The following is a 66,970-nucleotide window of genomic DNA, read 5'->3' as shown; positions in this document are numbered from 1 at the left end:
ATTTTTTGGTGAACCACTGGTAGTTTGGAAAAATGTAAAAATAACTTTGGTTCAGTTCACACTTTTTGATTTGCTGTAGTGTTTCATATCATATCGAATTAATAATTAAATAAAATTTATTTCGAGCAATTTGCTTCGAAATTCGATATACAACCCTTTTTTTCTCACATTACAGATATGAGTAAACGTTGTCGTCAAAAAAATTTTTTTCAATTACCCCCACCCAAGAAAAAAAAATTACGCCCTTGCTATGAATGATGGATTAGAACTTCTTATAGTTTGGGTTCTGGGAATTATTGTTATCTTTGATGAGAAAATTCAAATATGTAATTCTGCATTGACAATTTTGGCATGCATCATTTTCGGATGATTTCGATCTCTTGTTTAAATTAAAAAATGTATTATAATACATGACTGAAAATTTGCATGTTGTGTTTTGAGACAATGATCTCTCTCCCTAAAATATTTTCAAATCTCTACAATTTCCGGTTATACCGGAAAACGATTAGTACCTACTTCCTTATTTCAAATAGCACATTTAGTATATTACTAAAAAAAAAATAATAAGAGCCCCGTCACAACAATTTTTTTTCATAAGAATCCCATTTCTCATGAACTCATGAAGCGTTGAGTTTTTACCCTAGGGATGACATATTGGCGAAATTGTCAAAATAAAAGCAATAATATACTGGGTGTGCCATTTGAAATAAGGTTGTGCTATTTGTAACGAGTTGTAGAGATCTAAAAATATTTTAGGGATAAAGATCATTGTGTCAAACCTCTACAGGCTCATTTTCAGCACAAAATTATGATTAGTTTTCCATAAACGTCTAATAGGCCATCGCGGTGAATTACCCTGTATATTCTTTTTGTATCTTGGCATTTCTTAACAAACATTTGAAAAAAAAAATGAAAAACTTACGAAACATAATTTGCAAGTAAAAATGACGTATAACTCATAGGAAACGAGATATTTGTGAAAAAATGTGTGAAATATCGATTTTTGCGACCTTTGACCTTGAATTTTGATAGTCGCGGACACCCTACCATAATACAGTTTCAGAGAAAACTTTCAGGATGTCAAAATACAAGTTCGTAAGAGTGGGTATCTTGAATTCCGATATTGGTACTTAACTTTGACTAATATGATAGGACACTGATATCATTTTCCATCGTTAATGACATATTGACATACTATACTTCACTCTTTTCAATGAAATAAACATCCTTCGATTTCTCTCAATTCATTCTTTTTTTATATAAAAATGGAGCCTCTTATTGGAAAACGTTTTATATTCCTGCTCTATTTAATTTTCGACTTTCGATCATTGAGATATTATGTCAGCAACCAACGAACGTACGTACTACTTATGTCCATTTATGATATCAACGGAGATATTCTGGCCCAAACCTATCCTGAAATTTTTAAGACTTAAAAATTTAAGGATAGGTTTGGTCCAGAATATCTCGGTTGATATCATTAATAGACAAAGTTCGTTCATCTCAATGATCGTCGATAGTTAATGTGTACAGGGTGGGCAAATTTCGATGTTTTATCTGATTTTATATGTTTTAATTTCATAGCTCTATCATCATTAATATCGAAATAAGGTGTCCAAAAATGAATGCTACTTTTGTTAAAAATTGTAGTGCTGAACATCTAAATTTGCTCACCCTGTACAAGGCGACTGTACAATGGACATAATTGATTTCGATTTCGAATGTTTCTTCAGTGGGTCGAACCCTATCATTCAAAATCATGCTCAGCTTGAAAATAAATAATAACAAACTTTTGAACGAAATTATAGCCCGCTATTTCTTGGGATAAGAGCACAAATCAAAATTCGCTATTCAATGAATTGGTCTCTTGATCTATTATAGATAAAGATAACAGATGAGTAGCATCGATAAGGCATACTCCATTGCGTTCTCCATTTGAAAAGGAATGTGTGAATGTAGTTCCTAGTGCACACTTTCACTTTCATCCATAAAAGAGAATCAACTGAAATTTTAATAGCTACTTGCTTTCGAGTTTACCGAATGTTGAAAGAAGCATTGAAATGAGATTCATTTCTGCCTCTGAAGTTCGAATCCACTTGCAAATACATTTATACAAATGAATAACTTTTGTTAAGTATTTCTTTGGTTTAACTTCTACATTTAATTCGATGAAAATTGGAATGGGTGTTGGATACACGGTAACTCTTTAGAATCGTCCAATGCATCCATGATGATTTCGACGATGTGTAATAGGGCAGATGTTGTGGATTTTTTCTCAATCATGCTGACGACAACTCAGAAAAGAGTTCTTTTCTAAGAACGATATTAACCTATACCTAATTCAAAGACTTTCGGAACAACTGGCAGAATAGAGATTGGTTTATAATTTTCATATTGATCTTGGACATCCTTCTTGTACATACACCTGAATCACCCTAGCAAATTTGAGCTCCTCCGGAAAAATACCCTCCTCAAATCATCTATTTATCAGATGTGATGGTCGATTGGCTAGACTTTCTGGCCTTTCTGTAATCCCACGAAAAATCCGTAAATATAAGTAAGTGAATATTTATTTGCAGGTTAGGTTAGGTTATCACGTGCGAGCCTGCATTCTTTGCTGCCACAAGTGTTGTCGGAGAAAAAAAAAATTTTACTATTTACCTTTTTGCTCTTCGAAAGACATTTACTTATTTCTGAGTTGCCAGTACGCACAATAACTTTTCTTCCACGAGTTCAAAATCCAAAAACGTGCCACGAAGGGTCGAGTTTTATACATTATAGGTATTCTTTAATTCACCGAACTTTTATTGAAATGAATAGAATATTTTCATAAATATCGTTAAATGACTTTTGCGTTGAAAAATGTTGTGTGGCATAACTGGATTCGGTATAATAAATTTGACAGATAAAAGATGAATTCCTGTCAGAAGAGTTCCGAGAACCAACATATAATAATAAAATATAACTATGAAATCTGTTTGAAAGTGAGATATTCCTATACTATTTGGTTCTACAAGATACAGCAGAATGAACGAATTTGTCACAGAGTTAGAGAATAGTTATTTATAATACAAGTGCAGAAGGCATTGATATTCTTCCACGAGTTCAAAATTCAAAAACGAGACACGAAGTGGCGAGTTTTTGAATGAACGAGTGGTAGAATGAGCCTTCTGTACGAGTATTATACATTATTTTCTCTAATCCATTGCATTTTTATTGAAATTAATGAAATATTTTCATAAATATCATTTAGTGATTTTTACATTGAAAAATGTTGGTTGGCAGAACTGATTTCTTTAAGGCAAATTTCAAATGAATTGACAGATAAAGCCGTGGCGGAAAGTTCGGAGTACCAACATATAATAATAATATATAACCATGAAAACTGTGCGTTTCTGATATATTCTCGCACGATTTTGTTCTACAATATTTGGAAGAATGAACGGAATAACCACAGAATTAGAGAAACAAAATTTCAAACGGCCTTATCGTAGTCGGTACCTACTTTCTCATTAACAACCTCTACTGTGGTATTCAAGATGTGAAATACTACATTAATAGAGGACCAAAAGTGTCGGGGAAAACATAAACAAAAAAACAATCTTCCAAGCTCGTGATTACGTTTTATGATTTTTTTAAGGCCGATTCTCAAGAACTCACAATTTGAAAAATTCATATTTACAGAAATTGACAACACAGATTCATGAAATTTCAAATTCAACTTCAAGTGATTTTTGATTCAATTCATTCTCTCCAAAAGTATTCCAAAGTAGCACCTCAAGCTGATGCAATTCAATAGCATAGCCTCTATTTTCAATTTTATAGTTCGAAACTATTTCGAACATCTTGATGCGAGGAAGTAGTGGGAGGTTGATGTATCAAAAATTCAGATACTGACATTCGACTGAATTCAGGGAATATTGGGAGGTTGGTTTCAGAGAATAACTTCTTGATAAAGTTCAACTTCAAGTAATCTCCAATTTTTGCCACTCTCCATCAAGGGGGTGGGCGATATTCAGTAGTACCGGATGCGGCTATTATAGATATGATACTATTCCTATTGTCACTTCAATCTTTTTTCTCGATCAGTATGATAGTTTTCTGAAAGACCGAATTCCAGGATGGATGAATAACCTGGTTTGTATGTATAAATCAGGAAATCATGAAGTCAAGTCGAGAGCTCTGATCGCTCGTTCCCTCATGAGACAATTGCACCTTTTAAGACCATAGATCAGTAAAAGGGATGTTTTTTTTTTAGTGGAATCAGTCAAAATATCGAGAAGAACACATCTTATACGAAAAAATGTTTTGAATAAAAGGTAGATAGTTTTGAGAGAGAAATCCTCTTTAATTTCCCCTTGTGTGGGTATACTTTCAGATGGAAACCCCTATTTTTAATAGCAGATTTGTATTCTACGGCAAAAAAATCAAAATCTTCTCATTTCAAATTCCATCATAGTTATGGGAGAAAATATTTGAAAAATCAATAGAAAGGGTGATGATAAGTGATATAGGAGATAATTGCAGTGAACGACGACAGCTAAATAAATCGAATAGAAGTACAACTACACTGATCAACAATTGCTAGGGATCACTTATGAACTTCTCTTCATTTGTATTTTTTTCAAGTTATCTCGTGAATATCTGTACATTATATGTTCTCTAAGGAAAAAGTAAGATGTTTTGAGTTGATTATATCAAAGTCTTCCTCACTTCATCGGCTCTTGTTCACAAAATCGATTATTATCTGTAGGCTGTTACAGGTGGAGTGAAAAGCAATGTGGTATTCGTTATTAAATCTCTCGTTCAAACACATAAGGTGACAATAATTGAAGAAATGAGAACAATATCAGCTTATCAGTCATGCCGAGAAGACGTTTGGCTCCTGTGCAACTGGACCAAATCATACGGTGGATACAGGAAGGTTTGTCCCAGCGAGAAGTGTCCCGGCGGTTGAATGTTTCGCAAAGTGTCGTGAGTCGGGCTTGGAATAGGTTCATCCAAAACGACTCAGTAGCTTATGTTCATGGGGGAGGTCGGCAGCGCAGTATAACAGCTGCCCAAGATCGTCTTTTGATCCTCAATGCTAGGAGAAATCCCACTTACCCGGCGTCGCGGCTCAATAAATCACTGAGAGTTGCAACAGGAGTTCTAATTTCGAACCAGACTGTAAGACGACGACTACATGTTCGTGGTTTGAGAGCACGTAGGAGGGTACAACATCCCCGTTTGAATAGGGAACACCGGGTTCATCGACGGCAATGGGCTGAGGAGCACCGCAATTGGACACTTGAAGATTGGAGCCGATGGTTATTTACGGATGAGTCTAGATTTCATTTGGTCAACTCCGATAGACGTATTCTTGCTTGGAGGGAAAGAGGTCGAAGGTATGCAGAACAGTTTTTGGCGGAGGTTCTATATGTGTATGGGGAGGCATTTGTTTGAACCAACGCACAGAGTTGGTTGTTCTGCAGAACACCACCATGACCAGCCAGAGATATCACGATATGATTATTGAACCCATAACTGTTCCGTTTGCGGCTGCCGTGGGCGAGAATTTCATTTTAATTGACGATAATGCCCGTCCACACCGTAGTCGTCTGGTTAATGAAGCGCTAGAAACTCATGCTATTGATAGGATGGACTGGCCAGCTCGCTCTCCAGACATGAATTGCATCGAACATGTCTGGTCTGAGATGTCTAGACAATTGTCAACCTTAGAACAACCGATCAATAACCTGGAGGACCTTTCTAACGCTTTACGGGATATTTGGACGAATATGCCTCGTAGGGTAGAATGCTTGAGACGAGCTCGTGGGGGACCAACTAGGTACTAGCTTAACTGAAACTTCAGCCTTCTTGTGGTTTCATCATAAAATTTTTATGTTATTCAAACACAGAATTTTGAGTGTTCCTAATAAAGTCTTTTTTTCTCTCCAACTTTCCATTTTTTCATTCTTTTCTCAAGTGAACCATATTATCAACTGAAAATACTCTGATATCTGACTAAATTTATAATCTTGGAGCGAATATTTCAGAAATTAATTTAGAACAAGTAAGTGATCCCTATCAATTGTTGAGCAGTTTATATTGTACTGAAATTTTTATACTATTCCTCCACATTATTAAGAGTAAAATATATATTTGGACTTGAAATCAGTTTGAAACTGCGCGATTACAAAATGAAATCTCCAAATTGTTAAAATATTTTTTTGTGCCTAGTAAAAAGATAAAAAGTATAGAAAATTCAATCAGGATATCGAAAAAAGGAAGTATTCAGTCCTAAAAATATCATTAAAAACAGAATTCTCTAGCAACTTTTCAGATAGGCATGTTTTTTGAATGAATAAACAAAACAAGGAATCGACAAACCTCACTACGGGCTAAAGTAGCAATATTCTCTGTAGTTCTTGAGGGACGCACACGGTTTCGTTTCTTCAAATCACTTGAATTAAACTTTATGTCTGAAATAATAAGAGGTGTGATTCAAGGTAGTATAGCATATATATATGCTATATATTGTTTACGCTAATGATATGGCTGGGGTAGTTCCTCTCTTATATGATTTCTTTAATAAATAACTACGCGGATGATACCAACATCATCCTTCGCGCTAAACCGCAAGCTTCTGAATGCCACATCTGAATCGATTAAATATTATAGTGTCTATTGTCTATTGCATAATCTAATGCTCAACCATGATAAAACTGAGAGCTCGTCCTCTTTTTTCAAAAACTCAGAAAAACGGAACACTAAGTAATTTCTCAATTGATGTTTGTATTGAAAGATCATACCAAATTTCTTGGCATTATCATTAACAAACACCTTGAGTGAGCACATTGCCGAACTCCAGAAAAAATTTGAACAAATACAAGGGTTTAACTTTAGATAAATTCAAACTACACATATTAAACAACTTTCGTAATGACCCATTGTATTTATAGTAAATCAATTTAATTATTCCAACTAACTGATATATTATGTTCCTTTGAACTCAACATCTTGAAAATTTATTAATTTTTTTTGTGCTATGGCTGTTTCTAGTGAAAGTTCTACAAAGATTTGCTTGTTTTGCTGCATTGGTGAGCTCATTAGATTTAAGTTAGTGGCTTATGTTCGAACATATTTTTCTTTCTTTTTTTATCTTGTTTCTAGTTCAATTACAGAGGGTTAGGTGGAAGAATAGACGTGAGGTCTCGGGACTTTTAGTAGGTTTTATTTTCAAGTTGTAATACCTGAGACAGCGCGAACTAAATCTCGCCCTCAATTCTGTTGCATTTTTTGTATCATAATTTCTATAAATAAAGGCCTTTATTATTATTATTATTATTAATTAGTATATACACTGCGCGTACTAGGCTTCGAGTTCACTATGGAATTTCTTATGCCAGTTAATTTTTCGAACTTCCAGTTTTTTTTGAATTATGGCAATTTGTTCTGAGGAAATAGCCCTCATGCTATATTTATATTCAGGGCACAGAAATTGGCCATTAGAAGTACCTACCGTACATACATTTATCCATAACTATCCAAAATTACAGCTAAAAGAAAATAAGAATATACAATTATTTTGTTTTAGCTGTAATTTTGATTGTATTTATCGCACATTTCATTACCAGGTATGAATAAATTCCTAATTAATAGTACTTATAAATGGTACCTCGGTACCAATATGGTTCCATTTGAAAAAACGGTTATGATGAGCTTTATTTGCTCATAAAAAACGCAATTTAGAATTTTTGACGGAATTTTGATTTTTCTAGTATTAGACGGGTCAATTGGAATAAATCGGAACCATCATGGCACACTTAAATGGAAAACTTAAAGTTAAATTATAACAAATTTTGACGCTTGAAATGTCACTTTTGTGGTATCATTGGATTCAGAAAATTATAGAGATTTCAGAAATGTAATAATATACAGGGTGTTCCATTTAAATATCGAAAGTTGGTATCACTTCCGGCGAAACAGGAAGTAAAAAAAAATCATTTATAGATCAAAATGTGTCGCTTATTATTTATTTGGGATGTCCTAAATTTCAATATATTACCTTCAAAACTAACGGAGATACGGGGGGTGTACCATGATTATGTTACACCCGGTATATTGTTAATGCAATACTCAATATTTTCTGAATTTTATTTTGATCTAAATTTCAAAAAATTTCGCGAAGAGGTCCACAGACTTTGGATTAAACATGAACCCGTTCAATGTTTTAGATTGTTTTGTTGGAATAGCGCAGTTTGATAATATTAATAATAATAAGAGAGTTTATTCAGAATATTACATAAATAAACTCTATAATACTGTAGAGTTAAGTTTAAAATATTAACTGCACAGCAAATGATGTATTTGCAATTTCATTTTGCTGTTTTCCCCTTGACTTTTAACTACTTCATTGTGAACAAAATGTAATGATGATTTATGGTGAATAAAATTTTTGTTTGTTCCACTATTACCGGCCAATAAAGTGCTTTAGTTTAGCAAACTGTGGCTAAAAAATCTCATAAAATCATAAATCATAAAATTGTGACTACAAAAGTTTCACAATTTTTGTAGCGAATTTTAGCAGTCTCATTGCATTGATGAAGTGTGTATAGTTCAGTTTTTTGCAATGGCATAGGTTTTCCTCGTCAACTGTCAACAGAAGACAGCTTCAAAAGTGACAGCTGCTCAGATCACAGGCTATTCAAAATGAAACTTCTTATTGGGAAACCCTTCATGGTAAATGGCGGATGCGCTACTAGTGAAAAGTAGTAGAATAAAGCAAATAACAAAAAAAATAATGATTATAGTCATAGAATTAAGTTGAAGTCTATAATTTCGCCATTTGATTCCCTGACTTCAATCTCTCATCTATAAATTTTTTACTTGCCGCTGTCTGTGTATTTTATCATATAATTTATAACAATTTACTTCGAGCCCTAAGCCCTCGACTTCGCTCACGTGTAGAATCATCTTGAAATGGTAATAACTTTTTCCCTTCATTGTGAACTGGTTTTACTATTTTGTAGTCAATTTAAACAATTTCAATGTGTTCTCGAAGCCTTTATCGTTCAATTGCTAGTAATGGCGTAGTTTTTACTCCTCAAATGTCAACAGATGACAACTTCAGAAGTGATAGCTGCTCAGATAGCTGGATATTCAAAATTAAACTTCTTATTGAAAAACACTTTATGATAAATAAAGAAGTTATACTGTTAAATGGCGGATGCGCTATTAGTGAAAAGTAGTAGAATAAAGCATAAAACAAAAAAATTATTGAATATAGCAATTGAATTAAATTCGGAAAATCTATTATTTCGCAATATGAGTTTTTGACTTCAATTTCCTATCTATAAATTTTCTTCTTGCTGCTGCCTGTGTATTTTATCATATAATTTATTCATTTAAATAATAATAATCATCGTGAAACGATAATAATTTTTTCACTTTCATTAAATGAAGAGATTTCATTTGAACAGAGCATAAATATCACTCCAAGCTGATGTTAATTCTACAATAAAATCCATGAAGTAGTTTTGGAGTCTATCACGTGCAGACAGACAAACATTTAAAAACATAAATTTTTGTTTTCTGTTTTGATTATTTATACCCCAAAAAATTTTTTTAATGAATTTATGAATCGATCCATAAAAAAAGTTTCATCTCTGGAACGTACCTAGGCTTTTCAATAATGAGAAAATACCATTTTTTTTATTAGACTTGACATGAGTCCGAAGGAATCAAGTTTGAATCGTTATCTTGGAATTGGTATAATTTAATTCAATAACATACACTGAAAACTTTTTAATTCATAGAATTATATATTTCGGTTTCAAAAGATTTCTTAACCATAAATTTGTATTTTTATTCAACTTAACACATAAATAGATAAAAAGGTCAGCCTCATTTGGCAAGTCATAGTCGAGAATATACCTATATACCTAAAATAAAAACTAAAATATGGTGATAAATCATTTCCTATGGAAGTTCTCATGATGTTGAAAGTTTTAGTTTAAATATGGAATATTAATAAATAACATGGCACAGTCATACAGTATGAATATTAAGAATAAAATATCAGTAAAATAGTTGGTATTTGGTTGTTTTTCGAAAATTAGTATTCACTTTCTTGAGATCCTCATAGATTATATGCTATATTCTCATAAATTACATTATGCTAACTTACAAATAATATAGTAGTTCAAGCTAAAAAGAAGAAGAAAATAAATATAATGCAGTTATGATCACAGCAAATGAATAGAACGAAATATTAAAGCATAATTGTTAAAACTGAGTTAATTAGTGCTATTTGAGATTTATTGAAATTATAATTGTTAACAGGATTTCTTAAAATTGCGATTGAATCTATGAGTATTTGCAATAAAGAGATCACAAAAGATTTTCAATGAATGTTTTCATCATGAAAATTGTATAGAACCAAACCAAAATGAACATATTTTGTAACACACTTGAAAGAGAGAATTCGTTGAATTCAAATGATCCTACCCGAGTTTCGCACTCTGATTAACGCAATTACAGAAAATATTATCTATATTTTGACAATGATCAGATTATTAGTAGATCTATATATAAAATGATATCATTTTTTGTATAAAATAATTCATCATTGGGAATCTCTTAAAAACACTACATTATCTGTTCTTCTATGTTTACTGTTTTCTAATTTGGCTTTCTTATTAGTCACTTATACCTATTAGGCACTGTGTAGTGTAATTAAACATCTACCAAACATATAAATTTTTCAAGGAAACTTTCGAAATAATTCAAATTGTACATCTTATAAATATTCAGTGAGGAACAGTACACGATAACACTTCATCTCCATTAGGTCTCTGTCTTTCAATTCGAACTCAGACTTGAGTTATTCTGTGCTTTTCCTATATATATTTCAATCAACAGATGTAAACATACAAAAGGCAATCAACACGTTAATTGTTTACATTGGACTCCAACTTCAGTACATTTACATTCTAAACATGGTCCAGATAGTTCGGATATGATTCTTCCCACCCTGTACATCCTTCCGTAAATATTACAACCAGCCAGTTTGAGAATTGCTGCACTGGAATTTCGATCTTCATTTTCCAAATTATTCAGAACATCAGTAACTGCTGGGTTTCCAGAGTTTTTTGCTATCGGTTCCTCGTGGGAGGATGAAGTTGCTTTTCGATCATCTAATCCTCCAAGAAGAAGCTTCAATACTTTATCTAAGCCTAACGTGTCGTCTTTTTTATCGATGGTCTTCTCTGCTTCTGGTTGTACTGTAACTGGCTGAAGAGTTGTTATATAAATAGTTGGTTCTTTGGTGGTTTTTTTTGTAAGGTGTGGCAGCATATCTACCATCAGGGATTGAAGGTCTGGTGCTGGTTCAGTTTTGATGACATCTTTGAACGGATCCAATGTTGGTTCCTTGTTTCCAGGAGTATTTTTACGATGAACATTAACAGGGCTGTCGACATCATCTGAAAAATTAGAAGAAAATTCCATAATTATTCATGTACGATGTTACGAATACCTAATGAAACAAAATCAACCAAGGTTGCAGTTGAATATTTAAATATATATTTTTAGAAATTCAGAACTGTAATTTTAGATTTCTGTAAATCCTTCATTTTAATACAATTGCCCACAAATATTGTCTTTGTTATAAGAAGTGAAGATTGTTGCAAATTTTCATCTTCAATGTTACAGCTGCCTATCAGAATTATTTAAAATGAAATCTCTTATTGGAAAACCCTTTACTACACTAGATTACTAGAATACCACTACTTTTAGACTCTAAGGAAATTAACATACCACATAAATACACAGGACAACACAAATTTAAATCTTCTATAGATTTTCTACAATTTGGTTTGGGTAATGGGCATGATACCTTCTGGCAGACTATGTTACCATAAAAACAAGTACAAGTCGTGCATGGAGAATCCGATGCTACAGATTGGCCATGTAGGATATTTTCTCCCCTTGATGAACAGCTAGCTACAAAAAGAATATAATAATATTGTAATAATGAGTTTATATGTCTACGAAAGAAATTTTACTCACCTGGTGGATTTTCTGTTGATGATGATGAGGAAGGTATTGTCACTGCATTATCGTAAAGGGTTTCCAAAATGACAGGGTTACTATTTGGAACAAAACCTCCTAAAATAGTATAATATAAATAAATTAAACTCACTTTAACAAACGTGGGTGAACGATATAAAGAAGAAGTAAACCTAATAGGAAACAGTATAGCCAGGATAATAACAGCAGATAAGATCAGGTGGAGAAGATTAAGAATGTTGTTTGATTTAATTGAATCTAAATTTGTTAACTTGTTAAATTTTGAGAATATTATGCCTGTTTTAATTTTCGGGATATCTAGGAATGCTTACGAAAAATTCATAAGTTCCACCTTAGTTATTATTACTTGCCTTCTGTTTTTTCTGGAGGAGAAAATAAATTCGTGAACTCAATAGAATCATTTGACGATTTATCCTGAGCGTAGACTGTTTTGTCATTTCCTTTTTTGCTGTCCAGAGCATCAGCCGCCAAGAATGGTATAATACTGGAAATCATGAAAAATGTCTATAACAATGATCGATATCATCAAATCGTGAAACTTACTGTAGATTTGGTAAAGATGGCGGTAAAGAAGGATCATTGTAATCCAAATCATAATCGTTTTCCTTAGTTTTCGATGCATTCAATAAACTCGTTATTTTCGATCCATTTTTAACTTTCGGAAAACCACCATCTACAGAAGCGAAACTGCTTTGCAAATCAATTTCTGTAATATCTGTTGATTCACTACTGGACACTTCAGTAGAAGGTGTATATTGATTTGTTTCTGCTAGTTCATTGATTTTTTCGGCTAGTATTTGCTCCGAATCAGTACCGTTAGTACAATCAGTTGAATTCAATACAGATTTGATTGTTATTGTTTCGGAAATGTTTTCATCCGCTGTAGTTGGAGTTTCTTTCAATGTTGTAAATTCTTCAGTTGTTGTTGTTGAGTAGTCTTCGTTTTTGGTATATGTAGTTTCTGTCAGATCCGGTTCAATTGTGGACGTGGTTTCAATAGTTTGTTCTGTGAAATTAGTTGTTTCTTCCACGTTGAAAATTTCTGTAGTTGTGTCAACTATATAATTGAAATCATTCGTTATTTTGGTATCGAGAAGATTAAGTGTTGTGCTTTTTCCTCTTGAATCTATTGTTATCTGAAGTTCTTGGTCTTTTTTTCTTAGAATGTCATTATCATTGAGGGTGCTGCTTCTAAACTTACTTTCAGGATAACTCCTTGTCACATGTTTAAACCCGTTGGTAGAAGCACCTTCTCTTACCATAGATTTGTAGTAGAAAGGAGTCGTTGTACTTGGATTGAAATAAAATCCTGAGAATTGCCTTGTAGTTCCCGAACTATCTTGATTTCGATGAACTTTGTTATTAGATATCGGTGTCTCTGCAATGACATAGAAAGGATCATTTGATTCGTGATTCTGGGGTTTATTATTTTTATAAGAATGGGACGAGTATGGTCTCTTAGGTTGTTCTTTACGTAGTTTAGAATACTCTGCACTAACTATTGGATATTGTCCGTAGTTTGGTACAGGGTTGATCTCTATGCTTCCGGCTGAAATAAAATTTAGGGTAAATCAAGAAACTAGAATAATCAAACATTATAGTACTTACTGCAGTTGTAACTTGCAGCACAACATTCTCCAGATTTTATTATAGGCGTACATCCAAGAAGAGGAGGAGCACAAGATAAGGGTTCACAACGTAACATGCCTCTCAGACAGTAACAGTTATCACAAGCAGAATGTCCAATACCAAGTACTTTGTCACCTTCTGCATAAAATTCATTGTCTACCAAACAACCACCTACAATTTGAGAAGAGCAAAAATATTGTTGTTGAATTATTCAAAAAGAAATGGCTAACCTGTACTAGATTTTATTTTCGGAATCATTGTAGTTGTGGTACTGCTCACTGAAATATCTAATGAACAATTATACTGGACAGGACAACATTGGTTAGTGTCATAAGTTGGAGTACAACCATCTATTGGAAGAAGACATTTAGGTTTCACACAAGTTTGTTTCCCTCTCAAGCAATAACAATATTCGCATTGTGATGAAGAGTCCATTGCTGATCCAGAACCATAGATGCTTCCGTTGAAAATACAAGCTAAAATAAAAATTTTAGAATCTTATTTCACAGTTGACTACTTCATATTTACCATCAGTATCTTCATCACCCTCAAATGGTAAGAGATCAAATTCTTCTGGCTCTGATCTCGCCTCCAAGGCATTACCATCTCCTACGAAGTCTGTTTACAACAAATATGAAAATCAGAATTGGATAATACTGGATAATGAATGTTTTTAGGTACCTGTACATATAAGTTCTGGACAACAAGTCCTATAACGATGCAAAAGTATACAACCAACTGGTGGTGGATTTGGAATGTTCGGACAAACCCTGAGGTAGCAGAGTAGAACACCTTTAGTACATGTACAGTTCAAACAATGTTCGAACGTTTCAACTTCTACTCCTTCTTCGTACCTTTGGTCATCGTAAAAACAATCTGAAAAGAAAAAAAAATACATAAGAGACTTAATTCTCATCATTTTTTGATGAAATATGGTATAAGTCGTATATAAAGATCGGAACATAAAAACTTCAGCCTTTTCAGATTTTGGGTCCACATGAGCATCAGGGTCACCGCCTGATATTTTTGCGCCCCGATAAGAAAAATTTCGCTGCCCTGCTTTGTCTAATTCATCTGGCTCAATACAGATCGGATGGACTATTTTAGGTTTAGTTTCATATGAACAAAAATGTGAAAACTATCAAGGATTCACATTGAAAATTGACCAGAGGCAATAATTATTCTAGTTGATTTAGTTTGCATTGAGGAAATAGCACAAGACAGTTTTGACGCTATTGAATTTTCTGTTGCATTCAAAGCAATTTTCATTTCATCATATATCAATTATTCTCGTAATTTTTGCTGAAAAATGAGAAATATGAATTTCTAGTTGAATAATAATGGAAAACACTACTACTCTCAATTTGTATTCTTTGGCAATCGGTTTCGGTTCTTTGAACCATTATCAGGTAGTCCAGATTTTAGTTCAATAACTTTGTCGTCGGATGAAATTTTTTTTTCATAAGAAAAAGTTCATATGAACATCATTCCTAACAAGTTTTGTTTTCGCGATAGGGAGTGTTGAAGTTTGAAAAAAAAAATCAGTTTTTTAATTGTAACTCTAGTATTATTACATTCATTGTTTTAATTTTTTAATGTTTCAAAATAGTTAAAAACTCCTGCTGAAAGTATCCAGTGGCGTAGATATAGAAGCGATGATCTTTTTCCTATTGAAAATCTAGACACAACTGTCATTTTTTCCGGAAAATTATTTCATATCTGAAATCAAGAGAACTTCACTAAAAAAAGAGGATATAGGGGTGCAGTGATCCTTTTCATTTTGAAAATCCACACCAGTGTCATTTTTTCGTGAAAATTATTTCATTGCTGAAATCAACAGAGTCTCACTAGAAGAAAAGGTAAAATCTGATTTTTTTCCATAGAATATACCATTTTCGAGATAATTGAGTACAAAGCAAACACTATCCACGAAAATCTACAAAAATCAAATTTTCTCATTATTATAGTGATAAATGAAAGAACCTACCGAAATTGACGTATAACACTTTCAGATGGCATTCAATAGAACATTTTAAAAAGAACATTAGTCAGAGACTCAAACATCAAAAACTTTAGTGAATATTTTTGATTGTTTTAGTGTCTTTCTGGAATGTTCAATTAAATTCCATCTAAAAGCGTTATTTATACTATTTTCGTACTTTCATTCGTCACCAATGAGAAAATTTAAAAAATCAATTTTTGTAGATTTTGTGGTCAGTGTTTGCTTTGTACTCAATTATCTCGAAATAGATACATTCTATGAAAAAATGTCAGATTTTACCTTTTCTTTTAGTGAGGCACCTTTGATTTCAGCAATGAAATAATTTTCATGAAAAAAAGACACTGGTGTGGATTAAAAGAAAAAAGATTATTGGTAACAATCAACAATTGTGAGTGACATGAATTGATATTTTTCCCTGAAAACTGAAAATTTCAGATGAATATTTTGACAGAAAGGTAGCAATACCAAATAATTGCGAAATTATAAATGCAAACTTTGCTCAGACTTTTTGAATGAAGCTTTATGATGTGTAATCAATTAAAATCATGATAAAACTAAATGGTGAAAACTGTCCTCAGAGGTCTTCAACTTAATGTCCAGTTTAATTAATTGAATTAAATGCACGACGAATATTTAGGCATGAGCATTTGATTTTGGATGATTTTTAGGAGAATATTTGCAAATTTATTATTTTTTCGGTAAGAATAATCAATTAAATGAAATTATTGTACAAACATGAATTTTTCAAACAAAATCATCATGCTCAAAATATTACGAAAGTTAAATCGTTTGACTCATAGGCTCTTGTGATATAACGTATTTTGAGTAATTTCAATCTAAAAATTTATTGAAAATTTTTTTTCTCGTTCACTCAAAAGGACAAGATGTTTACATATTGTTCATGCTTTGCCTAAAAAGAAATTTGCAGGAAAATCTCGTTTAACCTCTTATTTAAGAAGTGGAGAAGCTCAATTTTTATATGCATAGTTGTTTTATACAGCAAACTATTACCGAATAATTTTCGATAAATGAAATTTTTTCTAATTTTTTTTTAATTTTGGTCAAACAAAATTCCGCAATTTCTTCATTACGGTATTTTACAACTAAGTATTAAGTTTCAATTTTATCAACGATATTTTCTTGTTATTGGAAAATAAATAGGTCAGAATATTCATCCTCCTCGGTGAGAACCCTGAAAGTTTCAAGTCACTACATATTTCCCTTTTTTCGTATGTTATCCTTTTCACAATAGGACGAACAGAATTGAATTTTATACAAATTCTTCATCAGGTCGTACAACTTGTTTATTCAAGACAATTTCCGGTTCAAAAGACATTGTGTCGAAATGATTCACTGAGAGAAATCCATATATTTTTTTAATAAATAAAGCACTTATTTGAAGGTTATTTTCTCACAACTTTTACAGCAGATTTATATTAAATAAATTCATTAAGTTAAATAATGCTTTCAAAAATTTATTAATAGAGAATAAAATATTTGTTTACTAGGTATTTGATAATATTTGATATATTTCGGTTATAAATAATTTATATGAACTTATGTTATATCCACGAATAACATAAATTCATTATCAACAACAAATTTTCAACTGGTAGTTAACGAACATTTGCTATTTATGAATAAACTCTTACAAGAATTCAATAATTTATTCACTCAAAATATAGGATTTATTAATAATTTTCAAACTAACATAATTCTAGCGATCCAATCTGTGGAAAAGGACACATCCCTCAAAAAGAAGCGCATCTCTTTGAAGGATCTGTCCTTGAGCTTTTCCTTCGATTTGAATTTCCTTTTAACTCATAAAATCTGTGTTACTATGGGCTTATTGAACGCTGCTTAGCACATCTGTACTGAATTTTGAGTTAAGATCGTTTGTACCTGCTTAATTATTGTTGGCAAAACAGTGGTTAGAGGGAACAGATGCGATCAAGATGACTAGGGTTCAAAACCGGATATCCTCAATATGAACTCTAAAAAATTACCTAGTTTGGCAAACGGTTCTTCTTAGACCCTAACAATCGGATAATAGAAACAACCAAAATAATTATCTAAGAAATACGTTAACCATTACTGAATTGAAATATTATTTTTATTACATATAAATAAGGTTTATTAATTATTACTCAATGATATATTAACCTCAACTATATTTATTTCCTTCAAATGGATATTTCTTCAGCATTATTAATATAAGTTATGCGTAAATAAACGAAGTGTAATAATAAATGATGATTTCAAATAAATTATTTATTTCCATGAAACTAATATTTGTTTGTCCATATATCCAATAAATGATTTATTAACTATAATGAATTTTCGTTTTCAAATAAACACTTTTCCCAGTGTATACGCACTGAAATGAGTGTGCAAAAAGACAAGAATATTCAAGAATATTCGCTAATTCCCTAGCGAGTTCATTCTCATCATTGATTCCTCGCAGGCCACCCAAACAACTTATTATTCATTCATTCTTTTTTTCAGCCAGACATCTCAATTTCGATGCATCAAACCAGTTCGCAACATATGTATGTCGCGGAATTAGATAAGTATTCTTAATTGCCACTTTGACCACCTGGACGACACTCCTTCAGAGACCTCCCTACTAACTCCACACAAGAACACTATTCTCGAGTATATTTTTTTCCCATTTATTGTCCTGTCTTTGGCAGTGAGTGAATAAATTATAATGAATCTGAAATTTTCCATAAATTAGGCTCTACGCAGCGGGAGTCTGTGTTTTCAGGGCAGTACTAGAACCAGTACCGCATATGTCATGCTTACGGAATCGCTATTCTGTAGGTACTTGTTGATACCGAGTCTAATCGGATCATTTATTATGTTGTAGTACAAAAATCAGATTTTTCCTGAAGATGGACTCGAAATTCTATTTATTTGATTTGATAACGAGCTCTTGACTGTAATTTTACTGATTAATCGAGAATTAAAAGTGTTTGAATGAATTATTTGGAGTATAATAAAAATTTTTTTTTGTTTATTTAGGTTATTGAGGACTTTATGACATAAGAATTTTTTACAAAATACAATACAAGTTTTCTTAGGTCATGAGTTCTTATGCTTATACTTATGGATCAATAATTTATTTTGAAATGAATAAATTTGAATTCGAATTCTAGAATAGAGACGTCATACCAGATAGGCAGTATTAATTTGGAAGATACCAATAGGATGTTATTATCAGAACCCTAATTCCAATGTGGACCCCCATTTCCCATTTGGATTTTTGAACTTGAATACATAGTTTATTTTGAGCTAACATTCCAAACTTCTATCATATTCTAACGCATTCGAATTTGAATTTCGAAGTCACAAAATTCCACATCAAAATTAGAATTTGGCATGATCTGGCTTTCTGGATTACTTACGGCATATGTTGCCAAGTCTCTAGGTTTCCTTTACCATTGAATATTTCAAAGGCGTCGGTTAAGTATTTTGCTGACTCCAAAATTACTGACCGATATTTCCAGACTCCAAAATAATACATTCATTTTCAATGAATAACCGAAAATATGAATATTTAGACATAACATAAGTACCACTACTGTCGTGGACCGGATTCCACCATCCTATTTCAATGACATATGTCTAGACAACTTTAATCCAAAGCGATATATGTTTGATTGAAGGTTAGTCATTTAATATGGATCTTTAATCTACTGCTGAATTTGTGGAAATTGTGAAAACTTAAATAATGATTCTGTATTCGGTTTCGTGCTTTACGGGGATATTATGGTCGACATAATCGTCCTTCTGAGCAAAAAATTTGTAAGACGGTGAAAAAATTCAAAGAGATTTGATCAGTTACTGATGTCTTAAGGTCCATATATCATCGAAATGCTCGCTCGACCAAAAATGTTTCCGCTGTAAGAGAAAGTGTTGAAGAAGAAGATCCAAATTCAGCCCTTCCCCGGTGCGCACAACATTTGGGCCCCTCTTACGGCACGTTATGACTAGCAGACCTTGGAATGCGTAGAGCATAATAGGCTGATTGGGTATTCGAGCAAAAACGTTTGGATAAAGATTTTTTGCATTTGTGCAATATGGTCTGGTGGAATGATTAGCCAGTATTTTGAAATTGAAGAAGGTGTCACGCAAGTGGCAATTCTCATATAGCCGAATGATTATCAATTTTTTTTTAGCATGTAATCATTGATATGGAATCAAAAGAGATATGGTTCAAGCATGATGGTGTAAGCAAATGGCATTACTTGTGCTTGATATATCAGTTTTTTTCTATAACTCATCAAAAATAAGTAACTATGCTGATATGGAAAAAAAACTTGGAGTAAGGAGCTTTAGAGCACTCGAACGTTCACGCAGCTATTATGGTTAATGTATATAAACAGAATTTCAACATAATCGATTTTTTTGAAATATTAGATTTTCTAAGGAACAGATGAATCGATCAACCTAAAATACTACATCTCAGAGTAATAAACATAGATAGAGGGAGCATATGTTATTTTGAGCAAATTTTGTCCCAAACTATCCACTGAGAATGCACTTCTTATATACCATAGTAAATCATATTAATGATAATAATAATTTATATTTCATATTAACTTAAAATATATTGAAATAAATAACCAAATACATCAGAATTTCAGAAAACAAACTTCGAGCGCGCCAAACGACGTGAAACAACCGATGAACTAGAAGATCAAAAATTGCCAAATTGGATTTCAGCAGGTAGGTACAAAAAATAATAAATATTCTGCTCATTATAAATTCGACAATTAGGAAAATAGCGGATTCCAAATATTCAAGTTTGCATAATTAATGGTGTATCACTCAAATATATATATTTAATTCAATATAAATACATTCATAATGATATAGTAAATTTGTGGATTTGAAAATAACTAATCATGTTGGGGACATGTGAAAATTGCGTATACTCCCTCTATCTATGTTTATTACTCTATGTACTACATCAATCATAAAACTTACATTTCACTTTCACAAACTCGGTCTAATAAGGACAAATTTATGGATTGTATTCTTGAGCAAGAAAAATTTAAGTGGGAGATTCAATTTTCTTTTGGTAAACAATGTCAAAGATTCATTATCAAAAATATTAAACCAATACTGAAAATAATTCGAAATTGATTCCTCGCAAACCCTTGAAACATACTTTCAATATTAATAAAAGAAAATAAATAAAAACACTTGACTATAAGTTTTAAAATTTTGAAATTGTGAAACGTATAGTCAAGTGTTTTTATTTATTTCCTTTTATTAATATTGAAGATAATTAATATCGCGAAACGAGGAATTGACTTGAAGGTAAAAAATATCTTCAGATATATTTCCGAAATAGAATTTGATATCATAAGCTGAAGATCAACGAGCATTTTTTAATCTTAGTGCCAAAGTAATATCGTTATTTATGTGTTATGCATTAAAATCAAAATACGCCACTGTAAGTAGTGACGATAGAAATTAATTTTGTCTGAGCGGCAAAACGTAAAGTTCTAAATACCGTTATCGTTCGCGTTCTTACACATCGTCCCCCTCTTTCTCTCCTCCTTGATCAATAGCATTTCAAGCATTTAAAATACCTTAATATAAATTACATAATACTCGGGACGATATGAAGATATATGTACAAGGTGCGTTCAACAACCTATAAGTAGATATTAATGATACATCAGAATAAGCATTCGGCCATAAGAGGCTTACTTACTTACTTTACCTATCAATTGATTATTCACGTTTGACACACATTCTGTGGTTTTCACAAAATTTTGCCGATGAACAAGTTTGATCAAAGTTGATAATATATGGCGGATTTAAAAATTATCCGGAATTGTATCGGGAATTCCAAATTCGTTGTCTAGTGAGGAGATCTCAGAATACTTTTGAGCTATAAAAAATGAATGGCACATTTCGGGGCTCGAGGTCTGAGAGAATTAATTCGGTATAAACTGCAACCTTATAGCTTATCATAGCATTGGTGTATTAATTTGTTTTTTTAATTAGTTTTGGAATGTTGTGTTTTTATGAATATGAATCTGAAAAATTTCTATAACAAATAGAATGGCATTTTTCACTCTTCGAAAATATATAAGAATATATATATGAATTTCTTATCAAGCTATCAAACTCATCAACAAGTTTCAGTTTAACACGGCAAATCAACCAAGTGCCTATCTTTTATGATCTGTGAACTTCATATACCTAATTAAAATATTAGGTTGCCACCAAGGTCTCCGGATTTAACATAATTATATTTTTCCAGCATTTTCAATTTGATAATTGTTGTTCTTTTAATGTGACCAAAGGAGCGAATCTGATGCCACTAAGTGTAGATTTTGTAATTGAATATAAAAATAATATAACAATTTCAATCCTTATACCAAATTTCATGTTGATGCCCTCATCAGAAGCATAGAAAATTTTAGCAGAATACCAAAAAAAAAAAAAAATGAGGAAAACCACCGACATGAAGTCTGATTCTTTCATTGTTGGGCCATTGGAGGCCACATAACTGAAACTGTTTATAGTAAGTCCACAGGTGTAATTGGCGCATGAATGATGAGTGCTCAAAAGCACCTCACTACTTTCTTCTTTTTTTTCGATATTCGGACTCATATTAGTACAATAAAAAACATAGAAAAAGTTAATACTACATTAATGAATAAATCCACATTTAGCAGGGGATTAGTTATCTTCAATAAACTACCTGAAAATATCAAATATTGTAATAATTATAGAGAATTCAAAAAATGTTTAATGAGTTATATTTATGAAGAATTTAATTAAGTTAGTGGATTATATTTGTATTGTTTTCAATAGCCGAGTGCTAAATAAAGTTTTTATCCCGACTTTTGCCTATACGCGTAGGATTTCTCCTCGCCGTCGGCTTCTCACTCCTCGCTAAGAGGAACATTCACTCAATCCCAGATATTTAAAATATCAGAAGGGCAGAGCTCGGTCGTGTCCGGTCGTTGTGGTCCCCCTGGTTCTCGTCGAACTTCTGGTCCTCTCACACGTGATCCTTGGACCTGTCCTTCGCTTCCTAGGAATTTTCTCACCGTCCTTGCAGTACCTAAAAGAACAGCTTTTTGCATTATATTACATATATACTCACAAAGACCTAGTTGCTTGATATTTCTCTTGAGATTTTTGGGTACTATTCCTGTTGTTGAGATGATAATTGGAATAGTTCTCGTTGATATCATTCCCCACTGGCGCTTTATCTGAAATTCGAGGTCCCTATATTTTGAAATTTTTTCGACCTCTTTTTGACGCATGTTGTTGTTATTGGGTATTGCTACGTCGATGAGTATTGCTGCCTTTTGATGTTTATCAACTAGCAATATATCTGGCCTGTTGTGAGGGACTGTTTTACCAGTCAAAACTGTACGATCCCAGTACAGTTTATAGCGTTCGTTTTCCAGGATGGTTTCCGGTCGGTATTTGTAGTATGGCACTTTTTCAGAATGAATTAGTGTTAATTTAGTTGCCATTTCTTGGTGCAGTATCTTTCCTACTGCATCGTGTCTCTCTTTATATTCATTTCCTGCAAACATTTGACATCCTCCCGTGATATGTTGGATTGTCTCATTCGTTGGACACCCATAACGGCATCGATCGTCAGTAATAGTTCGATCCTTTATGATATGCTTGCAGTAATTTCTTGTTGAGATCACTTGATCTTGGATGGCTAAAAGAAATCCTTCCGTTTTTGGATACATCGCACCTGATGTGAGCCAATAGTTCGACGCTTCAATGTCGACATGATCCTGGTTCACCTCGTTGAAATGTCGTCCATGTAGGGGCTTTTCTCTCCATCTTTGCATTTTTTCTTGGATTGTCTGGTGGTTGTATGACAATTGATCCTTGTGCAGTTGCAAAGGTGTTGATTCGTCTGCTTCACATAGTACTTTGTAGATCTCTGACGTGCCTGATTTGTCTTTGAAGTATGTTTGTAGGCATTCAATTTGACCATGGGCAAGTTCCATGATGTCTAGCAGACCTCTGCCCCCTTTATTCCTCGGCAGTGTCGTCCTTTCAATGCTACTTTTCGGATGGTGCTTGTGTGCTTTCGTCATCAAGGTTCTCATTTTGCGTTGCAGGTTTTCCATATCTGTTTTGCTCCATGGAATGATACCGAAAGAGTATGTGAGAATTGAACATGCATATGTGATATTATTATTATTATTATTATTATTATTATAATAAATGTGGACAAATGCAAGAAATTCATTTAAGGAATTCTTATACACCTACCTATACAAGGAGAGTCTTTGACTCGTACGTATATTTCAACCGAAGATTCCTGAGGTCAAAACGATAATTTCTTCCTTTACCATCTTTTCCGATTGGATTTTTTCTCACTTCGTATAGGGTACATTCTGGAGTTGACCAGACTTTGATGGAATATTTTGTTCGGAATAGATTCATCGCATCAATAAAAAACTGTATTACCGAAATCATTTCCTTCGATTCCATTCCATTTGCGATATTATTTTTTATGGATTTTCAACAGCCTGAATCTTTTCAACCAAGCCGAATCGGAAAAAATGACAAAGGAAAAAAGTATAACCTTTAACTCAGGAATCTTCGATTGAAATAAATGTACAAGTCAAATATTCGCCCTGTATATCGAAATAATTACAATGTAGCTGCTTACAAATAACATTCATCTTGAATTTTCTAGATATATTACTAATATTTGCAATCTTGGAACAATGGCAGTTTCAGAATTCATTCAAGTACATATATTGATGAATATCTCATTAATTTCATAATAAAATTTATACACCTTGAAGTAACTAACGACTGATATTATATAAACTTGACCTCTATCAAGATAATTACTTCTTATTTCCTTCATAAATTCTGTATATTGAATATTCAAAATAGTCAATTAATGTCATATATTTTCAACAAAAAATTTAAACCTCTGTCTTATTAAGATAATATTGAATTCGCTGATTTTCTCTTGTTCAGACTAGTGCAACCAATGAATAAGTGCTCTTTAATGAAAAATTGAGGAAAGACTAATTTGAAGTTATGAACATTTGAGCGCTCGCTCATTCATTAATCAATGGAAAATTTCGAGAAATTCTGCATGAATTGAAATAGTTAATCTTGACCCCTAAGCTATATAATTGTAAAAGATGTGTCCATCAAAAGATTACAATAAGCTTATTTCGATTATGCTATTGTTACAACATTGTTTATGATGAAATGATTATCGTTATCTGCGAGAATAAAAACAATAGTACGAGCAGATTAAATCTGATTTTCTCGTATGTCACACTTCCATATCCAAGATCTCATCTAGAGAATAATTGTAAGAATCTACAGGGTAGAGGACGCTATGCAATAGTTCATTTAATCTTTTCCTACTTATCTCTTCTGTTGAAAAACAATTTCGCTGGAGTGAAGAAACAACTTCAAAATTTGTTTTCAAATATGTAAAACATGCCTTCTCATTATAAATACAAACAAATGAAACATTCCACAACTTGAATTAAATGAATATATATGTATTTGTTGGAACGGCAATCAAATTGAAAATTATAAATATATATTATATTAAATTCTTTGGATGATTCATATTTTACGTCACAAACTTCGATAATGAATTCGGAAATAGAACATGTTCTATACACAATGCAGAATCACTTGCCTGCTGGAAAGCTTCAGACCAATTAGATAATTCAAGCACAGATCATCAGCGTATATTAGTTTGTTCCGACTCCTTGTCAGCCCTGAAGTCATTGAGGATACATATTTGTGAACATAACTCCATCGAAATATCAGTCGATTTGTGTCTGCATCACAATTGCTTCTGTTTCATGTTTTATCGAGAATAAAACATGTCAGCTTACGAGCCAAATGCTAGTCATTTGCAGGAGGTTTCAATTTCCTGCTTTAATATGAAGAAATCTGCAGCCGAGTCTCATCGAATGCTCTCAAATACCTATAATGAGGCCGCTATTAGTGAAAGAATGTGTCGAGAGTGGTTTCAACGCTTCAAGAACGGTGATTTTAACGTCGAAGTCCGGCAGTGGAATAGAGAAGGTTTCCGAAGATGCAGAATTTGAAGCATTACTTGATCAAGACTCGTGTCAAATGCAACAAGAATTGGCAGGATCATTGAGAGTGACACAACAAGCCATTTCGAAACGCCAGAAAGTCATGTGAATGGTTCAAAAACAAGGAAATTGGATGCCGTACGAGTTGAAGCCGGGAGATTTTGAACGGCGCTTGTTTGTTTGTGAACAGCTGCTTATAAGACTAAGACGGAAGGGATTTCAGCATCGCATTGTGATTGGAGACGAAAAATGAGTTTATTTTGATAATTCCATGCGCATATCATATCCCGGTCATGCTTCCATATCGTAGGCCAAACCGAATATTCACGTCATGCTCGTTATTTGGTGAGACCAGCTCGGCGTAATGTATTATGAGTTGTTAAGACCGACTGAAACAAACACAAGCGATCGTTATCGAACTCAATTAATGCGTTCGAGCCGAGCACTGAGAGTCAATTGGCCGCAATATAACGAGAGACATGATAATGTGAGTTCACAGCATGACAATGCTCGATCCCATGTTGCGCAAGTGGTCAAGACACTCAAGATATACTTGGAAACGTTGAAATGGAAAGTTCTAACCCCATCCGCCGTATTGCCCCCTCGGACTATCACTTGTTTCGATCAATGGCACACGGCCAGGCCGACCAGCACTTCCGGTCTTATGAATAAGTGAAAAATTGGATCAATTCGTAGATCGCTTCAAAAGTTGACCAGTTTTTTCAATGCGTGAATCGTACGCTTCCCGAAAGATGGGAGAAAGGAGTGACCAGCGATGGACAATACTGTGAGTAATAAAGGTAAAACCAGTTTTCCACAATAAAAACTTGAATTTAGGAAAAAAACGGTCGAAGTAACGTTGTATGCCTATGTACATGAGTTTGGTGAAGAGGCAATTAAATTTAAATTGAATTTTGAATTTCTATTATTTTTTGTAGATAATAATTAGAAATGTTATTTGTAAGAATTTTGCTCATATGGATGAATAAATTGAATTCCTTTGCTTCAAACTTCGATGATGAGTTCGGAAATAGTTGATTTTCTTAGGCCCAGTTTCACCAAATGCTTTAATCTTGACTTGGCTCTTAAGTGAGGCCTTAGATCACGATTAATGTAATGTAGCGTTTCACCACACTCCAAAGCGCCATTTAATCGACCAATCGCGATTTAGCACTAATCGGCCATTTTCGGAGGATTATAACCTATCAAGTTGAGATTAATAATTATTTATCAGTATGGAACTCTTGTCTATGTAATTATTTTTCCGGAAATTTCTAATTTCTGGGTCAATTTTATCAAAATATGACTATATGTATAGGCTCAATATTTCCCATTTAAAATACACGTAAACTTTGTTTTTGTGTTTTATGAAATTTATTGCAAAGAATAATTTATTGATATGTTTGATTGAAATATTATTTAAGAAGCAGTTAAACTTATTAATAAAAATAAATAAGTTAATAAAATTACTTATATAGTTTTTTTTCCAGAATGTGTGGTTTTGTGAAATGGGATAATTTCTGTTTAACTTCTGCAAGTTTCCGACATTTCGAAGCACATCACTCGACATTTTAGGCAAAAATTAACTTTGTTTTTTGTTTACAAGAAGACAAATGTTTTGAAATGTTATGAGTTATGAATGAATGACACCTGACACCTAGCGCCAATGGTGGTCATCACTGCTAATACAATACAGAACACTATATAACTTCTTGTTCACAACGTTGCCAAATGGTTTGACTATTTAATCGCGATTTGGTTAATCGCGATCATCTTCGGACGGGTTGATGCATGGTGAAACAGAAAACACTGTTAAGCCTGCTTTAGTAACAAGCGGAGTTTAATCAATCTGGGATCAAGTGCTGTTTGGTGGAACTGGGCCTTAGTCTAAATATATAGGGTGTCCCGTGAAGACCACGTCAAACCAATAAAAATATTTCTCATAGCCCCCCTTCAAAATGTTCGGAGGATGTTTTTAATGTAAACGTTAAAATCATTCTTCAGCAATATTTTACTCAAAAAATTAACCGAAAAGGTGTGAAGTTGTACCAACCGTAAGGACAAAACTATTGAAAGGGGCAAAAATTCATTATTTTTCAAAGAAGAAAAAAATATCTCGCAAACGGTAAGACTTTTATAATGGGAATTTTGTCATAGCAGGTGGGTTATCCTTTGATCTACATTCTCCCTCGGTTTGACGTGGTCTTTACGGGACATCCTGTATGTGTCAGTGTCCTTAAACTGCATCCTGTAGCAAGAAAATATAAAACTCGACGTTGAATTTGAGAGTTTTTTTTCATTAATAGAAAATTCATACAACTTTCGGACATTCCCAAACTATCGAAGTATTCTTCGGGATTTTTCAGTAGCTCTCAGTTTATCTATTCTTTCGATCTATTTTTGTACTCATAGCTTCTTTTTATTGATCACACAAATTTCCTCATCCACTCCACCTCTTCTAGAATTGCCATTATGTAAGTTCAGTCACTTTATTTTTTTTTTTCCTCTCAGGTTGTGCCAACGATTTTTGGTAGCAGCCAGTATTTTAGTTAATAAATTAATAATTAATAAATTACTCGCCACTCGACTAAAATACTAGCCTAATGCGAACCAGTCTTTATATCTAGTTGAATATGGTGGTTGCCATAGTGTCATCTTTCAATCATCAAAAAGAACACCTTGGGTAGAATAAACGAAAGTTAAAAAAAACTTCAAATAATTCGCAATATTCGCATGAGAAACCTATCTTGATTCATCATAAAACCACTCTTACTGTCAGTGCTTGCACGAGCAGATATCATCTTCAAAGCTATCCATTTTCACCAACACACCTGGACGATTCTCCACGACAGGTTCTGCCTGCCTGCGGAGATGAGGCTGCGATACAGAGCAATTTATTGCGGTAACCTAGCCAGCCTATCTGGCCGGTGAGATATTGAATGATGCTTCAGAGTATTCCCTATGACCAGTACCTCTTAGCATCCCGATGGTCATTCGTTCAAATTGTTTTATGGGTATGTCACCGCAACCACACAGCATTGTGGCATAACATCACCCAACATTGTATACGTTTAAGCTCATTTGAATGGTGTGCAGTGTTATTGATACAATGTAAGAAACTCCAGTTGTGGGAATTCATTCTTGCTCGGTTCATTCATTGAAGTTTAGCAGAGCGGGTTTCTCGGAGACGTATAAGATTTATTTCATCGATGTTTCAATTCTTCGAGTTGTTGGGTTGGAGTTCATTGAATTTTTGAACGATAACGGAGATATACAGGTTGGAGCAATAGAGCTTGATTTGTCGATAACTTTTGGGCTTGTTTGAAATTAAAATGAAATCGACAGTTCTCATCGCATAAGCTCAAATTATTTTTGACTCTACTGTCTGCATCTGGTTTTCAAATGAAAATGCTCAATTTTTATATCATACTCATAATTCTTATCGTCGTCTGCAGTTCCGCAAGGATCTATTTTGGGGCCTCTGGTGTTTATGTGATTCATGAATGATTTGAATTTATCTTTGTCTCTGCCTGTTTCTTTTGTATGTTGATGATTATGTAAGTTGTTTGGCCGTATTGTTTCCATCCAGTATAGTTAGGATCTTCAGGGTGACATTGATAGAGTAAGAGAAACTTGCTTTCATTAAATATAAGAAAGTGCAATATGTTGTTCTTTGGTCGTGGGAAATCTAAAATTAATTTCCAGTAAAACATTGAAGGGAGTGTTTAATACAGAGTGACTGAATGTAGAGATCTCGGAATTTCATTTGATCAGTTGATGACTTTTGTGCCACATGTAAGTGCAGTTGTTTTTCAGAGGGACTCAGGACTCTCGGTTTTATACTTAGGAACTCCACACCTATTTGAGTCTCGGGCGCTTTTTCTCCTTTTTACGGTGCTTGTGAGGTCAAAGCTAGAATATAGATATGAAGTGTGGAACTCTGGATATGAAGTTCACATTAATAGTTTAGAAAAAATACAGATTCGATTTCTGAACTGCATTGGTTTCCATATTTATTGAATAGAGATCATATGAACTCCCTAGAGGTAAGCTGGGTTTATTTGAGAATTATTTTCCTACATCTTCTTCTTCTTCTACAACAACCTGTCTGCATCCACTCCTGGATATAGGCCTCCCCCTGAATTTTCCAATTTTCCCTATCTTGAGCCAAACGGTGCCAACATCGTCCGACCTTTGTTTTAATATCATCCAACCAGCGTTTTGGTGGTTTTCCTACACTTCGCTACTTTCCTACATAATAAAGTATATTCTCAGATTGCCCATACTTGTTGTTAGAGCTGTAAAATGATGTGGTGATTACATAACAATAAATGAACAAACAGATACATAGTTTGAATTCTCTTAAGGATTTCAAAATGTGTGCATTTTCTCAGTTGGAAAAGTCTCATCAATATTTATCAATCAAATGATCTGCTCATATGTCTATAAACATTTTTAATTATTCAATATAATTGAAATGAGGCGCAGTTCGATTTGATATCTCAACCTCTCAACATATTTTCAGTAACTTTATAATTTGTTTTAATACCAATAAATTCAGTGCCACCATGAATTATATAGAGGAACAAATCGATATGATTTATTGCTTCAAAGAAGCTGCAACATATCTTCTCGCATTTATGAATGTTTCTAAATATTTTGATGAATTCTTTGCTTTGGCTTATCCTTAATTCATAATAATAGTAGGTATAAAGTAGAGTTGAGTAATCTCATTCCTTTGAAACTGTATGCGTGGAAAGTAAACTGTCAGCCGTACAAAATATGAATGCGAATCTTTCAAAAAAAATATTCATTTTAGGCCCAACATGTCTCAGCAAAAAATGAAGACTACCACTAAGGTATTTCCAAGGCATAAAAATTATGGGGATGCAATTTAAATGAATGGAATTAATAACATTCTTTGAAGATTATTTTTGAAAAATTGCAGTGTCTTTCGGACCACCTGTAGAGACATTTTTTCGGAAATTTAATGAAAAAATTTTTTTCAAGATCTCATCTTCAATTCAAAACATTACATCCATGGAGTTTGTCGAAAAAAGAGGACCATGTAAAAAGGTACCACAGATAAATGATGACAAGTGAGGTATTTCGAAATCAGAATTTCATGGAGATTATGAGTATGAAATGAAAATTGGGCAGTCTCATTTGAAAAATCAGGGTGCTATCGTCTTTCACCATGTTGTTAGCAACATGTAGAGTCAAAAATAATTTATTGTTGTCGATTCCATAAAAATTTGAATCATTCTCCTAGTCCAAGAGTTATCGACCAAGCGCTAAATTGACTCAAATGATGATGAATTATGACACATATTTAAAAAAAAAATTTATCCAAAATTATAAAATTATTTTGCGAGTGAAGATTTTCAATGCAGAGATCAATTTTTTTGGTGGACTCGACATCCAGATAATTTTTGTATGGAATAAAATTCATTGCAGCTTAATTATCGTTTTTTTATGAGAAAACATAAAAGCCAAAACATAATTAACGGAAAATCTCTTAATAGCAGCAACATTGTTCATTTCATACAAATGCGTTGAATACGATTTAATCATAACTCACATTTTTTCATAAGTTCATGACCCTTTCTCGAGAGAAACCGTTGAAACTAAAACGCATAAGTCTACAAGAAACTGTACTATTGTCACGGTATTTAATTCTTGCGTTTTCATGCACAACGATCATGATTAACATTATATACAATCATCACAACCAAACAAAAGAATGAACTGACGTATATGTGATAATTCTTTTGAAGCAACGGAATATTTTGGGTTCATCCTCACAATCGCGATATTAAGAATGAATTTGAAATATTTTTCAAACATTATGGCGATACCTAATAGAAGAGATATCAAGTATTCGATCGAGGATCCTATGAATTGCAGAAGGATGATATTAGATAAAAAAGATTGTATTCCGAAAAAAATTGGGAAAAAACTAAATTGGTGCCAGGAGCTTCTGGTCACAAATTTTACCACCCGTGGAGAAAACAAACTGGTTGATTTGTCTAACGCTTCACTCAATTAGTCTGGTCCTAACACATTTTTTTTCAAATAATTCGACTTTATTCGTCCATATAGTCCACCTTCCTGAGGGATAATCTTTTCCTAACTTTTCAATACATTTTCTTTTCCAAGACCTTTCAAATGAAGTATCACTCAACCTCTCCTTCCCTATTCAATATTGAGGGGTTGAAGCACCCACTCTTAGGGGGTTGCTCGTTCAAAAGATACGTCAAAAACTGTCCCCCAAACAAAATCATTCGACGTATTACGGGAGATTTATTCAATGGCAACGTTTCTGAGCATTTAGCTCCTTCATCAGGCTAAAAACAAAAACCAATTTATAAACAACGGCATGGATCATACAATTGGTGTAGCAATAAAGATAAAAAATACATAAAATGACGTCGCTATACAATAATAAATATGAAATATAAACTTGATAACAAAATAACAATGAATATAAATATAAAGCAAAACAATATAAAACAATTCACGCCCGGTCGGCCAAGGAAACAATAAGATTACAAGAAAAAGCGATCTCACCCTATGAATAACGGTTATAAATCATTCGAATACATCGAAATCATCAAATAAATGTCGATACAATAAAATGGCATTATCAGGATAGCATAAAAAACCACATCAAATAAGATGTATCGAAATCATCAAATAAATGTCGATACAATAAAATGGCATTATCAGGATAGCATAAAAAACCACATCAAATAAGACGTATAAGTATAAGTAAGTATAAGTCTTGCCTGATACTTTAGTTTATACTTATACGTCTTATTTGATGTGGTTTTTTATGCTATCCTGATAATGCCATTTTATTGTATCGACATTTATTTGATGATTTCGATGTATTCGAATGATTTATAACCGTTATTCATAGGGTGAGATCGCTTTTTCTTGTAATCTTATTGTTTCGTTGGCCGACCTGGCGTGAATTGTTTTATATTGTTTTGCTTTATATTTATATTCATTGTTATTTTGTCATCTAGTTTATATTTCATATTTATTATTGTATAGCGACGTCATTTTATGTATTTTTTATCTTTATTGCTACACCAATTGTATGATCCATGCTGTTGGTTATAAATTGGTTTTTGTTTTTAGCTTGATGAAGGAGCTAAATGCTCAGAAACGTTGCCATTGAATAAATTGTATATAACTGTTCCTTGTGACTGATATTCCTCACCATCATATTTAAAATGTAATGTCACAAGATTATCTTGCGGATAAATAAAAGTCATGTCAATCGAATAATCCATCGTTGTTTTATTGCAATTTAAAGTTCTATAGCTCTAAAAAAAACACTCTTTATAAAGTTTTCTACAAGCCCTGTTTTCTTATCAGTCAAAAATGTAGCCTGACGAAACTACAGTGTTGGCGAAACAATAAAATATTTGTGGAAATTACTTTGTTTTCATTTTGTCAAGTTGGGACCGAATCCATCATTTCAAAGTGAAAAGTTACAAAGTAGAGTGATGAAATAGGTCCCAGATCATATTTCATTTTAATTACATAGAAACTTTCAGAAAATATTTCAATACTAGGAATTATCTACCCTATAAATCCCCATATTGTGTAAAATATGAGCACAAAAAGAAAATAAACGTGAGTGTTACAAGCGAGAATGCCTGATGATACGTAATGAATGAACTGTTGGATCACGTTACATGTTATGCTAATGCGGATTCTCAAATCGAAGCTTACTTTGTATTTATCTGAATGAAATACCTCCGATAGTCAGCAAGGTGCAAATGAATTCATGTGTTATTTGCCTGAAAAACTTGTTACACTTGACAGAGTCAATAAAGTCTTTGATGTGGTATTTAATGCTTCTACGAATGCACATATACTAGGTTTCATTCAGCTTACGGTGGACTCGAATGATTTCCATAATCATGAAGAGTGATAAGTTTGAGTATTATTCATGAAAGATATACTGAAATAAAATAACTTGTTCCAACAACTGTGATTGGCAAATTTTTATTTATGATTTACTTACTAATTCATCTGTGTAGGTAATTGTTCTTTATAATCACTCAGTTGTTCTGGTATTGGTATTCCGTTTAAAAAAAAAAAAGAATTATTGATCGGGCAGAAAATCACTTTGGATTTTTAGTTCAGTTCATTATTCAATGTCGCCAAGGTTTCAGCCATTCACATGGCTATCTTCAGGGCAAACATTTTCTCATTACAATTGATTATTTCCTACAATTCCTTTCAATTCATCTAGTATCTTTTTTAAAAATAGCAATTTCGTTCAATTATAGCGAAATCCAATAAATTTTGGTATTTTGTTCAATTCCACCGATATTTCTTAACTACTGTGATATTCCGTCTGATTTCATCAAAAATTCCCTTCAATAATTTTAGTATGCTCTTTTGTTTTGTTATTTCTCTCAATAACACCGAAATTTATTTCATTTTTAGGTATTTCGTTTTAATTAGAGCGAAATTATTTCCAATTTTTCTAGCATTCCGTTCATTTCCTTAGAAATTCCTGTTAATGATTTTTACGTTCCGTTTGATTCTACAGAAATTCCGATTCTGGTATTCCGTTCAATTCTATAGAAGTCCTTTAAATACTTCTGACATTCTGTTTAATTTCACCAAAATTGCTTCAAATTCCACTGACATTCTTTATAATTCCATCCTAATTCCTTTCAATTTCTCTAGCATTTCGTGTTATTTTACAGAAATTCTATTCATTTTATTTTTTCAATTCCACAGAATTCTCTTCCACTTCTTATGGCATTCTTTTCAATTTCACAAAAATTTTTTCTAATTCCTTTGAAATTCAGTTGAAATCATCACAATTTCAAGTTCAAAAATTCATCAACAATTCCTTCATTCATTCCGCAATTCCTATACAGGGTGAGTCTTTGACTGGAATTTATATTTCAACCGAAGATTCCTGAGGTCAAAAGTAACACTTTTTCTTAAATATTTTCACGCCTCGCGACGAGCGATGCCAGGAAATCTAGATTCTTGAAACATTTAAAATATTGCTAGCCTTCCCTAGAGTTTGGGCACTAATCCTAAAATAATTAAAAGATCAACAAAACTTGAATTGAAGGTAAGAAACTATGTGAATATGGTTATGTTCAAACGTGCAGCAATCTAGTCATAAATATTTATTTGGGGCGTTTTTTTGCGCTTCATCAAGCTTGTCGGTATTTCTTCGATAAACGGTTCTACCATCTATTTTTTTGTGCAGTGCGGCTTCTTTTTCTTTGATACAATTTTATTACGATCGGTTTTTTTTTTATATGTAAATATATGAAATGTGTAATTCAATGGTTTCAATGAAAAAAGTGAAGATATATAGGGTGTTTATGAATAGTTGAGAAAAAAATTAGGGGGTGATTTCTTGCCAAAAAATTGAATGGGTCTTTTATAGGAACTTTTTTTTTCAGCACTTTCCCGCTAATTATAGATCCCTAAGGATGCCGCACAAAAAGTACCTAGTTTTGAATTGTTTTTTTAAAAACCAAAATATTCACAAAAATGAAATTAAGCTGGCATTTTATACGGGCGAGAAGGCTTTTCGAAAAATTGTTGGTGGTGTTCTTCTATGATTCCAAGGGGTAGAGAAGCCACTCCTCAAACTTGTTTCGCAATAACTTTTTCTTCATTCATATTTTACAATAAGAAAATTAATTTTAGACTGATCCATTCTTAACGAATTATGTCTTCTGTAATTTTTTGCTAAAATTATCAACAGATAATACGCCTGAATTGTGGAGGTTGGAATAATTTTCGACCACAAATTTATCCAATAGGCAGATGTCAAAACGATATTCATATTGAGAACTGGAACAAATATGAAATGAATATAAAAAAAAATACAATTATAAACTTTCTACAAATTAAAAACTACTCTTCGAGCGCCATCAGGAGGCTCAACAAAAAAGGTTATATGAAAGACCCATCCCTATTTTTTTCACAACTATTCATATAACTCCCGTATAATATGATATTGTTTATTATTTTGAAACTTCAACGAAAATATGAAAAAAACCTTTGAAAATATATTACCAAAGGCGCAATAGTACCTAGATACGTCTCTATTCACATCAGTACAAAACTATATTCCGAAAATCATTTCCTTTCGATTTCCAAAAAAATAGTGAAGGAAAGAAGTCAGAAAAAGTTAAAGTTCCTTTAACCTCAGGAATCTTCAGTTGAAATTTATGTACAAGACAAAGCTCACCCTGTAGATTATAAACTGAAATTCCTCAACGAAAAATCCGTTCAACATCTTCTCTTACATTCTGTGACATTTCAGGTATTATCTCATTACATGTTAGCACTCGCACAAATCAAGTGAAGTAGATACCATATCAACCATGACACAATCCCCAGAACAAAGACAAGAGGTGTCAAATCAGGAAATTTTGGTGGCCATCCAATATTAAGTCCTCTTCAAATCGAATTTTCGGGAATATGATCATTCATTCAACTGCATAGTGTATTGTTGTATCTTGTTGTTAGCGGGAGATGACTTTCATCTTTAATGAACATTCGAAGAGACGAACGTAGATCGAAGTCATTACGAATTTCCAACATTACCTCCGCTTTAGTTAACAAAATTAAAATTTTGATATTCAAACCGTGTCATAAAAAGTAAAACTGTAAAAGAAGTAACGAGATCTTAAACATTAATAAAATGCACTTTATATAAAATGAGTAAATGACCTAATTCGAATAAATATACGAATTTTTTGCAGTAGGTTTCCCTTTATCTCCAACTCCTCTAGAATCGTGGGAATCCTATTGTCCAGAACAGATACCACTATTATTGGAAAAACACCACCTCGTTAAAACAAACCATCTTCTTCTGTCTACACAAAAAAAAATAGTCATTTAAAATAGATAGCCACCCATTTAAACGCGTTCCTCGTTAAAAATGAATTGCATTTGCGGGAACTGTAGATAAATTACCTACTTCTCGATGACGTTTCACGGTACAAAAAATATATAAATATATAAAACGTGTCGCGTATGAAACTACAAAGTTAACAAGCTGCATTTGAAATGATGTTCGCCCAATAGGTTTCTTACTATCGTGAGATATTCGTTGGAAATTATACAGATTAGATGTGTCGCTTTCATTTATAAATATATAATTATGGTAATACAGGGTGTACACTTTTAATACGGCCTAACTTCAAGGGGAGGTTATACAAGGGATTTGCAACAAAAAATGTCATATAACACATGGTCGAAATGTTGGTGGTTATTCTTCAATTTAACATTTCTTGATTTCACCGAATTTATCACTCTTTTCCATAAAACCAATTATATCTTATTCATTTCTGTATCCTCATCGAAATACCATTAAATTTGCCTGGGTATGAGAAGTCATGAGTGGCAAAAAGTTTTACTGATGAGTATGGTGAAGAGTGGAATATAAATATTCTGAAGAGAGCGAAATAAGTCGTATCTTTTCAATCCTTTTATGAATGAAAAACTATAAATGAGAATATGTTTCTTTGCAGTAAAAACTTCTCCATTTAGCAGGCTTCGAAAGCCTCTTTTGACACATATGACTTCTCATATAAAGGCAAATTTAATGCTAATTCGGAATATATGATCAAATTCGATGAGGATACAGAAATGAATAAGATATAATTGGTTTTATGGAAAAAAGTGATAAATTCCGTGAAATCAAGAAATGTTAAATTAAAGATAACCACCAACATTTCGACCATGTGTTATATGAAATTTTTTGTTGCAAATCACTTGTATAATCTCCTCTTGGAGTTAGTCCGTTATGAAGTGTACACCCTGTATATAATTTGTTCAATCCGAACATAATAAGTGTTGGAAAGTATTGGTTTCAGTCAGAATATTGAAAAATTAAAGCGACATTGAAAATTATTCTTAATAATAACATAGGTACAACTCTTCTAAACCTCATCCACAATGGAATAGCTTGAAAGAATCTCATTGGTGTATCAGGATCATACAAAATTCACAAAGAACTTAGAAAAGAAATATTTTCGAAAACATCCAATATTTCTGAAATTACAATATATTTAGGGTGAGTCTTCGACTTGTTCATATAAAATTTTGCAGTAGATTCCTGAGGTCAAAAGAAACACTGTTTTCCTTTGCCATTTTTTCCGATTCGGCTCGGTTGAAACGATACACACGTTGAAAATCCATTAAAAAAATATTTTTCAGTTATCTCTCAAATGGTTTTATCAAAGGAAATGATTTGTGGAGTATAGTTTTTAATAGATTAATTAAGATATGATGTATCTTCTACCAACACAAAATTCCGTCCGAATCTTTCAGTTTTTTCATTATGACTATTACATTCCATAAAATGCAGGAATTCAGTGAAACCAACTCTTAAAACTATGCTCATTGAAAAGTATTTGACTATTTTGAAAAATAAATGCATTCTTCATATTTTCTCATACAATGCGTCGTTTTCGAGTAATATCATTGAAAAAAAAATTATCAGTGAAATTTTAAAAATTGGTTACTTTGGCTTAAAGCAAAAAACGAAATGAATATATGTTCATCAAATCATATTCAATACATTCGAAACACTAGCCAAATTAGTTTGGAAATGAATAATTTGAATAAGTTCACCTCAACTTCTACAATCTAATCACAATTTACTGATTTTTGGAACAGCTCTGATAATGTGAAGATACTTCATTAAAGTTAGCATTCTGTTTTGAAGGATTTAGATCACTCTCAAAACTCATATTCACTGAAGTTTAAACAAAATAGTCTCATCATGAAATGACACCAATCAAGATCTGAAAATCCCACTAATGACTGTTGCTGTACCGAACATTACTGTATTTTTCTCCAGGTCATTCAAGTTTACTTCGAAACATACCACTACATACTAGACAAATTATTCTGTGATTGAATGCTTCTCTTCTTTTACTATTCGATTAATTCATCCTAGAGCATTTATTGCCTATATATTTTCAACAGGGCCATAATTGTTTCAATGTGAAAACAAAATAAGTGAGTTGAAAGAAGCAAAATATTCAAATATGGATATTTATTTTGAATACTTTTACGATTATTTTCAATGCCAAAATCAAGATGAATCAAGTTACTACTTGATTCATTCATGTTAGATTTGACATTTGACTATAATGTAAAATACCTAATTGGGAAGTACCTGTAAAACGAAATATTCAATACCACAAGTTCAAGTAATAATCATTACAGTCTTTGTTGGATAAAAAAGTGTTAATTACAGTACATCAATCAATTGGGTTAGTTAGGATATGACTGCAGTTTAGGTGTAGGTAAGTGCCCATTAAAAAACCAATTTAATCAGAAGTGGAGTCCAACTTATCCATCGTTGAATACATGGTCATAACATTCTTTCGATTTATATCCACTTTTCCGAACTGAGAGCTCCATAAATATTGAACTGAGGATGTAAATCAATATTTTTATGTGGTATAAATGTAACAACACAAATTCTTTCTATTTAATACAGGAATTGCTTTCGGTCTGATTGAAGTATGAACAGTATTTACATTTCACAGTAATTTGATTTGCATCCACACAATTTTTTGGGTAATAGTACTCAATAAGGTAATGTTGCCAAATCTACAAGTGACCTTGAGAGGTCATCGAGCATTATGCTGTCTCAAATTTCTTGGAAATACGTATGGAAACTCAATATGGTTGGGTTTCTTCAAATTCGATGAAGTTTATTTAGTAAACAAGGACATGTATAACATAAGCTTAAAACCTAACGATGTAAATATCATAGATTTAGTTAATAATTCTGAAGCGAATTTCTCTTATGTTTGGAACAACATGAGTGTGCAGGTTCCAGGGGTGGCATAGCTCATTATAAAAATCTGAAATGGGTATATCTTTTCATCCAAGCCAAATCCAACCAAAAGTATTGGATATTTCTTTTCCAATTTTTTGTGATTTAATACCTTTAGACTTTTTTATTTGGAGCCACGTGAAGGGTAAGGTCTGAGCTAAAGCTTCACAAACGATTCAAGACCTAAATGATGAAATTCTTGAAGTTATCGAGGACATACACCCGCAAATGTGTATTGTTCATGGAAAATGAAAGGGACATGTTTTTTCATCGTCAATAGCATACCTTTCCATTGATTTCTCTAAAAATAGACTCGATTTTTTCAACATCAGAATGAAACTTTTTATTGGAAAACCCTTTTTTTTATCTTTCAAATTTTATTGAATTTCTTCTGTGTACAGGGTGTTTCATTGGGAAATGGAAATTCTTCACAGGTGCATGGCACCAAGGCGGTTCTGGAGATACCCCATTTATTGGATGTTACTGTCTTCATAGCCGAGATACAGGGTGTTTTATGAATTTTGCCCGTTTCTTTCTGAGGCCATATCGAACGAACCACCCGGTATATTTTCTTCATATTTGGCAAACATGAATCCCGTGGATTATTATGTCTGGGGTCACATGAAATCGTTAGTTTATTCCTCTGAAATCAATACTCGGGATCAGCTAATCAGACAAATAGAAGATCCTGGCCAGAAAATGAAAAACAATCTAAATGTGATTCGGAAAGCAGTTCGAGATATTCTGAAACGAGCAAGAAAATGATCAGATCAAAATGGAGGACATTTCGAGCCGTTTTTGTAGTTATTTTTCTAATTATTTTGTTATTATGTTTTTTCGTTCATAATTGTTTCAAAATATACGATTTCAATCTAATGCAACTCAATTCTCAACAAATAGAAACTGAAATAGTATACAGCTATGAAAAGGAAAACCAATGTAAAAATGAATTACAAAGTAATGTTGAAATAATTATGGATTCAATATTTTTGATAATACATTGTTAAAAGTCACTTCAAACCACTTTCAGGTATCCAAGTTCACAAAAACTTCACTTTTACGTTGAAAATTTGTGCAGTAAAACTGTCTGTCCGAAAATTTGAAGTACACGTGTCAGTTTAGTTTTTAATGGTGTTTCCAAATATTGAAACAAATTTTTAAAATTCGGATGTACAGGGTGTTGTTTCGAGGATTCAAACGATCCATAATTTTTTGTTAACCTGGACCTGGATTTCCAAGGCGGTTATTGCATGATACGTTTGGGCTCTCAATTAGGAACATATTTGCCAAATATGAAGAGAATATACCAGGTGGTTCGTTTGATATGGCCTCAGAAAAAAGCGGGCAAAATTCATAAAACACCCTGTATCTCGGCTACGAAGACAGTAAGACTCAATAAATGGGGTATCTCCAGAACCGCCTTGGTGTCACCTATGCACCTGTGAAGTATTTCCGTTTTCCAATGAAACACCCTATATAATGTTAATCGATAAGTTATATAAAATTCAACTTTTCAGCTCTCCAAATATCTGGAAATACTTCGAGGAATTTGAATTATGCGAATATCCTCAATGTATTATTTAATTCCTATTTTAATATTCGGACATCTTCAAATCAGGACTCAATAATTTGATCTCATTTGCCATTCTTGAACTCCATCGCACTATTGACCGAGTTCAACCAAATTACCTACTGATGGTACCCTTATTCTACATCTGGGTACTTTCCTAACCTGACATAAAACTACTATTACATAACCTCTGATCAATGGAACGTTATGTATCTTTTCCGATAGTTTTAATCAACTTAAATGGTTATTTATTCTTACGGCCTGTAATTTTCAACATAATCATACCTCCGCTGCGCCTGGTCGTATACTATCAGTACAAACCATCGAGCACTTCCTAATAGTGAGTACCAACTCACTACAACGACTTATACCGTTCTATTTTATTAGTGTATGAACGTGCATAGAGTTATTTTACGAATATAGTAGTACCTCGAGCATACCTTGGAATTATTCTAGAATAGGTACTAATTTATGCATGACTAGAATATATTGGTTCATACTGTAGGAAATATACTAAAAGATTATGGAATTTTCTGGAGAATATCTACACTGTGTCCGTGAAGTATGGAACAAATTCATTTTTTAGCTAAACAGGCCATTTCATGAAATAATCCTGAAAGACGTCGATTTTAATTTAGCGTATTTTAAAATAATATTCTTATATACATGGTGAATTACTTTCGAGTAATGACGTCACCGTCATTTTTTTTTATAGAACACCCCCATTTTGTCTCAATTTGCGGATTACTCTAGCTGAGCTGATTGCGAAAATGTATCACATGTTGATTCTAATTGGTACAAGGTGGACAAAAATACAATAACTTTGTGTGTGCTCATAAAGTAACGTGTAACATTCTTTATCAGTTAAATTAATAATATTATCAAAAATACTTATTGTCTATAGGCAATTGGTTTGAATGTAACACCCTGTAGTTGTTACATTTTTAGATCAATAAAAATGAGCTGTTTCCAAACATGTTTGGTACTTGTGGTCTAGCAGACAGAATATGAAAGAAATTATTTCTTATCAAATTAAAAAAAAAACATAGTCGTCTAGTTTTTTGTGAAATGTCATTATTTGTTAGTAATTTATTGGTGTTCAATGACAGTTTAGTACTACAATATTTTTTGTATTCGTGAATGTTTTAATTTTTGCTTAGATTTTATTTATTATTTTTGTCCACCCTATACCAATTGGAATCAATATGTGATACATTTTTGGAATCAGCTCAGCTAGAGTAGATAATCGGAAAATTGAGACAAAATGGGAGTGTTCCATTTAAAAAAAATTACGGTGACGTCATTACTCGAAAGTAATTCACCCTGAACAGTAGGTTATTATTTTAAAATACGGTAAATTAAAATCACAAATCGATGTGTTTCAGGATTATTTCTTAAAATGATCTGTTAAGCTAAAAATGAATGTGTTCCATACTTTACGGACACAGTGTATATCAAACTCAATGTATGATTAAGTAGTATAAACAATTCAGTTCTTCCAGTAGGTATCTAGTAAAATACATATTTTACCATCGGTTAGAAAATCTTCAAATAACTGGTATAAATAATCTCTAATGAAATTGTTTACATCATACAGAATAAAAGTAAATTAATAAATTCTTGCTATTTATCATATTTTATTCGATGTGTAATCTCGACAAGGAGTACAAATAGGTGAATGCGCCAGTCCGATTTGGTATTCCTCATTTTCTTATTGATTATTGAAAGATGATTTTCAACTTTGAGGTTACCATCTCATAGATCGTGTGAGAGTTTTTAAGTCATATCATCAGAATATTCACGGTTCCAATGTTCTGCACAGTATTTGGTGAGACCAGCTCGGCGTAGAATATTATGAGTTGCTAAAACCGAATAAAAAAATTTCAGGCTATAGTTATTGAACGCAATAAATGCATTTGAGCCGAGCATTGAAAGACAAACAGTCGCAATACAACGAGAGACTTGATTTTACAGTGTGATTTTACATGATGACAATGATCGACCCCATGTTGCGAAAGTGGTCAGGAAATACTTGGAAACCTTGAAATGGAAAGACCTACCCCACCCGTCGTATTCTCCAGACGTTGCTCCCTCGGACTATCACTTGTTTCGATCAATGGTACACGGTCTGGCTGACAGTCACTTCCGGTCTTATAAGAAGTAAAAAATTGGATCATTTCGTGGATCGCTCCAAAAGATGACCGGTTTTTTCAACGCGGGATTCGTACGCTGCCCGAAAGATGGTAGAAAGAAGTGACCAGCAATGGACAATACTTTGAATCATAAATGTATAACAGTTTTTCACTCGAATTTCTAAGAAAAACGGCGGAAGCAACGTTGTATGCCTTTGTAATAAGAATCGACCGACCATGTCCAACACTTTGTTTGATTGCTATTCAAGTATACAGTGTTAATTATATCTGGTACAATTATGGATAATGGTAACACACCATATAAGAGAATTTAAGCTTACCAAGAATCAGCTAATCAGTAAAAGAAAATCTTTAAAATGAGGCAAGAGAACTGATGATGAAGATGAAATCTTGGACCTCTAGAAAAAAATTCTTTCTCGGAGATGTTGAAAACTTGCTTACGATTCAGAAAAGTACGTGTGTGATCACAGTTTCAACAATTTAAAGAATATTTTGGAACAATCTATTTCTGTTCAACTAGTGTTGTTCATTTTTGCTTCCGACGTTTTGCTATAGATGGCTGTAGCGGTAAGTGGTAGTCGAAATGAATAGATCGTAGATGTCATACAATAAGCTTAGGTATTTGTGAACATAACGCCATCAAAATATTAGTCGATTTTTGTCTGTATCATGAAAGTATTCTCGATTAAACATGTCAGCTTACGAGCCAAATTCTCGTCATTGGCGGTAGGTTTCAATTTTCTGCTTTAATATGAAGAAATCTGCGAATGAGGCTCATCGAATGCTCTCAAATACGAATGGCGAGGCATCTATTAATGTGCCGAGAGTAGTTTCAACGCTTCAAAAATGGAGATTTTGACGTCGAAGACCAGCATGACGGTGGAAGAGATAAGGTTTTCGAAGATGCAGAATTGAAGGCATTACTTGATCAAGAGTAGTGTCAAACGCAACATAAACTGGCAGGATCATTGGGAGTGATGCAACAAGCCATTTCAAAATGATTCAGAAACAAGGAAATTGGGTGCCGTACGCGTTAAAGCCGAGATATGTTGAACGGCGTTTGTTTGCTTGTGAACAGCAGCTTGCAAGGCAAATACGGAAGGGATTTCTGCATGACTTTGTGATTGGAGACGAAAAATGGGCTCATTACGATAATCCCAATCGCAAAAAATCTTTGGGAGAAAGTAGTAGCCAGTGGTGGACAATAATTTGAATCATAAATGTATAACCAGTTTTCACAATAAAGCCTTGAATTTCGGAAAAAAGACGGCGAAAGCTAGGTTGTACGCAATTCTGACTGAAATTTTTTTCATTGAGCTGAAATTTTCCCAATCTGGTATTGACTCTGAAATTTCTTTATTCCCCTTTAACATTTAATAGTGTTCTCTTTTATTTTTCTTTCTTTTATTTTTCTTGGTTTCGACCATAAGGAATGATACAACAATGAATACAACAATATAGTAAAAAATGCCCGTGTTGTAGATAACAATCCTCCGAACCAATCTTCAGTTACAATACATGCACGGATCAAATAACGACGTCATCACTGAAACGCAAAACATGGAATGCATTGTTTCCAGACCTCAAAAGCTTACCGACAAATTCATTGACAAAAAGATTCGCACAACTCATTTATCTGAATCTCGACCCGACCATGCGGCCATTGAAGTGCCTATAGCCCAGAAACATTCCGAAGCAGAATGGCTATGTTCCATTTGTTATCTTCAATTGATCGATCGAGCCTGCCAAGTGCTTGATTGGATTAAGTGGTAACCAGAAAATTATTATTATTATTATTGAATGTGGTTGAATGAGCCGTATAATTGAGTTCTGTTGTAATTGAACTGTAGGAAGATTGTCTGTCAAAATGGATTTTGATGTGTTTATTTGTTTCATTGGATTATAATGCGGCCGGAATGTTTATAGTCATTTTTCATTCATATGTTCCTTATAATTTAGGACACATACAGGGTGTCCTGGGAATAACTGTCCATACTAGATATTATCAGGATAGAGTAGGACTAGGTGAGTACGGATGACTATATGAAATAGTTATTTTCCTAACAAGTGTGGAAAGTGATACTTTTCCGCAAGAGACTGCGGAAAAGGCACTTTCCACATTAATTAAGAACAATATTTTTCCTACTAGGTAGTGTAAATGAAACACTTTCACAGAGAGTTTTCGTCTTGATATTTGTATTTTCGTGCGCTCAGACGCATAGAGAAACGTTTGAATTTCATGATTGGCGCATAGAGACATGCCGAAATTTTATGATGGATGCGACTGTTTAATATTTGCGTGCGGAAAACCCCTTGCTATTCAATTTCCGAATGGATATGCGTGCGCAAAGTGAATAGAAGGCTTTTTTCCGCACGAATTCGGAAAAGTACTACTTGTTAAACGTCAATTCGTGTGGAAGGTTATACTTTCGAAACGCTAGTAGGAAATAGTTATTTTTCTAACAGATGCGGAAAGTAGTACTTTCCGCAAGAGTTAAGAATAACATTTCTTCTACAAGCACTTGAAATAAATGAAACTCAAAAAATTTGATTTATTATTCACGTACACATGAATGACAGACGTAATTCTGCATGTAGGCTTTCGGTGCATAGAGATATCACAGAATTAAATTCATTCTTTAATACTTTTTTGCGGAAGAATCCTTTGCTATTTCTTCCCCATATGCATATGCGTGCGGAAAAGAAATAGCAGGGGTTTTTCCCGCACTGCGTGAGAAAGTGAATCTTTGTGACTTTGAATGCGTTTAGAAATAGAGTTGTAGCACGGTTGTAGAAAATAGTTATTTTCCTAACAAGTGTAGAAAGTGATACTTTTTCGCAAGAGACTGCTGACGAGTGCGGAAAAGGCACTTTCCACATGAGTTAGGAACGATATTTTTAATTTCGGGCTTCTCTCAGAAAGCTTCAAAGGGAATCTTCATATATATGGCAATACTAAGTATATCATCTTATAGGATGTAATTGACACGTGACATCAAGGACTTGACTAATAATTCCTCATTCAAAGTGTTCAGGTTGAAAAAAGCACTCTGTATTTCGAATTTCCGATAATTGTTTCACTTCCCAAGAGAAGCATAGTTCAAAATGCGGTACCTATACTCAAAGTTATTATCTACAATTCATTTTTTAAGAATTTTTGAAATTGGCAAAATTTGAAGAATTGAATTCATTTACAGAGAGGATTGAGGTATCTCGTGGAAGTCATGACTCCTGAATGAATACAAAACGTAAAAATCTAAAAACAGAAATTGGATAGATTTTATTCAGAATGATGGATGGTATACGAATAAATTGCAGTAATTAATTGGTCCTCTTCATAACTTAAAAGCAAATCTATTTAGGCTGGAATGTTCTTTTGTTGTACCTTCACCAAAAAAAAAAATCAGAAAAAACATGCAGGTTCAAGTACTTCATTTTCCATCAATATTTAATGTCACTCAGAGAAGGAAGAAAACCTCAATGAGAAATATAAAGTGATTTGAGAAACGGAAATATGTATCTATATAATGATTATTTAGTTTAAGTGATGAGTAGGTACGATTCGAATGAAATTAGTTGCAGTAAAAGTCGCATCTTTGAAAACATCAATGAAGGAATGTCGATTGAATAAAAAATCAATTAAAAAATACACATTCTTACATAATTTCCACTTCAAGAATTTCTTGAGTATTGATTTGTATAAGTATTATGATGTACAAGTATTAAAAACTTATTGTTTGAGATGAAGAAATAGTAGCACAATAGATACACAATGGAAATTGTATTGAACTGAAGGTTTAAATAACTACCTACATTCTTACTCTTGAAATGTTCATTTCGATAATGATGTCATCTAGCGAATCTAAATGGTATTGTCAGTTTAAATGAACTATGAAATATAAAGGCTTTTCTATTTAAGATTTCAGATTATACAGGGTGGCCATTTGAAAACGAACCAAACAAGATTACAGACGAAATAAAGTTTTTCAATAGAAATGCTCGGACAGGTCGATTTCTGTTTCGAGGGGGACAACTTAAGATGTAGGTTACGGACGCATAGCGCTTCAACCCTTGCTGCTACAACTCCCACCCCCAATTTTTGAATAGGGAAGATGGGGTGAGTGATACCTCAATTCAAAGGTATTTTTATACTGATTTCAGCACAGTAATTGTTTTTTCATTTTATGCATTAGTTCTCGAAATATTCATGCGTTAGTTAGTTAGGAAGGAAGCCACAGTCATGGTTGTTTTGAAGCTCAAAATGTCGATTTTTCACACAACACTACAAGTCCCATGAAAACACCACTTCATTTTCAAATACTTAGTTAAGAATATTTCGAGAACTAATGCATAAAATGAAAAAACATTTACTGTGCTGAAATCAGTATAAAAATACCTTTCAAATGAGGTATCACTCACCCCATCTTCCCTATTCAAAATTTGGGGGTGAGGGTTGTAGTAGCAAGGGTTGAAGCGCTATGCGTCCGTAACCTACATCTTAAGTTGTCCCCCTCGAAACAGAAATCGACCTGTCTGAGCATTTCTATCGAAAAACTTTATTTCGTCTGTAATCTCGTCTGTTTCGTTTTCAAATGGCCACCCTGTATATTAAGAGAAATCAATAGATGTTTATTCCATTAACGATGGAAATCGATATGACGCGGCTACTGTTGCAGCACCATATCCTTTTCATGAAATTTTACACGACAAATTCGAAAATTTGCCTTGAGTGTGTCCTCGATAACTTCACGAGTTCATCTTTGAGGTCTTGAATTGATTGAGAGTATTGGCATATACCTCATCTTTCACGTCACCCCAAAGAAAAAACTCTGAATGTGTTAAATTACAAGACCTCGGTGACCAATTGTTTTCACCTCTTCGAGACATAACACAGTCAGGAATCTTTCCTTGAGCTTTTTTTGTACTTGTGTTGCACATAGCGGGCGTTTTGTTGGGAACAAACGTCGTCCACATAAATATCTTCTAATTCCGGCCATAAAAATCATTAATCAGAGCTTGGTAGCGCAATCACTTCACCGTAATTGTTGCAGCAGCCTCATTTTTGAATGAGTGAGGTCCAATCACACGACTACAACCCAAAAATCGCACTAAAAGTGACAAGTTCAGAATGGAGAGGTTTTTCAAGAATCATGCTTATTAATGTAGCCTCCAAGGTGAAAATTGACTTCATTATCGAAGATGATTTTTCGATAGAAATCCAGATAATTTTTATGCATTTCATGGACCCAATCAGCGAATATACGACGATTCTAGTATTTGACCGGCTTGTGTTAATAGCCTTAAGACCTTAAGGCTTTATGCAAAATACGGTGTACCTAATGTCGTTTGTGAAATGACTAATTCCCAAGATCGACGAGGAACCAGAAAACCTAGGTTTTCGTCGACACTGGGGGCTATAACAGCAATATCTCAGTTGTTCTTGAGTGACGCACACATTATCGATTCTTCACATCACTATCTTGTACCAACAGCCGAAATTTTTCCACCAGTTTCACTTTTCTCGGCCAAGAAGGTGCTTCACGACGACCCAAACGTGCTTTAGTTTTGCCAACCGTGACTGTAAAATTTTCACATTTTGTAGTGAATTTTAACAATTTCATTGCGTTGCTGATGCGTGTGTCGTTCCATTTTTAGTGATGGAAGAGTTTTTACTTACAAATGCGGGCATTTCGAAATGAAACCTTTTATTGTAAAATCCTTCACAATAATATAATGCTTGTTTGTTAAATGTTTTCTCTTCTGACTGTCGTAGATCGCAGTGTAATTTCTCAAATGGTCTTAGTACGAGTTAAGGTCTAACTATACTATTGCGTCGGGGTGTGCCGGAACGTGCATTAATAATATCATTATAGTCATATGGAAGAATGCATGTATGTACTCGATATACGCGCCACGCCGGTATCACGGCATACATCGACACGATAAAGTTATTTTCCTAACAAGTGTGGAAGTGATACTTTTCCGCAAGAGACTGCAGTCGACCGAACGACGCGGAGCGGAGTTCGGTCAAACTGACGAGTGCGGAAAAGACACTTTCCACATGAGTTAGGAAAAATATTTTTCCTACAAGCGTAAATGAAACACATTCACGGAGAGTTTTCGTATTGATACCGACTGACGTTATAAGAATAGTAATTTACGTAACAAGTCCGGAAAATAGTGTTTTTTTGGACGAATAGACAAAATTCCAGGACGAGCGTAAGCAAGTCCAAAAAAAACATTTTCGGGCGTGTTGCGTACAATATTTTTTCGGCAACCGTGAAGAATAACACTATCGCTGCTGCTTTCCATATTTTATTGCGATTGCGATAAAAGAAACATGCAAATTGTTGACAACTAATTTCATATGAACTGTCAGCCGTTTTCTCGGTTGCTATGGAAATGATCAACTGCATTTATTAAAATATACCTACCAAGATTTTCATATTCACAATGACACAAACGACGTGATTCTTTTCCGGCCTAGTCCGGGAAGTACGTACTTTCCGGACTAGGCCGGAAAAGAAACATAGAATCCATAGCAACCGAGATAACGGCTGACAGTTCATATGAAATTAGTTGACAAAAATTTGCATGTTTTTTTATCGCAATCGCAATAAAATATGGAAAGCAGCAGCGATAGTGTTATTTTACAAGGTTGCCGAAAAAATATTGTACGCAACACGCCGCAACACGTTTTTTTGGACTCACAGACTTCCAGGACGAGCGTAAGCGAGTCCTGGAATTTTGTCAATTCGTCCAAAAAAACCCTATTTTCCGGACTTGTTACGTAAATTACTATTTTGTGCGCTCAGCCGCATAGAGAAACGTTTGAATTTTATGATTGGCCCATAAGGACATGCCAAAATTTTATGATTGATGCGACTCTTTAATATTTGCGTGCGGAAAAAACCCTTTGCTATTCACTTTCCGCACGCATATACGTGCGGAAAGTGAATATCAGGGCCTTTTTCCGCACGAATTGGGAAAAGTACTACTTCCCAAACATCATTGCTTGTGGAAAGTAATAATTTCGAAACGCTATTAGTAAAATATAATTTTGTCTCTAAAAGTTGGTAGCTGTAACACTATCTATTACTTCAACTATAACTTGTCTTTTGTGATAAATAGCTTTCAACATCCATGGCGAGTCGAATACAAATCATTTTATTTTATTCAAATCGTGCAAAATAGAATTGTTCATTAGAATTATTCCAAAAGGATCATATGAATGCCAATCAATTTTTTCTGCACATGACCTTGATTTCAGAGTTCTTGGGTTATTGTATTTCGAATTGTCCTTTTCAATATGATGAAAAAGAAATGAAAGGTTCATTCAATGAATGCATTTTATAACATTTTTTGTCATGATATTTCGTGACTTCTATAGAAAGAAGATGAGTTGACTAATTTTTTCAATTTTTTGATTAGATATCACCTACGATTCCAAATGATTTCAAAGAAAGGAAATTTCGAAATTCAACTATAGTTTTCCATTGAGTTTTCTTCAATTCTCGAGACAAATCCATTACACATTCAAGCATTGTATTCCTGCCAACAAAATTTTTCATTTCAATCCACTTCAAATATTTGATGACATAATTAATGTTTGAATTTGCAAAAAATTACGGTAGCTCATCTATTACAGTGTTATCACAATAAAGCAGAAATATTGGGAGATGTGAAAGAAATTTAGGAATAAATTTGAATCAATCCTATACCTAGAGGAAAGGTATAATATAGGTAACTTTATATGTCAGTCAAATGTTAATGACTTTCAAATTAAGGACAAGAAGAATGCTTTAGGGTTACATAAGCATGTAATTCGATATTTTTTCGATGTCATATACTTCTTGAATGATAATTCTTTTTCCTTATTTTCAATTCACAATAATAATAATAAATTTTCAATTTACAATAATTGATTCAAAATTAAGCATCATATTCGACAACTATATTATCGACCTAAGTCAATGTTTATAGTATCAATATCTACAAACTGGGTACAACAAACTGTACACACTTGTTGCACTGATGAATACATAGATTTCGCAATCTACAGGGCGTTTCTGAATAGATGTAAAAGATTTAAGTAAGTTATATGTACGTTGGACCTTTGAAAAATATGGGGAAACATGTTTCTTTTATTGAATATATTCTAATATTCATCTAATAAGAAAATCAACCACATATTTTGCATCAGAACTTGTCTATGCTACGACATTTCTCAGAAAAAAAAAATTGTTTCAATATTCGCAGCAAGAAAATTGAAGTAAAGGGGCTCAGAGCAAAACACATTTTCAAAAATCCCTAATTTCCCATCAAATTATTATTTCCCAAAAAATATTTCGAATCAATTTTGGCACACCATGAATTAATTACTATAGTTTGTTACACATATTATCAAACATAGTTTTCTAAACTAAAAACACCGTTTTTGAAATAATTCGATTTTTCATCAATTTAATGGTCTTTGGAAAAACCTAATAACTTCGAAATGAATAATTTTATTTGAATGACAGTTGGAAATGAACCTGGAAGAACGAAAATAAGGAGTACCTTTTTGATAATGATTAGAAATTCTACTGGGTATTCAAAATAAGACGATTCATTAATGCAAAAATAACGGCCTTCTTCCAAATGGAAAATAGATTGAAATGTATTGGATTTAAGCAGAATAAACCTCAATCATTTCTCGAAGATAATAAAATTGGCTACCTAATAAAAAATATAGAGTTTGCCATTTGAAATAAATCCGATAATAACGTTTGAATAAGTCATCAATGAATTTTCCTCATCTGAATAACTAACCAACAACAATGACTTCATTAAAAATCACCATTCCATATAAATATTACACCTTCATGCAGTTATGTGGTTTTAAAAGGCGCAATTTATACATAAATAAACGAACGCGCGCTCAGAAGATCCTGATGTTTCTGCTTTTCTCAAATTATACTAGAATTTTCTATGTTTCTGAATGATCTCAACATTTACATTTTATGTGTAAGATCCTACTATCTCATTATCAAAATGATAAAAAAATTCTCTGAAATTCTTCTCATTTGGTCTCATTCGAAACCAATTCGAGACCTACACTTCTAAGAGGTTTGTACAGTGAACTTGACATTTTGACCAGCCAATTTACAGAGTAAATCGTAGGAAAATAGAAAAATTATGAGAGAAACCTTTGCTTATATTCCCTTATATTGTACCTGCTCTTGTAGTCGTGATCCAGGTCATACTAGAAATGCCAAAAATTAGGCACATTATCACTGGAGGACAGCACCACCGCACATGACGAGCCATACTGGCGGAGTTCCGACGAAGAACTGCCGATCTGAAGAAGAATCGTGCTGGAGGTCCACCAGAGCCGACCAGGTGACACGCGCTGAAGAAGTTACGTACGGGAAAGACTTGGTGAATCAGCTATTCGGAGACGAATATTTAATTAGACGAAGAAGGAACCGCACTGCGTCTTAGAAATCCGATCGAGATTTGCTCCCGAAAGATGACCTATCGAATTCGCAATAACAAATATCGAATGAATAATCAAGTATTTTATTCGATTCTTGTTACTGAGTTTTCCATGATTATATTATAATGATAATGAATTTATTTCTAAATTTGAAATGATACAGATTATTAGAAAAAGTCAAACAATTACAGGAGAAACAAAAATTAATGTGATTCAAGTGAAAAATTCATCAACAGAATAAAACGATTTTTCAAGGAGAAAACACTTGATTCTCGATTTAAAGATAACGTTGGAGGATCCTGTATATTCACCTGTAGGGAATTGAAAAGTTAACACCCCATAAAAAGAAAACTTTTTTGATGAAAAACCGTTCTGAGGCAATAGCGAAGATTTGAAACGAGTGGGATATATATGGTCCACTCTGTTCTCTGCAAAAAAACGTTTGTTCTTAAAAACATAAATACACGCTTCGAAAAATATACAGGCTCGCCAAAGTCAAAATTCTCATTTCACGAAAAGCCTGCCTACAAGATTGTCTGCATTTCAGATTGGCTATTATGCGCCATACTTAGGGAACGTATCACTGAACGAGAAACCACTGCGCCAGGCGATCTTGAATGCTCGTTGCTTGGAGACAACAGAAGTGTATAAAAAAAAATATGAAGATCCAATAAACGGTTTAATTTTGAATATCTTTTGAAGCTGCCATTTTCTGACATTTGACAAGTAAAAGCTACGACATTACTTAAAATGGAACGCATCGAAATTGTTAAAATTCACTACGAATATGTTGAAAATGTTTTAGTCGCAGACTAAATCACTTTTGGGTCGTCATGAAGCACCTTCTCGGCCGGTAAAAGTGAAACTGGTGTAAAAATTTGAACTGTAGGGACAAATTAATGATGTGATCAATCGAATCTATGTGCGTCGATCAAGAACAATTGAGAATATTGCGACTGTAGCGCGTAGTGATGACGAATATCCAGGTTTGTCGATTCCCTGTCGATCTTGAGAATTTTTTTTTTATGGTCGGAACTGAAAGATTATGATATGGATCCATTCATCCAACAAAACAACGCTGCGTACCACACAAGAAACGAAAAAGTTGCGAGAACATGTTTCTCCAAGAGGTATAATCAAGTAAGGCGTAGATTCGTTGAATGGGCCCAAAATGAGATTGCTGTTCTTCCCGATTTTCATAAGCGAATTTTGTTTAGCTATGAAGCTCACTTCTGGTTGAATGGCTACGTCAACAAACAAAACTGCCGCGTTTGGAGTGAAGCTCATCCTCAAGTGTATGTCGAAACACCGTTACATCCAGAAAAACTGACTGTTTGCGCATTATGGGCTAATTGAATCATTGGTCCGTACTTCTTCAAAAACGATGATGGCCAGAACGTTACAGTCAATGGTGATCAGTATAGAGTCATGATTACTAACTTTTTCATTCCTGAATTGAACAACCATGATGTCCAGGAGCTATGGTTCTAACAATACGGCGCAACATGTCACACAGCTCGTGCCACAATCGGTTTATTGAAAGACACGTTTGGTGATCGCCTAATTTCACGTTTTGGACCTGTGAATTGGCCTCCAAGATCTTGTGATTTAACACCGCTAGACTACTTTCTGTGGGGCTATGTAAAGTCATTGGTCTATGCGGATAAGCCACAAACCCTTGACCATTTGGAAGACAACATTCGCGGTGTTATTGCCGATATACGGCCACAAATGTTGGAACAAGTCATCGAAAATTGGACGTCCAGATTGGACTACATGCGAGCCAGCCGTGGCGGTCATATGCCAGAAATCATATTTAAAATGTAATGCCACAAGATTATCTTGCGGATAAATAAAATTCATGCCAATCGAAAAATCCATCGTTGTGTTATTGCAATTTAAAGTTCTACAGCTCTAAAAAACACACCCTTTATAAGGTGCTTCAACCGTAGCCGCGATGGACATTTGAGATATGGTTTCCCATCATTAATGGCATACCTTCCTCTTCACAATGAAATAGAAATCCAACGATTTCTCTTAATATATACTCGATTTTTTTTTAATATCAGAATGAAACCTAGAATAGAAAAACCCTTCATAGGATAATATGACAATTGAAAATTTAACGGAAAGCACTGACTTGGCATTTGGGAGCTTTTTACCATAAGTGCATTCCAGGGCTGCCGCCAGACATTTTGGAGCTTCGGCGAAATAAAATTTCGCCGCCCTACTTTACCTAATTCATCTGGCTTAATAAAGAGTTAATTCATTATAGGCAATAGTACCTACGTATTCATCGGATTTTGTTGGAGCATTGAAATCATATGTTTTGTTATTTATCAGAAAAAAATATTTTTGGCAGCTGAGGGCTCTGTAGAAAAACCGTTTTTCATTACGTATTTCTCAGGTTTTTGATTTAATAAGTTATATCAAATTATATTTATGTCCCAGTATTCTCTTTCGAACTGCCGTTTCTTGAATTTTCTTTGAAGGACCCTTTGTTATTGTTTTCATATTGAATCGTATTTTTGACCATAAAAACACCTTGTCCAATTCATCATAGGACATTTTGTCGATTTCATCAAAAATCGTCCTGAATTGTTTGAAAGTATGGAGCTCTTTATAAAAAAGATGAAGCAGATCTTGAAGGCTATAGTTAAAAACTTAAACTAGTTAAGGGTACCTCTACCTGTGCGATTCTAAAGAAATTGGCAATTGGCAATTCCTAATTTACAAAAAAAGTGGGATTTTCAATAAGATAATAATTCTTGTGTCAAATATTATGTCTTATTTCAGTAACTGACTTTGCACCCCTGCAATTTGGCGTCCTGGAAAAATTTCCGCTATGCCGGTCCTGGCGGCGGCCCTGGTGCATTCATACTCCAATTGTTCTCTTGGAAACCAAAGAACTACATATATATGATTTAATAAGACGTCATTTTTGTCAAGATTAGGGATTTTGTTGATATGATCCTCCAGAAATTCGACATGAACATTGGGCAGATCATTATTCATATAGGTACACATTAAAAACCAACTTGATGGCCATGGGTATTGGGTGAATTTTTCATAGTTTCGGTGATCTACTTGAAATTTTGAAGGAAGCTGTAATCTGGGAATTGTCGTTTCATGTTTACTTAAGAATCTGGAGTCACGTCAATATTGGAAATTTTTTTACAACATTCTTCAGTTCTGGTGATGCGATCACGTAAAATGGACGAGGCTTGGTTCTATCATTTTATATGGGCGGTTGATTGATGAAAAATGGTTTGTACTTCAAGTATGTAATTTTGATATACTGTATAGCTGAACAGCCACGTTCGATAAAACTAAAAATGAAAACAAAGAGCGAGTTGAACAACAACTCGAGACCTTAGTATGTCAGGTACTTACTCGTCAAAAATACGTTGTTTCCATCATCGAATGAAGCGACATAAGTTCTCGAAATGTTGATAGTGTAAAAACTCGGTTGATTATAATCGTTTTCCCGTTTTTCGCTATCAACATTTATTTCTCTTCGCGACATAGTGTATTCACTGATTAGATTTTGTTTGAGATAATTCTGCCGACTCAGCTCGGCATGGGTTCTTTTTGATCTTCTTCCTTAAGGTGGTGCAATACAAAGAATTGACCAATCAACGGAATTATTTTGAAATTTTCATTTGATCTTTCAAAAGACGTTAATCTTGTTATTATTTGGCCTCAAAAAACGACATTTACAACAGAAAGACGGGGGCATCATAAGAAACAATGCGTAAATCAATGAAAAGGGACCAAAACCATCAAAATCCAAGAAGGGCTAGATCCTTCAAAAGTCGCCAATTTAATCTTAAGGTTTTGCAAGAGTAAGTGAGCACTCCAGTGTTTTAAACACTTTAGTTGAGACTTAACATTGATAAGTTAATCAATATAAATTATATTTTGCAGCAATCAATTGTTACGTCAAATGAAGAAAAAATTCAGGGTTCAGGCATCTTCCGTACCTCTCATATTCCCATGTTTATATATTTAGTTCCTTTGAGGTACTACAATGGCCATATACCGCTAGGGCATCATAAGAAACAATGCGTAAATCAAATGAAAAGCGACCAAAACCATCAAAATCCAAGAAGGGCTGGATCCTTCAAAAGTCGCCAATTTAATCTTAAGGTTTTTCAAGAGTAAGTGAGCACACCAGTGTTTTAGACACTTTAGTTGGGACTTAACATTGATAAGTTAATCAATATAGATTATATTTTGCAGCAATCAATTGTTATGTCAAATGAAGAAAAAATTCAGGGTTCAGGCATCTTCCGTACCTCTTCTATTCCCATGTTTATATATGTAGTTCCTTTGAGGTACTACAATGGCCATATACCGCGAGGGCATCATAAGAAACAATGCGTAAATCAAATGAAAAGCGACCAAAACCATCAAAATCCAAGAAGGGCTGGATCCTTCAAAAGTCGCCAATTTAATCTTAAGGTTTTTCAAGAGTAAGTGAGCACACCAGTGTTTTAGACACTTTAGTTGGGACTTAACATTGATAAGTTAATCAATATAGATTATATTTTGCAGCAATCAATTGTTATGTCAAATGAAGAAAAAATTCAGGGTTCAGGCATCTTCCGTACCTCTCCTATTCCCATGTTTATATATGTAGTTCCTTTGAGGTACTACAATGGCCATATACCGCTAGGGCATCATAAGAAACAATGCGTAAATCAAATGAAAAGCGACCAAAACCATCAAAATCCAAGAAGGGCTGGATCCTTCAAAAGTCGCCAATTTAATCTTAAGGTTTTTCAAGAGTAAGTGAGCACACCAGTGTTTTAGACACTTTAGTTGGGACTTAACATTGATAAGTTAATCAATATAGATTATATTTTGCAGCAATCAATTGTTATGTCAAATGAAGAAAAAATTCAGGGTTCAGGCATCTTCCGTACCTCTTCTATTCCCATGTTTATATATGTAGTTCCTTTGAGGTACTACAATGGCCATATACCGCGAGGGCATCATAAGAAACAATGCGTAAATCAAATGAAAAGCGACCAAAACCATCAAAATCCAAGAAGGGCTGGATCCTTCAAAAGTCGCCAATTTAATCTTAAGGTTTTTCAAGAGTAAGTGAGCACACCAGTGTTTTAGACACTTTAGTTGGGACTTAACATTGATAAGTTAATCAATATAGATTATATTTTGCAGCAATCAATTGTTATGTCAAATGAAGAAAAAATTCAGGGTTCAGGCATCTTCCGTACCTCTCATATTCCCATGTTTATATATTTAGTTCCTTTGAGGTACTACAATGGCCATATACCGCTAGGGCATCATAAGAAACAATGCGTAAATCAAATGAAAAGCGACCAAAACCATCAAAATCCAAGAAGGGCTGGATCCTTCAAAAGTCGCCAATTTAATCTTAAGGTTTTTCAAGAGTAAGTGAGCACACCAGTGTTTTAGACACTTTAGTTGGGACTTAACATTGATAAGTTAATCAATATAGATTATATTTTGCAGCAATCAATTGTTATGTCAAATGAAGAAAAAATTCAGGGTTCAGGCATCTTCCGTACCTCTCCTATTCCCATGTTTATATATGTAGTTCCTTTGAGGTACTACACTGGCCATATACCGCGCGTCTGTTATCAGTCACACACAGTCCAGGTTAAACCGCTTCACGTAGTGTTTGTTAACTCAACGTAATATCTACGCCTACCTACCTTCAGAGGTGCTACGTAAGAGTTGTTTATCCTCCTGTTCAGGTTATAATAATTCTTTCTCTTTCTCATGCATTGTCACCTTCATTCATAATAGAATGAAATGATAAGTGTTTCTTGAGAATCGTTTGGGAGATAGGAAGAATCTGTTAGAGTAAAGTGTGTTTTGATGATGGGAGAGGAAACGATTTGATGCTGTTATTGTAATAAGCTTTGAATTAATGATCGTAAAATACTGAGAATTGAAGAAATATACAAACCGGTAAAATTAGGGGAACATAAAAATCAACGAGGTGTGTTTGTAGTTAATTTTCTCTTGAACTCTTTGGCCGATTTTAGCAATTAATTTTTTGAATTGTATCTGAATTCCTCGGGAACTGAAATGCTCAGATTCCGTCCTCATCTAGATCTTTTTTTGTTATATAAACGGGCTGGCAGAAAAAATAAGAGCTACTCTATAAACAATACACAAACATACATACACGCATATATATTTTTTTATAATTTCACATCTTATTCAAATATATGTTACATAAAAATGTTTTCTTAGCGAAAAACTTCATGAGTGTGTCTGATTAATTCCAACTTCAACATAAAAATGTCTTATCCAGTCGAAATATATACCGGGTGGTTCAAAAGTCTGGAGACGGTGAATTTATTACACACACAGGTGGAGAATCGGAATTCTGATACTGGGGTCTTTAGTAATTCCGCCCGAAGAATCGATTTGGGGACCAAAAGGGCCTTATACGAGATATGAGGCTCAACTTTGAAATTTCAAATGCAAACCCATCTTTTTTAAGCAGATTTCGAAGTTGGACCTCATATATCGTATAAGGCCCTTTTGCAGCCAAAATCTGATGCACTCAATCGATACAACGAGAAAAATTACTTAGGACCTCAGTATCAGAATATGAATTTTTGCATCCTGATCTGAATAGACACCCCCGGATTTTTTAACAGAAAACGCTGCATAGGGCCCAAAAATAGAAGAAAAAATTTTGGTTTCAACCAATTTAGATGCTGAATCCGAATTTGGAATAAAAAAATGGGTTTACATTTGAAATTTCAGAGTTGGGCCTAATATCTCGTATAAGGCCCTTTTGGGTCCAAAATCTGATGAGCCCATTCGATTCTTCGGACGAAATTACTGAGCGCGAAATGAATTCACCGTTTCCATGCTTTCGAACCACCCGTTATGATGATTGTACAAATTACAATACAGGATAATATAAAAACATCAGGAAATCGAATAAATCACAATATAAAATTCAAATTATATACAACACCCCCATGAGGTATCAGATTGAATTACAGTCCAAAAACTCATCAACATCGTAGAAAGCACTCCTTATTAAAATAATTTCAATCATTCTTTGAAATTTATTCAAGAAAATACCTTTGAATTGAGCGGGAAGGTTATTGTACAGCTTGATGTGCATATACAAAAAACCTTTTCAAGGTAAAGTCAGCCTACAAAAATCTGGCCTAAAAAATCCGCTACCCCCAGTGTCATGCTCATCGCTGCTCCCTATTTGAATGAAGTTGTTTTTGTTTTTATGGACGTGAACCAATGCTTCAAGAATATAAACACAAGGAAAGGTAAGGATATTGAGTGCGATGAATGCAGGACTAGAATTTTCTCTATATTGCAGGCCAGGAACAATTCTGATAGCCATCCTTTGAATTGCAAAAATACGACCTAGACGGGAACTGTTTCCCCAAACTATTACTCCATACCTTAACACTGTTTCAACCAGCAAAAAATGAACAATTCTCAAAACGCCACGCGATAATTTATTTGACATCGATTGGACTAAAATAGTTATTTATAATACAAGTGCAGAAGGCATTGATATTCTTCCACGAGTTCAAAATTCAAAAACGAGCCACGAAGTGGCGAGTTTTGGAATGAACGAGTGGTAGAATGAGCCTTCTGTACGAGTATTATACATTATTTTCTCTAATTCATTGCATTTTCATTGAAATTAATGAAATATTTCCATAAATATATTTTAGTGATTTTTGCATTGAAAAATGTTGGTTGGCAGAACTGATTTCTTTAAGGCAAATTGATGAATTGACAGATAAAGCCGTGGCGGAAAGTTCGGAGTACCAACATAGAATAATAAAATATAACCATGAAAACTGTGCGTTTCTGATATATTCTCGCACGATTTTGTTCTACAAGATGTGGAAGAATGAACGGAATAACCACAGAATTAGAGAAATATACTACTTAGTCCGGTGGTCCACAAGAGCGCAACTACCGCATGAATAAATAGTTCTCTCTCAAGTTTCTTACTTCACGTCAGTGTTTTTTACATTTTTCTCGGATATTTTGCTTGAAATCTTTATATTGATTCATAGTACCTATTTAATGTGTAGCGTTTTTATTTCGAACATGTAATGATAATTATTTTATCAAAAGTCCTATAAACTCATCAACATGTCCTCTTTCATCGAAAATAAGGTTATTGGGGCTTGATTATCAAACACTACATTGGTCTTACCCATATTTTTTCATTATTCATGAATTCAGAATTTAATGTTATGAACAATGTTTAACTCTGAATGATATTCCCACTAGATTCCATTCTTGAGAGATACACCGCAATGACCTCTCGATAATTATGAACGAAAGAATTATGAAAAATCAGCACACAATAGATAATAACGGGTATTTGATACAAATATTCACATTAACGAACTGTGTATATGATCTTGTTAATATGGTAATGAATCAATTACTTTGAATGCCTACCTAGATATTCTAAATGCCTATCTTACATATAAACCAAATATACGAGAATCCCTATTTTGTCGATAATATTTCAAGTCGATTTTGAAAGTTCGTATTCAATAAAACATATCATCAAATGAAATTCCTTTCTATCCGTCTCTTATCATTTCCTTAGTAAATTATTTTTCACCTTCTTTCAAATGAAAAACAAGCTGTTTTGACCGTATTTCGTCACAATATCGGTTATTTTCAAAATTTTAACCACGGAAGGTCTCAAACGATAAGGTTCGACCATAGTATAAGGATTCCTTATACTATGGTTCGACACACTGATGAATCGTTCTCAAATTCAAGGATCTTTCTTTGGCCGATCGTCCTTATGCTTATGTTCTCATACACAATAACTTTTAGGGAAGAACCTTGAAAATTGTAAATGAGGAAAGCGCTGTCATGGAGTCAGAAGCTTTTAACGAATATTGTTTTGAAATATGATCAAATAAAACCGTTATTTCATTACCCAAGCGAATCTGATTCAATCTTATCACCTAGTGTTTCACAATGTGAGCTAGAATGAGTTCAAGTAGTGAATTTAGTGAACCTAGTGATGAATCAGATGAATCTTCTTCAACGATGGACTCATTGAGCGATATTGAGGGAAAAGCTATTTTTGAATTTCAGTCTCCTTTGAGACTTATAAAAAGTGTGGACATTTCACAAAAATCTTCTTGGTCTGATAGCTCTAATAGTGTGGCTTTCTCGGTTGTTCCAAGCGGAACAAGAAGAAAAAACTACCTCCAATTGGCATATTTTGGGATATTGAAAACTGCCAGGTACCTAAGTTCAAGAGTGCCTCAGCTATTGTACAAAGAATTAGATCATTTTTTCTTCAAAGTTATCGTGAAGCCGAATTTATAGTAGTTTGTGATGTTAAAAAAGATCACCCTCAGATTATTCAGGAATTACACGATTCTCAGGTTGATGTGATACATGTATCATCGATCTCTAAAAATGCTGCTGTTGAGAATGTTAACTTTGCAGCTGATCTCAGTGACTGGAGGTATAGAAGAAAAATACGGGTGATATTACTTCATAATACAAATGCAACGGATGCTTTGATTTTATGTGCTAATGAACATTTCCTTTATACTGAACTAATCGAAGATTTACCAAGGCACAAAAGAGAAAAGGTAAACATTTCATATTACTAACAACTTCAAACCTTTTGAGTCGAAATTCGAGAAGAAATAGCTTTAACACAATTTTAACCATTAGCCTGTAATCCTTGTGTTATGCTTCTCACCTAACCTATAAATAGTTCTCGTAGGATTTTTGAATAGAAACATTTTATGTAAAGATATTTAGGCCTGGTTGTCAAAAATATAGAATTTACTAGAGTTATATTATTATTATACCAAAGATCAAAATTTTAGGTGCTTGTTCATTTATAAGCCAATTACATCCTTGAAGACTACATATATACTTACGTGGTCTCCAAGAGTGCAATTGGAGTATGAATGACGAGCGAAACAAAGCTCCTGATTTTATATCAGTGTTTTCCTTATTCATGACTCTAAATTTAGGAGCTTTGGAAAGCTCGTTTATTTATACGCCAATTCCACCATAGAACTTTATATATGTAGTTTTATCCAAGAGTGCAATGAACTGGCTCTCAAAAGCTTCTGACTTGAAGGCAGTACTTACGTCATTTTTCCCTTTCATAAAATTTGTTCAAAATAATACGAAGATAACAAGAATCCTTCATGAGTTATGGCATACCTATGTATGAAATATATTCTGGAATCATCAAGGTAGGTACTCAGTTTTATTCAAATACCTGAAGCATGAAGGATTTATAGGTAGTTTTACGAAGTAATAAATGGTACATATATGTATGAGTTTAGTATCGAAGACGACAAAACAGCAAAAATTAAGACTGCTCAAGTCTACTGAAATCTGGCTAATTTTCTGTGAAGGTCATCAAACATGAGAATATAGATGAGTCCTAAATATTTCAACTTCTTCTTCATTATTTGCAAATCTAATAGATCTATTACTAAAATTCCTAATAACGACTTGACCAGTAAGCTCCGTGGTGGCTGCCGTTTCATGGAGAATATTTTGTTTCAACTGGGCCAAAGAAGTTGGCTCACTAACGAAAACTTCAGATTTAAGAAAAACCCCACGTTGAAAGTTCTCTCTTGGAGATTAATTTGCCTGGACAAATTCGTGGACGTACCTGTGAAGTAGCTCCATCCTGATGTAACCATTCTTTGGTTGAAGCCAGAAAAGTTTTAGAGTTCCTGAAACAAAACTCATCTAACATCCTAACATAACGCCATTTTTCGTATTTCAAAGTAAGCGCCTATGACATTGCAGTCCATATGGTCACCCCTGGCCAAAGAAGGGCTTTCTGATGCTTTCGTTTTGGGTTGAATTCCAGTAGTAGGGATTCACGGCTTGGCTTGATTTTCAAGCTACTTGGCTTGACTTAATTCAAGTTCAAGTCAAGTAGTAGTTTTTCAGTTAAGTATTTATTCATCAAGTACTTGAATCATATTGAGCTACTTGATTTTTAGCAGTTTTATTGTGTTGTGTCACATTAATAAAAAAAATGTTGAAATGAGAAGGAACCTTGCAGAAAACACTTTTATTTATTAAACTCATTGTATATTTCGTAATAGTAACATAAATTAAATCACTATAAATCCTAACAAAATAAAAATATTGTAAATAAATCATCTGTAAATAGTTATTTATAGTTGTGTACCTGAGATAAATTAGTGTTAGCCAGAAGTACCGATTTAATTAACCGAAAAACGTTACAATATTGAGAAACCTTCACTTTTCATCCAGGATCTAAGACACATGAGGCATCTTATAGATTGCGGGTTTTTGTACCTGTATGAGGAGCTCTGGAAAATTGTCTTTCAACAGGAGCTATATTGGCGTAGATAAAAAATCTTAGGCCATTTTGGCCAAGTCTGGAAAGATATTTCTGAATCTACCAAAATCTAGCAATAGATTTCAAAGAAATGTGAGAAAACTATTAATACAGTCACACTGGCGAATACTTCAGTCTGTCTGCATTCGAGGAATCCCCTTTATTAGTCTATACGAGATTGCAGATATATATGCCGTGCGACGCGTGCATATCAAGCTCAAATAATATCAAGTAGATTGATATCAAGTCAAGCAACGAATATCTAAAATCAAATCAAGCTCAAGTATGTAATTTTTCACGAGCTTGATTTTCAAGTCAAGTAGTTGGTTAAAATGTCAATCTACTTGGCTTAATGAATCCCTATCCAATAGCAGCAGTTCTGTTTAGTTACGTGGCCATTGAAGTGAAAATGAGCATTCGAGCACAAGATGTTTTCAAACGTTTTTAAGCACTCAATTGTCTGGTTTACGGATTCTAATCTCTGAATGGCATCTTGAGGTTTCAATTTTTGCACCAATTGAATTTTATAGGCGGGCAGCTTCAGATATTTAAGCAAAATGTGGTGTAGCGATGATCTATGCCCACAAAGCACTTCCCAATGGAGGAGTAGGGGTCATCACGAACATATAATGATTTTCCCTTCCTCGTCCCTTTTTCAATAACCTTGAGTTTCCAGGCTTTGGTTAATTTAGTGTTGAACCGGTCTTTTAAAATTTTTTTAACTATTTCTGAATGGGAGGAACGTCTTACACATCATTTAAATGACAGAAACCTTGAATATAGGAGAAATTCACAAGAGCCAGGCTGCCTATTGACATATCTCCCGCGCACCTCCGAACAAATATAAACTTTTTTTTGAAACACCTGTATCTGGATTTGTTACAGATCCCAATTGATCCGACTGCTCCCAATCAATTTCGATGATAACTTGTTTCAACAGGATGGTTGTTCAAGTAAAAAATACGTGAAATAATGCGTTTCTTCTCATAACACTACTAGACTTCTTATCTTCCTATTTTGAATATCAAAGCTGCCGGTAACTCTAAAAGGACGTATCGTATTGTCTAGTCTAGAGATTCTTAATATGATGACCTTTATTTTTATTCTGCCGAGAATCTTCGACATTCATCGACTACAATCGCACATCATGAGAAAGTCTCACGTTCATTTTGACGGATTCGGCTAAATCTTACATCTAAACTTTTTTTATTGGCTTCACATGGAAATACATTGTAACGTTCAGAGGTAATGGATGGAAAATGACTGATCTGCCATTGTAATGAAAATGTAGACTGTAATTATTGACACAGGAGCTCTGTTGTCTCTTTCCTGGATGCTAATGACATTATTATTTTGTAGCATCTGTACAACGTGAGTCTAGATTATTTCCGAGGGAGAAAGATAAATAGAAGTCATTTTTTCTTTTCAACAAAGTAATAAGTTTCCAGTGTATTTCATGCTGCTTTCAATATGGCACTTTTCTGTCAGCTTGTTTAATTACGTTTCTCCTCATCTTTTTTTTTGTTTTCTCTCGATAATCATCTTTTGAAATTGTTTTTGTTTTTGGAAAAGTGATTCAACTGTTCTGATACAATTTCTTTTTGAAAATATATTACTTATTATATTATATATCCATGGGCGCCTGCAGGGGGGGGGGGCAGGGGGGCCATACCCCCCCTGAGATTTTGATTGGCTCATTTTTCAACACCCTCAATATTACTTGTTTCAATCAAAGGGCCTGGAATAAAGGAAAGTAATGGATTCACAACAATTTTCCGGTTTTCAATGACAATCATGGATGCCTTATTATTTTTCAATAATTTTCATTTTGCCCCCCCCGAGAAAATTTTTGCGGGCGCCCATGTATATATCATTTCTTCACGAGATATGAATTTTTCGAGTATTGAGCCGGAAATGGTATTCAGAAAATCAGGTTTAACTCACTGATGTCAAATCCGTGGCCGTTCCTTCCGCTCGTAAACACGATAACTCTCTAACGGGAAATGTTTAAAATTAATATTTTCAGGATAGGTTCGGATCTCAAATGCTACACATCTTACCATAAGTGCAGTTCTGTAAATACAGCTGCTCGAAATTTGTTTTCGTAAGTAATTGCACAAGTGCATCAAAATTACCGATAATTTTGCATGACAGCGTGTTGTCATAAAAACTGCATGAGTTTTTGCAGTTTTTCAAAGAAAACACGCTGGAATGCGAAATTATCCGGTAATTTTGATGCACGAGTGTAATTCGGGGGAATATTTCCCGAATAAACTGTTACATTACCTGTCAAACTGATTTAGAATGGAATTGCCATAGATTCGAACTGTGTAAGATGCATAGAAATTAAGCATCTATGAACAGAACAATTATCGCAGTGCAGTTTCGCTTCCTACAATGCAATTATCGTAAGTAATTGCACAAGTGCATCAAAATTACCGATAATTTTGCATGACAGCGTGTTGGCATAAAAACTGCATGAGTTCATTTTCATTTTTGGAGAAAGAGCCCGACACCGAAGGTGGAGGGCTCTTTCTCCAAAAATGAAAATGACCGAATGCAGTTTTTCAAAGAAAACACGCTGGAATGCGAAATTATCTGGTCATTTTGATGCACGAGTGTAATTCGGGGGAATATTTCCCGAATAAACTGTTACATCACTTGTCAAACTGATGTATAATGGAATTGCCATAGATTCGAACGGTGTAAGATGCATAGA

At 33.7% G+C, this 66,970-nt stretch overlaps 1 protein-coding gene across 1 annotated transcript; it reads right to left on the bottom strand.

Annotated features, from left to right (window-relative positions):
• Nucleotides 1-10,645: 10,645 nt before the first annotated feature.
• Nucleotides 10,646-52,743, bottom strand: LOC123680662. Its single transcript, XM_045618667.1, has 10 exons — nucleotides 52,603-52,743; nucleotides 14,386-14,580; nucleotides 14,233-14,322; nucleotides 13,935-14,180; nucleotides 13,684-13,875; nucleotides 12,619-13,624; nucleotides 12,426-12,559; nucleotides 12,055-12,153; nucleotides 11,803-11,988; nucleotides 10,646-11,468 (listed from the first exon to the last, which is right to left on the bottom strand). The coding sequence occupies exons 1-10, from the start codon at nucleotides 52,694-52,696 to the stop codon at nucleotides 10,927-10,929; spliced, it is 2,784 nt and encodes a 927-aa protein (XP_045474623.1). The 5' UTR covers nucleotides 52,697-52,743; the 3' UTR covers nucleotides 10,646-10,926.
• Nucleotides 52,744-66,970: the final 14,227 nt, after the last annotated feature.

The sequence above is a fragment of the Harmonia axyridis genome, chromosome 5 (genome assembly GCF_914767665.1).
Source record: "Harmonia axyridis chromosome 5, icHarAxyr1.1, whole genome shotgun sequence".
NCBI classification, from domain to species: Eukaryota; Metazoa; Arthropoda; class Insecta; order Coleoptera; family Coccinellidae; genus Harmonia; species Harmonia axyridis.
Note: the sequence above shows the minus strand (reverse complement) of the source record. Positions and strands in the feature narration are given on the sequence as shown.

What these genes read in the sequence shown, in the direction of transcription:
- LOC123680662 (XM_045618667.1), bottom strand. Translation starts at nt 52,696, where the DNA reads ATGGCTCGTCATGTGCGGTGGTGCTGTCCTCCAGTGATAATGTGCCTA. An exon ending in TCCAGAACTTATATGTACAG is followed by an intron (nt 14,323 to 14,385) that starts GTACCTAAAAAC and finishes TGTTGTAAACAG; the next exon opens with ACTTCGTAGGAGATGGTAAT. An exon ending in TTGTCCTGTGTATTTATGTG is followed by an intron (nt 11,469 to 11,802) that starts GTATGTTAATTT and finishes CTAATTTTTCAG; the next exon opens with ATGATGTCGACAGCCCTGTT.